The 72,089-nt window shown below is 34.7% G+C and overlaps 4 protein-coding genes and 1 pseudogene across 5 annotated transcripts; 1 reads left to right on the top strand and 4 right to left on the bottom strand.

Annotated features, from left to right (window-relative positions):
- Positions 1–1,719: 1,719 nt before the first annotated feature.
- Positions 1,720–2,690, bottom strand: LOC110719473 (osmotin-like protein OSML13). The gene has a single exon (XM_021898428.1). The coding sequence runs from the start codon at positions 2,622–2,624 to the stop codon at positions 1,956–1,958; it is 669 nt and encodes a 222-aa protein (XP_021754120.1). The 5' UTR covers positions 2,625–2,690; the 3' UTR covers positions 1,720–1,955.
- Positions 2,691–30,583: 27,893 nt separating this feature from the next.
- LOC110719472 (RNA-binding protein NOB1-like) lies at positions 30,584–34,316 on the bottom strand. Its single transcript, XM_021898427.1, has 5 exons — positions 33,818–34,316; positions 31,889–32,897; positions 31,428–31,596; positions 31,005–31,118; positions 30,584–30,928 (listed from the first exon to the last, which is right to left on the bottom strand). The coding sequence occupies exons 1-5, from the start codon at positions 34,164–34,166 to the stop codon at positions 30,773–30,775; spliced, it is 1,797 nt and encodes a 598-aa protein (XP_021754119.1). The 5' UTR covers positions 34,167–34,316; the 3' UTR covers positions 30,584–30,772.
- A 6,844-nt stretch (positions 34,317–41,160) lies between these two features.
- Positions 41,161–43,859, top strand: LOC110719471 (F-box protein SKIP23-like). The gene is made up of 2 exons (XM_021898426.1): positions 41,161–41,382; positions 42,570–43,859. The coding sequence occupies exon 2, from the start codon at positions 42,759–42,761 to the stop codon at positions 43,761–43,763; it is 1,005 nt and encodes a 334-aa protein (XP_021754118.1). The 5' UTR covers positions 41,161–41,382; positions 42,570–42,758; the 3' UTR covers positions 43,764–43,859.
- Positions 43,860–44,461: 602 nt separating this feature from the next.
- On the bottom strand, positions 44,462–48,593 carry LOC110719175 (annotated as a pseudogene).
- A 5,155-nt stretch (positions 48,594–53,748) lies between these two features.
- On the bottom strand, positions 53,749–59,197 carry LOC110719470 (probable LRR receptor-like serine/threonine-protein kinase At1g63430). 2 transcript variants are annotated; one of them, XM_021898424.1, is made up of 13 exons: positions 58,531–59,197; positions 58,201–58,339; positions 58,032–58,103; positions 57,800–57,943; positions 57,564–57,713; positions 56,342–56,458; positions 56,188–56,252; positions 55,534–55,788; positions 55,213–55,421; positions 55,000–55,132; positions 54,739–54,908; positions 54,356–54,571; positions 53,749–54,246 (listed from the first exon to the last, which is right to left on the bottom strand). In XM_021898424.1, the coding sequence occupies exons 1-13, from the start codon at positions 58,613–58,615 to the stop codon at positions 54,001–54,003; spliced, it is 2,001 nt and encodes a 666-aa protein (XP_021754116.1). In that variant the 5' UTR covers positions 58,616–59,197; the 3' UTR covers positions 53,749–54,000. The 2 variants fall into 2 exon arrangements, with proteins under 2 accessions (XP_021754116.1, XP_021754117.1); XM_021898425.1 differs by having other exon boundaries at positions 55,213–55,418.
- Positions 59,198–72,089: the final 12,892 nt, after the last annotated feature.

Raw genomic sequence — 72,089 nt, 5'->3', positions numbered from 1 at the left:
CTAATCTTTGCGTGATTTGCTCAAAATAAATAATTCAACCTTTTGATTAAGTAAAGGATTAATACCATTTTTTAATCCCAACTTTGACCAATTTATTTTTATTAATCCCAACTTTGGATTATTCCTCAATAATCCCAACTTTAAGGTGGCCTATCATTCTTCAATCCCAAAAACCGGTAACCTGATGAAAGGGTTAAATTTTTTTTTTCTTTTTTAGACACGTGTCACATGTTAATTGCTTCAAAAAAAAAACTTTAGACACGTGTCACATGTTAATTGCTTCAAAAAATTAAAATAAATTAAAAAAAAAACAGAAAAACTAAAAATTAAAATTAAAAATTAAAAATTAAAAATTAAAAAAAAAAAAAAAAAACTCTCCTCCCTACCAACCACCTCCATCCCCCTAGCCCCAGCCGGAATTTGCCGCCACCTTGCCAGAAACCTCCCCTTTCCCCTTCCTCTCCGACGAAAACAACCACCTTCCTTCCCCCCACCCCCGAAACTACCCCCTCCCTTCCCCCCACCCCCGAAATCGCCTCAAACCAACCCTCTACCATCCGCGAAACCACCACCCTCCCACCTGCTTCCCCGCTTGCGAAACTACCCTAACCTCCCTCCTTATCTTCTTTCCGCCTAGATCCGCTAGAAATGGGTTTTGGTGAAGGGGGTTGGAGTTTCAATGGTTGCGGGAGAAGTTAGGGGTGAAAATGGTGGCTTGATGGTGGTTTCAAGAGAAGAACGAAGGTGGGGGCTGTGAGTGGACTTGGGGGAAGAGAGTGAGGCTGCGGGTGGTTTTGGGGGAACGGAGTGAAGCTGCAGGTGGTTTTGGGAGAATTTGGTAGTTTTCGGTGGGATTGGGGAGGGAGATGGTGGTTTCCGGTGGGGGCTAGGGAGGAGGCGGTGGGGCTGCGGTGGGATGGAGGTGGTTGGCTGGTTTATGTGGTTTTTTTTTTAAAAAAAAAATTTTTGGACCAATCAGGACTTGACATGTGTCAAGTGACCTGGTACAACAGGTTAAGAAACCGGTTGGGTATGAGGAATGATAGGCCATATCAAAGTTGGGATTAATAAAAATAAATTGGTCAAAATTGGGATTAAAAAATGGTATTAATCCTTAAGTAAAAGTAAGACCTTTTCAATGCATTTTTTCATGTTAGGTCAAAAGTTCTACAACCTGCAGCTGGGTGGTCTGCAGTGGTCGGCTGGCAAGCAGGGGTATTCTGGAATGGTTAATTGGCCGGCGGGAGAGCAGTGTGGGGGCAGCTATGGAGCGAGAGAGGGGTATTTAATTTTTTTAATCAATTAAATAAAAAAACTATTTTTACTAAAAAAAAATTAAAAGAGAAACAATGATATTATGATACGTGTTATAATAATAATCTAATAATCAACTGATTACCCCGATTCATTATAGGAAAATACCCTAAAAAAGTCAATTTACTATTAGTTAATTAAAAGGGTTTCTTATACTACCTCCGTTTCACATTACTCGCAACAAAGGAGTATTATTTGTAAGACATAAAATATTCTTTTGTTGCGAATAATACGAAATGGAGGTAGTTATTTTGAGCTAACTGCATAACATTTTGTTTATTTTTTGACAAATCTTCTGAAAAATAATGGTTGCATATGGCACAAAAAACATTCTAATATATTGACGAAGTATAGAGTAGACATTCTTGTCAAAAAAAAAAAAAGTATAAAGTAGACAAACAAGGATAAATAAACACAACATTGGATATTATTATTATGATCGTTATTTTCAGCTGAAAATACAGAATTCTAGAGCTGAACTTATAAGAATAGCTCTAGCTAATTACACATATAGTTGAATTTCCATCAATCTATAACTTTAATTCAACATGTCATGTAGCGTATGAAGTATCACATGTATAAGTAATAATAAAAGCAAGGATCAATTTATTATGACACCCTTGTTAATTGTTCATCAATGTTCAAGGGCAGAAAGTGAGCCTGTAATTAGTTCCAGAAGGACAAGCGAAAGTGCTGCTTTGATCATCTTCAGGGAAACTGTAAGCATCAGGGCACCTTTGCTTGTAAAATGTAGAGTCACCATTAGCACCACACGTTCCGATCCCTTGTGTCGTGCAAGGACTGTTACATCCACCCGGAACCTTCCAGTTCTGAGGGCACTGCCCGTTAATATCAGCCGTGCAACTAATTGTACGACACTTCCCATCAAGTGCGCCGGAGTTGGAAGTGGGAGTGAAAGAGATAGGGATATTGAAGCCTTCGATAAGGGAGATATCGATGGTGTCAGTTGGATTATTGGGTTGTGCTAGAGCATACTCAAACAGAGTCTTTGGGATAGTACCCCAATTGCCCGGATCACACACTAGTTTTCCACAGCCTCCAGTTTGGCAATTGCCGTTGCCATTGCCATCAAAGTTGCACCCAGTTCGGCCCCAGATACGTGCCATTTTGGTTCCGGGTGCAGGGTTTACGTCCCAGGTGTTTCCTTTAGCGAGTTGCTGGCCGCCTCCTGGATCGGCAGCAGCCCACACGGTGTAGTCACAGTTGTTGACTACGGTGATGGTGGTTGCATGGGTGATGGTAATGATGGAAAGTAGAAGTGTAACAAGAGAAGCAGATAAAGGACTCATGATGAAATGGTATATTTTGGTAATTATTATTGTGTGATAGTTTTTGATGTGAGGAAATGCAGAGATGACGAGGGGTATTTATATATAGTTTGGAGGCGGCTGATGTGACTACTCTGATTTTCTTTGCGTGTTCTGCTGCAACTATTGCGCTAGACGTGATAATACTGAATGGAAGAAATAGTCAAAGCAAGAGGCAGTCAATGAAGAGCTATATATGCATAACATGATAATGTTCTCGATTGGCAGGGGTTGTTTCTCAATACATGTAACAACACAAGTTCTTATTAGTTATTACAGTAATTTTTATGTCCGTTAACTCTAAACTTTAATCATTAATACTCCATATTTTTTAATAATTGTTGGTAAAATTTATAATACATATTTCCTTAAGTTTTAGAGTCTGGTATTCTTTTTTATTTATTTATTTAATTTTTTTTGTTTTGAAATAGTAAGTTTTAGACTCTTGTATAGAAATGAGTTGGTATATTATAATATCATAAGTAATAAAATATGTATATGAAGTAACACACGTGAAGTAAATAGTATGTGGATAACATAAGAGAAAGTGGACATATAAATGTAATAGAGTGGGGTAAGAGGGGAAAGTATGTAAATTAAAGTAATAGGGTTGCAAAAGATAAAAATTTATAAAACCAACTCCGTTGAATCTTTGAGAATGGATATTATGTATATTTCTTCAAGGAGTAGTTCTTATAACTTACATGTAATGTATAAATTGTCAAAATGTTATGATAACATTTCTCATAAACCTCATTGTTAACATTAAGGCCACATTTTAATTTCATGTGGGATTGATCATCTATTAAATTTTTTTGTTCAATTTAATTAACAAAGCCCCTCTAGTCCCTACTATATTTTCTCTTACTTTACCGATAACATTAATATAAGTATATAACCAATTCATGTTACCTTCTTTGTATAAAACTTTAATTAACAATATTCTACAAGTATTATAATTGCTCTCATAGGAGAAATCAGGTCTTCAACGAGGGATGGTGTCATGAATGATAAAGTGGTCATTTTAATTTGGTGTTGAAATAGTACGTGCAACTTGTTTGTGAGGTGCAATAACTTTGCTGAATGAATTAATGGGTTAAAAAATTGAAAGGGCATACTCGTAATTATTGTCATATCACATAAATTGGTGTCCTTAGATGTTTTGAGTTTGTTATTCCATGTTCAGAGCATTGGCTCTTAATGATATGTTGAACTTCGACTTTTATCGAAATTTTAGATGATATGGATTGACCGAGTCATGATCAATTTGATAGATTTTTTTTATTAAAAAAAAAATTAAGCTAAAGAGATACCCGACGGACTCAAATCCAACACATGTCAATTTAACCCGCATCATACCAATCCTTAAATTGTTCGTATATGTCGTACCTATGCTCTAGATATCTTCAGTAATAATGTGGGTGCTACTTAAGTTGGTGTAAATCTGGTTTTCACTTAAGAATGAAACATCTTAGTTAAGAGGCGGCTAATCTGATGTTCATTCCGTGTTTTGGTGCAATTGCATTAGTCATGATAATTGTAAGAATTGTCAAAGCAAGATTTTTGTGTGGTAGTACATTATATAATTATTCTACTGTATTTTTATTCCAAAAGTTATACGGAGTTTAATCTTCAAAGGAATACGATAAGAAAAACAAGGTGTTAGGATGATAAATCAGGAAATTTTGGTGCTACAATTGTTTTTTGTAAGGAATTGTCAAAGATTTGTGAGATGTTGTCATTTTTTCACGTGGCCTGTGGAAAAAGGCTATTAAATGCCAGAATTTAAAATTGATTGACCGAAATACTTGAGTTCTTAACGTACACTACAATTTCTAGCCGCCGCGTTGCCGGTGCAACAAGGAAAATAATTAAATTAAATATTTCATATTTCGTATTAAGAATTTAAGATTTTAGTTTAATTCTTGAGACTTTATTTGAGAGGAATTGCTTCATTTTTGCTTTTTTTTTATCAGCCTTCAAAAATCGTCATGCCTCTTCTTTTGCATTTCTTCAACCACGAAAGAGACCTGAATTTCTCTCAATTTATATTAAAATATTTAATTTATCATTAATTTCAAATTTATCTAAATTAGGAGAACAATCATCCTCAAAAAGGGATATATTCGAACTCAACAATAGAATCATTACTAGAATCCGGTCAGATTGCGACCATTTTTCTACAGTTCTATATATACAATATAAAAATTATATACTTCCTCTGTTAACGGTTATCTGCAACATTTACTATAAATAGGCGCTATCTATTATTTGCAACAAATTGAATTTTTTCCTTTTTTAGTAAAATTTAACCCTGTAGATTTACGAAAATACCCTTGTTAAAAACTAATTAATTGTTAACCTAATTTGCTAACCCTTTGTCATTCCCCTTTTCTTATTTAATCAACCCTAATGATTCCCACAAAATAAAAACCCTCACCTTTCTAGATTTTCATCAATTGCATCTGATTGAGTTCGTCCTCTCACCCGCCCTCTTCAATGCAACCTTCAACTACCTCCATTAACGAGCCCTCTTTACCTATGGAAAATTTTCCAGATTCCACCATCTCACCTCAATTGTGCTTTGGTTCTGGCGTACCTCACTCTCTCTCCTCTCCCATAATAGATCTGTTTACTTCACTCTCTCTCTTGGTGAATACCCTAAAATTTCCAAATCTTAGTGCTCTACTACCTCTTTCTGTTAAAAACCCTAAACTATGAGTTCCCCAAACGAGAAATCACCAGAAAGGGAAGTCGTTGCAACATACAAGTGTCAGCGACGAACTGGGAAGATAAGGTTGATTGGTACACGTATGGAAACTTACCTTGATATGAAGCGTAAATATGGTGGTGGTGCAAAGCTTGCCCCATACGTGTCTGATGAGGAACGTGGTGGGTCTAAGGCTTCAGATCTAGGGGAAAAGGGTGAGGGTTCGAGCAAAAAGGCTCCAGATTTTGATGGTTTGAAGGGCGATGGTGCTGAAACCTCTTCTGCTTCCATTTCGCCAGCGAAACCTGCAACAGAGGTGGTAGATCTGGGTACCCAAGTTCTATCTGGCCAGAAAAGGAAATTTTTTTATTCATGAGTTCATAATATTCTTTACGTATGTGCTTTGTTTGTTGGTTATTTTTGGAAGCCTGATTTGCTTTGTAATTGTCATAATTTGGCTATTCTTGCGATTGTCTCACTTATGAGTAGTAATTGTTGTTTGTTGTTGGTTTGTTTATGGGCTGTTACTACTGGAATTGTGTGATTTTGTTGCCAAATGGTGGGATTGTTTTTTCATGTTGTCGTATTTTGATGGGTGGATAATTGACTGCCTATTCTTGGGAAATTTTGTGCTATGTTTGTTGGATACTGTTGTTCACATGTTGGTTTTTCCTGGTTTGTGTTATGTTGGGGTTGGTGTTGTTGATGTGTGGGTGCTGCTTCTCCTGTTGGAAGTGTTGTTTCATGTTTGACTTCTGTCAAATTGTTTGCTTGATTTGGTTAATGTACTGTATTGTCATTTGATGAATGATGATGACCTTATGGCATACATGCATGCCCCTCTTTGAGTCCCCTTATGAGATCTCTGTCCCCATGTGATTTAAGAGCCCCTTACTGTTTTTTATGTGGCTGAGAGATCCAAATGATGAAGGGACTCATTTGATCCATAAATTTCATAAGATGGTATTGCTCCAACAACTTCCTTTGTAAGTTGTTGTTGAGGGAACCACTTATGCAAATTCTGTGAGAAATCATAACCCTACTGATGGACTCATTTATGTGTGTGTCAATCATACTTACTGTCATTTAGTCATCAATTGTTCAAAATGAATTAAACCAGACACAATTGAAGTCATAAAGGTTATTAAAAGCTATTACATGTTGAAATGGTAGTAGTTAAGACTGCCTTACATTGATAGTAAACATGGATGTGTTAACAAAATACACCTAACCAATGAGTCCCACACAATAATCAGAATACAAACAAAAGATAATACCTAAACTATGAGTTCCATTAACTACCTTGCTAGTCACTGGTTATGTGTGGCAGTCTGATTTGGTCCTTGCTCCTGTGTTTGAGTTTTGTTTAGTCTGCATCCACATGCATGCCTTCATCTTCATCATTGACCTCACCTGTTGATATGAAAATTGTGTTGAGGTACTCAACAGCTTGTTAAACCACAACCCTATACACTTGTAGCACTTCTGGTAGCATGCCCAGTCTTTCTAGCCTTTTCTTCCCTTTGTGTGGTGGGGCGAAGTTATTCCCTCCTTGGTCCTTCAGTATCTCTTCTATGCAACATTGTAGAGTTATCCAACAGTGCTTGTTCAACACTGGATTGAACAACTCATAAGCCTCTGTCACCTTCTCTATGAGTTCCCTTAGGTTCTTAGGAAATGATTGGTATTGTATTGACTGTATGACATTGAACAACCCTAAATCTAGCACATTTAAATCTGGGGATTGAGCTGGCTGGTAAATGAACTGTATATTGAAACCATTTGACTGACAGGCTTCATTAAATTCCTCATCCCTGGGAATTTGATAAGGTCTGGCATTATCCCATTGAATCCATACATCCTTTGATAGATGGGCTGGTCATTTACTTTTGATGCCTAGAATGACCATAGTTAGGAGCATTTCCTTGTTGGCCTCCTTGTTCACATTCTGTGTTGCCTTTATTTCCACTACCCTAGCATCTCTGTTTTTGCTTTTTTTTCTTTGCAGTGCTTTCATAAACAAAAGGAAATATGCCATACTTCCCATCATGTAAGACTCCTCCATGGGTGTCAAATATTGGCTTCCCTATGGCTGCCATGAACATCCCCTTGACCTTGAACCTCTTGGACTGTTGGCACATGTAAGGGTTTGGTTCATTTGGGAGGAGGTAGAATCTTCTTGTCTCTGGGTTCAAGTAGAACTATTTCTCATCTATGTGCACTACCTGCTACATGTCTACAAATTTTGGGTCCCCATTGTGAGTTGTAGGCAGTAGATGGCTTAAAACCCATTTGAGTCTTACTATTTTGTAGTTGGATGTGAGTGCTGGATGATTTGTGCTAGTGTGTGTTCTGAGCCTCCCATTTTTCTTTAATTTATGGATGGTTACATGTGAAATGTTCAGAGCAGCCCCATAACTTCTCTCAGTGGTCCTCTTGTATAGTGGGGCTGACTGCAGAAATTCATTTGTGTAATCTGTTGGTTTGGGTCTTGTTTTGCCAAGTTTCTTGCTTCTGACATCTATGACATTCCCCACCTCCATTTGGGTTTTGATGTCTTTGATAACCTCATAATAGTTGACCTGTGCACATTGAACTTCCTTGATGTCTGTGATAAAAAAACCCTTGGGTAATTCCCCCCTCTAGCTTCAAAAGATAAGCATCCACAATTTCCCTTTTTTTAAGAAACTGTGAGTTGTTTTCTGCTTTTTGGTTGTTGGCTTGATTCTTCATGTATAACATTGTTGTCATTGTACTGAGTCCCACCCATGGTGCTTTTCTAACTGTGTTCCATACTGCTCTCATCATTCATCATGTGGTCAATGCTGAAAAATTCATTATGTGCATATTCTGCCATGTTGCCTTTGCTAATGAACCTGAGTTCTCAGATTGCAAGGCTGCTAATGAAGTGGGCTGTTTTTTGAGGGTTGTGATGTGCTGTTGCTGAACCACTGCAATGTGATGAATATGCTGTAATTCAAGTAGGAGTATTTAGTATTAGGGAGATGGTTGACTACTAACTTTTGTGAACATTTAATGGTGTACTAAAATTTCTGTAGGAATTTTGTGATGAATGCTTGTAGCATGGATTGGCAGGTGCTTTAAATACCCTACTTTAATGAAATTCTGAAAAGGAAGGAAAAAAATTTGGCAGAAACTTGAAATTTTTTAAAAATGGTCAAATTTTGGTAGGAAATATTTGGCCCCAAATTTTTGGCAGACTCTCTCTCCTTATAAAAAAATTTCGGGACCACCTTTCCCTCTTTTAAAAGTCAATTAATCACATGTTACTTTTTTCAATTACCCACTCTAAACACCCACTAAAACTTTTGCCTAGGCCTCCGCAAAAGGTACAATTATTGCACATAAGCATTAACAGAGGAAGTATATCATGTGAAACAAGACTAAATCTGAAAACTGAAAACGGTTAATCTGGATCGTTGATTTCTATCTAACGGATGATATCATATCTGCCTTCTAGGAAGTACTCCATACTTCATAATAATTTAATTGGTTCAAATAATAATTCATTCTCTCTCCTCTATTATGACGTATGTTTCTTTTCTCTCTCCTCCATAATCTCTTATTTTTTTCTCTCTCTCACTCTTTCTCTCCTTCCAACTCAAAATAAATGTTAAACTCATCAAACTACAATGGATTTTGCCTCAATCTATAATAATTTGGACGTTAGCTTTAAAGGTGAATCTCACAAGTGAATTTTTCATTGATATTTTTATTTAAATTTTTTTATGTTCTACATTTCTGTTAAAGATGAAACTGATTTTTTCAATCAAATTGTAAAATCGTGAGTAATTACAATTTATTTGAGCTTTTTCATATCTATTTGAGTTTCATATCAGTGCAATTTTGATAAAATTGAACTTAATTTCTTGGTATGATTTGTTTTGGGTCAATAATATGATTTTCTAGTTTACACCTATATATAATGTTTTTGGATAAACTAGGTTGATATTCGTTTGATTATTATGTTTAATATGATTTACAATTTCTCTATTTATGTATCGAATTTGATTTCTAGGTTTTGCAATTAGAATTTTGATACTCTTTTGCTATTTATTGCTACAGTTGATGGTATTTGCTTAGGTGGTTGCTCGTGGTATGGTTCGGGAGTTGCTACTGCTCGGATCGGTGTTTGGTAAGCAATGCAGTAGTCGAGATTTGGTGCGGTGGCAGTTTGCTAGTTGCAGGGTGGTCCGACGGTAACTAGTTGTGCGGTTGAAGGTAGAGTTACTTGAGTGATAGGCTTACATGTAGTAACTCTGTCCTTGACTGGGCGCTATTCTTAGGGACAGTGAGGAGTATGTTCTTTGCTGCGGGGGTAGCTCTAGGTCTTGAGAAGTAGGATACAAAGGTAGCAGAGGCCAAAGAAATTTTATGGGGTCTGAAGTTAGCACTGGACGAAGGCATTGATAAGTTAGTGGTTGAAATTGGAAAGTGGTTGCTTGGGTTTAATTCAAGATATGCGTGCTAAATCCAATGGCTTAAGTTCATTTCATTTAATTGTTGATGATATTTTAAAGCAATGACAATGGTGAGCAAAAAAAATGCTCATGGGCATTTTGGTGGGCAAAAAATTAGCTCATGGATTACAATGATTGGCTAATGAAGAAATGCTCATGAGCATTTGATAAAATGCCTAAGAGCTGGGCAAATTTGCAAGTGAATAGTGCTCTGGTGGGCCCCACAATTTGCAATGGTTATATTTTTTGTAATGAAAATTCTGAAATAAATATTTATTAAAAAAAATTAAAATTATCAACGGTCATAAAATTTAATTCTCTATAAATAGACATGCATTTTGGTATAATTTCAGAAATACCATAAATCCTCCATATTCTTTATTCTAACGATAAAAACGACACAAATAAAAAAAAATAAGTTACACAAATATAGACTAGTTTTTATTTATTTGGAGTAATATTGTTAAAATATAAATGAAATAAATAAATAAATAAATAAGTGTTGTGTAGCAGAAAGAAAGTAATGGTGGGGTATTGAAAAAGTAAGAGAGAGAGTGGTGGGCAAGCATTTTATTTTTTGCTCACCATTGGAAGTGGTCTTAGAATTATGTTCTAGTTTTACTAGTATAGTTTGGTCTTTTGTTAAAGGATGCGAGAATAATGTAGCTCATGAGTTGGCCCACTTTCATTGGGATAATGTTTTTATATATAATGACTTATGTGAAATCTTCATCAAAATTGATATTGTAACCTTATTTCTATATATAGTAAATTTTGTGTAAATGTCGTCAAAATTGTTATAACTTGATATAGTTAACTTATTTTTGTATATAGTGATCTCTAGGTAAATGGTGTACGTCAAATTGATATAATTACACAAAGTTTATATATAGTTACCTTATTTTCGTATATAATAACCTTAGTATCATGGAAATGTAGTAAATTTTGTTTCAGTCACCTTATTTTTGTATATTGCAATCTTTATGTAAATGTTGTCAAAATTGATGTAGGTATCTTATTTTTATATATAGTGACCTTTATTTTTGTATATAGTGACCTTTATGTAAATGGTGTCAAAAACTCAGTCGATATAGTTACCTTATTTCGGTACATAGTGACTTTATGTAAATGTTGTAAAAATTGATATAATTATCTTATTTTTGTATATAATGACCTTTGTGTAAATGTCGTCAAAATTGATATAGTTACGTCATTTTTATATATAGTGACTCTATGTAAGTGTCGTCAATTTAGATAAAGTTACCTTATTTTATCATGTAGTGACCTTTAAAACGATTGAATTGATTATATTTAAGGTTGGAAGATCTTAGGGCTTTTAAACCGTCTAATCTTTTGTGCTAATAATGAATGGTTGAGATTTGTTTTTTCCAGCATAAGCCTTGTTGTATATTTGAGATAAGGGTTAATTAGGGCTACCCAAGTTTATTTTATAACTAAAATCTAATATCTATATCATATCATATCATTAATAAATAAAGCCGGTCTCGCAGCCAGGTCACGAGACATCGACACTTGGCATTCCAGATTTTTGACAAGTGTCGCGCCACGTATGCGAAAAATTAAATAGATATTATTGTGACATACATGATGCCAAGTAAGCGAATTTTGGATATATTTTTATTAAGATAAAAATATTGTATAGAGTTTATTATCGGTATACTTTTTATATCTCATATATACAAAATTATCATAAGACTTAATAAATATCCTAGATCATTTCTATTTCCATCATAAAATTCGTTTTAAAAAGTCTTTAAAATAGTTCTATTTATAATACATTTAATTTATTTAAAAAAATAATAGGAAATCGGTAACAATAAGTTTTGACCAGTAAAATTAGTTTTAGTTTAGTAAAAATACTTTTAGTTCAGTAAAAATAATTTAAATTTAATAATAATAACATAGATATATATTTACAAAACAAAACTACAAAAAGTACACTATTATATAAATAAGTGACATGATATTATACATCTAAATATTCGACATTATCAAAAGGGATTATATGACTATATTTAATATTTAAGTAAAAAAATTTATCCTAAAAATGAACAATCCGGGGCAACGCCCGGACATAAAACTAGGGCCAGTTTTTCACCAAGTGTCGCACCACGTAGGCGACGAATAGGTATTATTGTGGCATATATGACGCTAAGTAAGCGATTTTTGGATAAATTTTTTACGGATTTTCCACCATATACCACTGACTTAATGCATAATTCACCATATACCACACAAAATTTTCTAATACACCAAATACCACTGAGTTAATGTATATTAACACATAATGCCTTTTTTGTTAACTGTCGTTAGTCTGTCGTTTGGGGTAATTTACTAATATGCCCTTATACATGCAACTATCGCCATTGATAGGGTTGACTCTCCCAAACATCACATTTCCACTTCGAAAAAATTGACCCCCCATTTCCGTTTTCCATTGAAGCTACTCCTAAAAATCAATCAAAAAGCTTCAAACTTTCGAAGGTGTAAAGTAGATTGCAACTAGGAAAGCAAATTGGGACTTATGATTGAACAAAGAAGCAGTTTGACGAGGCTTTAGAGAGAGCGTGGTGTTCGTCAGTGAATTTCGCACAAAGTTTGCACCTGGCTGGATTAAGCATACGCAAGGTATTACTATCCTTATCGATTTGCATTTCGAGTTCTGATTTTGTTGTTTTTTTGCGAAATTGAGTTAGGGTTAGGGTTTCGTCGACAATGATCATATATGTCAGTTGGTTGCTATGCTATTAAATTTGAATTTGAATTATATGAAAGTTAAATTTGATCTGTTGTATGCGAATTTGAATTATATGAAAGTTGAGTTTGATATGTTGTATGCGAATTGTTGTTTGGACTGTGATGCAATATGCTGTTGCTAAATGTTGTTGTTTATCATTCATTCTTAGGATGAGTGAATTGTGGCTGTTAGTTCGTTCTCCAAGTGGTTCTTTTGATGTGAGGGTGGATGACATTGGTAAGACCAATTTGATGGAGTTGTTTGAGTATATTTGTTTGAGGATTCAGTGAAGCAGAATGTTTTCCTCCCTAAATACTTCACCATGTTTGTGAGTAAACCTAGAACTAATCGTAAGTTAGAGTTAGTTGATGATGGGGCAATGTTGAAAATGTGGGAGTGGAATGAAGGGAAGGGTGAAATAGAATTGTTCATAGAAGAGACATAAACACCATATCTTATCTTTCAGTCTGCAGAAGCTAGTTGGGCAAAAACTTTGAAGAACAGGGCTGAAAAAATTAGGCTAATGAATCGGAGGAAGAGAGTAAGAGAAAAGCAGAGGCAGCAGAAGCTGAGGAGGAGTTTTTGTTCCAATAGTCATTTACTATGGCTGTAGAGGTCCCTGCTGTGGATGCATATGATGACGGGATTGACTATGCTAGGGAGTTTGCTACCCCAGCAGCTGATGAGGTATTTCCAGGGGATTCTCAACCTCAAACCTCACAAAAAGAAACATTTCAACCAAAAAAACTATAAGAAGAAAAAAACTAACTCCAAAGAAGAAGAAAAAAACCTACACAGTCCACTCAACTAAGACAACAAACACCTCCACCACCAAATGTTTCCCAAGAGTATCCTTCCCCACCACCAACACCAACACCAACACACCAAGCCAGACAGCCTACACCACCTCCACCACCACCACCACAACCAACATCAAGAGCACCAAGGCAACCAACCCAAACTAGAGAACAAACTAGAATTAAACCCAAAGAGTGGAGGGTGCCTAGAAGCACAACAAATAAGTATGGTGTTGTGGTTGGGAAAAAAAAAGGAGCAGGGAGGCAAGTGAATACTAGGAGCAAAAAACCTATGCCTGTTGAGGAAAGTGATGTTGAGTCTGATGCTTCGCCTTCTGATGATTATGAAGTTTCTGATGTTGAGGCTGATTTTGATACGGACTTGGAGATTGAGGATGACTACGTTGTGGGAGAAGAAGATCTAGCTGATAATATCCCTGAGAAGACCTTTGAGGATTACTTAGATGGGTTTCATGTTTTAGATAAGATGTACATAAATGGTAAAGTATGGTCTCACTTACCATTTGGGTCCATTGAACTTGAACCATGGTTGATTTTTGAAACCAAAACACATTTTCTTGAGGTATTCAAAGATTACCTGCATACAAGAAGGGTTCTCTGTTTTAGTTGAATATGCTGAAAATCAAAGATACACAGCAAGGTGTTTGATCAGTGATTGCAATTGGAGGATTCATGCAGCAGTTCTGAAAGATAAAGTAAGCTGGGCTATAAAGAAGCTAGAAGGAGAACATGCAACTTGTGGGAGGCTGGAAGAGAATCATATGGTCTCTCCAGCATGGCTTTGTAGACATTTATTACAAGACTTGGAGGCAAACCCAGAGATTCCAGTTGATTCATTACAAAGAGTGTGAATGGAAAGGTACATGATCCATGTCAAGTTGAGGTTGTTATACAAAATGAAGACTTTAGGCAGGAGAAATTACATGGTGGTTTTGGTCAGTCTTATGCAGTCCTACCAAAGTATTCAGAGATGATAAAGGCCACAAATCCGGGGTCATATGATCTTGTTACATGGACTGATAATAGGGATCAGAGTTTCAAATTCAAGGCTTGTTTCATATGTTTTGCAGCTCAGGTCAAAGGATTCTTGGGTGGTTGCAGACCTATCATAGGAATAGATGGTGCACATCTAAGTGGCTAATACAAAGGGATTATGCTAACTACAGTTTCAATTGATGGGAATAATGAGATTTTTGTGTTAGCCTATGGTATTGTTGACACAGATAGCATAGATTCATGGACTTATTTCTTCAGAAACTTAAGGTGCTTATTTGCTCAGTATGGATCTCAAAAGGATGACTGGACTTTTATAAGTGGCAGGATGAGGGTAAGTTTCTCCTTTTCTTAAATTTTTGTTGGTAATGTTGAGCTCCACTATCTAACTTTGCCATGTTTTTTAAAGGGTGTTGAATCAGCTTTGTTTGAGGTGTTCCCAAGAGCAACTAGGATAATATGTTGCTAGCATTGGTACTCAAATTGTAAGACTGCAGGATGGAGTGGGGCAGAGTTTCATAAGCTCTTTTGGATTGCAGAAAATACATACAATTAATATGTGTATAGAAAAGCAATATGTAAGATTAAGGAGTATGATGCAGCAACATTTGAGTATCTGACAAAGGTGGAAGAACAATGGAGTGTGCCCAAGTTTGATAGAACAGTTTGTTGTGATCATAACACGACAAACTTTGTTGAGTCATTCAATGCAATTACAAAGTCCAATAGAGATATGTATGTGCTGACACCACTGGAAGATAAAATGTTGTGCCTAATTTTTCAAATTCAATGCATGCAAAATGGCATTTTTCTTGCCCAATGTTCTGATATTAATTGTGATATGTTTGTCTACTTGGTTTTTTTTTGGGAATAAATCAGTTGTCAGGAATTAGTGCATGAAAAGGATGGGTTTGAGGTTTGATAAAGCAATTGATATGGAACCTAATGAGCTGACAGAGTATGCTAAAGGGGCATTGGAGACAAGGACTGATGAGTTTAGGTTCTGTCATGTGACAGCAACTGGTGGTGGAGAATTTGAAGCTAGGGATGGCCATGTCAAGTTCCCTATCACACTTGGGAATATGCCCTGTGGGTGTGGGAAATGGCAAGGATCAGGGATACCATGCAAGCATGGTCTTGGGGTCATTTACAACCAAAGACTTGAACCCATGAATTTTGTGTCACCATACTTCAAGGGGGCTGCATATAAACTGACTTATGTAGACCACACCCACCCCATGACTGATCCAACTCACTGGCCATCACTTGATGTGCCTGAAATTGCACCACCCCATGGAAAAAGAAGTGCAGGCAGACTAGCTAAGCAGAGTAGAAGAGCCCCTCATGAAGCAAAGAGAGGAAAGAGGCACAAGAACAACAAATGCAGTCTTTGCAAAGAACTGAGATACAATGCCTTAACCTGTAAGGCAAGAAAGGTAGCAACAAAAAAGGTAGAAAATGCAGCATCCACTTCATAGCAAGGCAACAGAAAGGGGAAGAAGAGAAAGGCCGATAATCAGCATCCTTGAAGCTGCCAGGCTTGATGTGTATTTTTTTGGTGAAAACTTATAAATCTTAAGTGTTAAGTATCAGGTTGTATTTGAAAAAAATGTTAACTACTTGGTTATTTTGGCATAAACATGTTTCTGAAATTTCCAAGCTATGTAATACAACTATTGCACAATTATGTAGCCATAATTGTTTGACAAACGAAGTTAGCAATTCAAGTGCAACTTATGTAAGTAATGAAATATTTTGTACATTAATCATTTCAAGGCTAAAAATACAATAACCATAAACATAATTACTCCTATTTTTATTGCTGCATTTACTATCTTTTGCTGTTTTGCTACTCTTCTCTTGAGCTCCTTCAACTCTTGCTTCAACACGATCTCACTTCCATGCGTGTCTATCCTTCCCCTACTTTGATTTTCATAACTCGACGGGACATTTTGATTCACATTACCCTTGCACCATCTGAATGTCTCACATACATCACACTTATAGTGCAAGACATTGACACTTATGCAATTGTTTTGTTTTGCCCAAAATCAATTTTCTTTCTTTCTTTTCTTTTCACATCTTCGAACCTGTGGGGGATTGTTGGAAGTTCTTGAGTGAAACACAAAGAAAGGTGAGAAAAAATGAAAGAGAGAGTCCTACTTTGATAATTGTCAAAACTTTGTGTCGTTTATTCTTTGGAGTAGTTTTGCGCTACTTGTTTGAGTAGCGGTCAGTAAGTTATGGGCATCTTATCTTTTGGCACCCGTTATTCTTTGACGGTTTATTATTATTGGAATATTGTATCTATAACAATATTCATGGTCTATTCGTTTGAGTTATGTTCGTTGTTAATTTGGGAGTTACGCTCATCAATTACCATTGGTGTAACCCCTTAATTATCTCATTAAGAGGAAGTTACTCCTCTTAAAATGCTGGTTGTTTTCCTTTTTATAGGTTGTTGCCATATCCTTCCATCGATTGCTATATATATTTCCCAATTTTGAATATACACACAAAATCAGAAATCCTCTTTCACTTTACAAGAAATACTCCTTTGATTTTGGGCAAGTATTCTGAGTTTCAGTCGGGTTTGTGAGTGCACATAAACTCCGGTGTCCTGCTTATCCTGGAGGAGATCACTTCTTGTCTACTGCACCGGGAGGTAACTGTTATAGGACATATTCTAATATTTCTATTTTTGGTAATCAAAAAGGGTTATTTTGTCCTTTTCCTCAAGATTGTTAGTAGGGAATAAAAGTTGTTATGAAAATAATCTAAGTTTTAATTAGTTGTGGGATTTGATGAGCTGTATTGCTGTTGCCATGGTTGTATATAAGGGCTGTGAGGTGCATGCATAATGCAAGAAATGAAATAACAAATTCCCTTTCTCTCTTTCTCTTTTATTCTCCTTCTTCTTCTCAACATTGTTCTGGATTTTCATTATTCTGCCATTAGCTTACAAATACAGTAGCTAATATCAACCATTGCACTGTCACGCTAATATTGGTATCAGAGCAAACCTGCCCTACTCTGATTACACTGGCACCGACTGTATCTACTCGAGTTGGTAAAATGGAGGAGCATATCGCAGCACTTAAGAGCCAGCTAGAAGCTCAAAATGTGGCTACTGATCAGAAGTTTGAGGAGCTGAAGCAAATGATGTAGTCCTTGAGTATTGGTACACCTGTTACCAAGCATGATGAACGCATTCCTCCACCAAGGTTTGACTATAATCCTAAACTCGAATTCCCGAAGTTTGATGGTATTAATGCTAGGCTTGGATTAAGAAATGCTGCAAGTACTTTAGCTTGTGTAAGATACCTGATGAACAGAAAGTTGATCTAGAATCCTTATACATGTTTGATAAGGCAGAAAATTGGGTGTCTAGTTACCTAGCTACTAGAAGTAATGTTGATTGGCATGATTTTGTTATAGACCGAGCTTCTAGGTTTCGAGATGACAAAGGCATTAATGTGGTTGAGGAGTTTAATAAATTACAGCAGCATGGTAGTATTGAAAATTATGTGGATGACTTTGAAAACTTGAGATCGATCAATCATGATTCAAGTTGGTTATATGTTGCCAGATAAGTATTTGCTTGAGAGCTTTATAGGTGGACTGAAACCAAGCCTCAGACCCTTTGTGAAAGCTTTCAAACCCCAAACCATTTTAGCAGCTATTGAATATGCTAGATTCCAGCAAGAGTCTGATTCTCTAAACATATCAAACCGTCCAAAATATACCACCACTAAACCTTATCAAACAATATCCGCCCAAAACTCTTCCAAACCACCACTCTTACCTCTGCCAACCACCTCTCCTTTACCAAAAATCAACACTAAACCCACCCCAAAGACCAAATTCATTCCAGCTGATGTAAGAGCTGAGAAGATTGCTAAAGGGCTGTGTTATTACTGTGATGCAACCTATAATAGAAACCATCAATGTCAATTTAAAGAGCCTCAATTATTCACTGTTGAAGTGCCTTGTATGGATGAGGAGGATATAGCTGCAGTAACTCTGACTGAGCTGGAAGAGGTGACTGATACAGATCATCTGATATCTTTGAATGCTTTGACTGGGAATCAGAATTTCAACACCATGAGGGTCAAGGCTACCACTATGGGCGAAACCTTACAAGTATTAATTGACTCAAGGAGTACCCACAATTTTCAAGACATACACATAGCTGACAACATTGGTTGTAAAAGTGAAACCATTCCTGATATGGCTGTGATAGTGGAAGATGGCAATCAATTGATGTGTGCATCTATGTGTAAAGGGTTTACTTAGATGTTAGGGGGGCAACTCTTTACTGTTGATGTCCTCCTTATTCTTTTGGGAAGTTGTGACATGGTTCTAGGTTTATAATGGTTAAGCACTCTAGGAAGCATTTCTTGGAATTTTAAACAAATGACAATGAGGTTTTCTGTCCATAAGGATTGGGTTGAGTTGAAAGGCATTCCCAGTAAAAGGCTGAAAGTTAGTGAGAAGGGGTTGGCTGACAAATTTCTGAATGAGGCAGCCCAAGTGTGCTTAATTCAAGTGTCTTAGTTGAGTGGTGAAGTGCCACCAGGCCTGGTTCATGTATCTGGTACAGAGGCAGCCCACTGTTCTGAGCTAGAGCAGATGAAACTCACATATGATGATGTATTTGAAGAGTCTACTAAGTTACCTCCTTTGAGAGGGGTATTGGACCATCAAATACATCTTGAACCAGGAAGCAGTGCTGGAAATATTAGGCCTTACAGATAACCCCTAAGGCAGAAGGACATAATTGAACAGTTAATTCAAGATATGCTTGAAAGAGGTGTGATTCAAAGCAGTGCTAGCCCATTTGCTTCACCAGTAGTTTTGGTGGGAAAGATGGATGGTACATGGAGGCTTTGTATGGATTATAAGGAGCTTAATAGAAAAACCATAAAGAATAAGTTTCCTATCCCTGTTCTTGAAGAGCTTATTAATGAGTTGGCTGGTTCATCAGTCTTCAGCAAATTGGACCTTAGGGCTGGTTATCACCAACTGAGAATTCACCCTAATGATGTCTATAAGACAACCTTCAATACACATTCAAGGCATATGAATTCTTAGTCATGCCATTTGGTTTGACTAATGCCCCAGCTTCTTTTTAGATTTGGATGAATGAAGTTTTTAGGCCTGTATTCAGGAAGTTTGCTCTGGTATTTTTTGATGATATACTAGTGTACAGCAAGAGCATACAAGAACACTGGCAGCACCTTATGGAAGTGTTTGAAATCATGAGGCAAAATTCCCTTTTTGCAAAGATGAGCAAATGCTCATTTGCAAATTCTAAGGTGGAGTATCTTAGCCATTATATTTCTGGCAAAGGAGTAGAAACAGACCCAAGTAAGATAGTTATTGTAAACTCCTGGCCTACTCCAACTTCTGTAAAGGATCTGCGGTCCTTCTTGGGTTTGGCAGGTTACTATAGGAGGTTTGTCAAAGGATATGCTACAATCAGCAAACCTTTAACCAACCTTCTCAAAAAAGGGGCATTTGCTTGGACAGACGCAGCTCAGACAGCTTTTGAGGCATTAAAGGTAGTTCTCACACAAGCTTCTGTCCTAGCAGTCCCAGACTTCAATAAAGTCTTTGTTGTGGAGACTGATGCCTCAAGGACGGAAATAAGGGCAGTTTTAATGCAGGATAACCATCCTCTAGCATTCATCAGTAAGGCATAAGGTCCTAAGTGGAAAAGGCTGTCAGTTTATGAAAAGGAACTGCTTGCTATGGTCTTTGTTGTGCAAAAGTAGGAACATTACTTGTCTAGTACACACTTCATTGTGAAAACTGACTAGAAAAGTCTTAAATGGCCGCTTCAACAGAAAATATCAACACCCTTTCAACAATTTTGGCTGTCCAAATTGATGGGTTTTGATTGTGAAATCCAATATAAAGAGGGAAAGTCAAATGCTGTAGCTGGTGCTCTATCAAGGGTCCAGGGATTAGAGGTCTTGTTTCTTGCAATTTCAGTAGTAGACTCTAACCTAGTAGACTCTATCAAAGCCAGCTATGCTTTGGATGATAACATACAATCAATTTTTGACTCTCTAAGTGAAGGAAAACCTAACATTTCAAGGTTTACTCTTTAAGAGGGGCTGCTCAAGAAAAAAAGGGAAGATTGTTGTTGGCCCAGACATGAAGCTAAGGGAACAACTAGTGTAATGGTAGCACTCCTCCTTGGAGGCAGGCCACTCCGGCAGAGATTAGACTTTGAAAAGAATACATGGTTTATTCTACTAGAGGGGAATGGCTAAGGAAGTCAGTCAGTTGACCTAGAAAATGCAAAGTTTGCCAGGCTTCAAAGTATGACACCTCTGCAAGCTTGGAAAACTTTAGCCCTTGCCAATACCTGAGAGCATCTAGACTGACATTTCCATGGACTTCATTTCTAGTTTACCTAAGTCCATGGGCTAGGATATCATTTTTGTAGTTGTGGACAGATTGAGCAAATATGCTCATTTCATGGCATTGAAACACCCATTCTCTGCTGTTGAAGTTGCTCAATACTACCTTAACCATGTCTTCAAACTTCATGGATAGCCTAGGAGCATAGTGAGTGATATGGATGCTATATTTCTTAGCCAATTTTGGAAGGGGTTGTTTTCCCTACATGTTACAGAATTCCTATTATCTTCTGCTTATCACCGTGAGACAGATGGCCAGACTAAGGTGGTGAATAGGTGCCTTGAGACTTACCTAAGGTGTGTTACAAGTGACTCTCCAAAAGAGTGGTGCAAGTATTTACCACTAGCTGAATGGTGGTATAATACGCACTTCCATTCAGCCTCAGGTATGACCCTATATGAGGTGGTTTATGGACAGCCCCCTCCCATCCATTTGCCATACTTGCCAATAGAGTCTCAGATTGAAGCTGTTGACAGGGGAATGTAGAGAAGAAAGAATATGCTAGCCATACTCAAGCAAAATTTGTCAAAAGCTCATAACAGAATAAGAGTTTAGGCTGACAGAAAGAGGTTTAAGAGGTCCTTTTGTGTTGGTGAATGGGTTTGGCTGAAGCTCTAAGGCTATAGACAACAGTCTATGTCTACCAGAAGCAACAATAAGCTTACTACTAAATATTGTGGGCCATTTCAGATCACAACCAAAATAGAAATGTGGCTTATAAACTCCTCTTGCCTGCACAATCAAAGATACATCCAGTCTTTCATGTCTCTTTGCTCAAATCTTTTCAAGGTAATGCACCTGTTGTGGTTGTGCTTCCTCACTGGGAAAAGTCCGCTCCTGCTCCTTTGACTCCTACTGCCATTTTGGATAGTAAGCTGGACTCTGATAATATAGAACACCTCTTGGTGCATTGGAAGGACACCCCTGCTCATGAAGCTTCCTGGATGCCTAAAGCTGATTTTCAGGTTGCTTATCCTGCAATATGCCAGACTTGGGGTCAATTCCTTTAAAGGGGAGGGTATGTTATAGGACATATTCTGATATTTCTATTTTTGGTAATCAAAAAGGGTTATTTTGTCCTTTTCTTCAAGATTGTTAGTAGGGAATAAAAGTTGTTATGAAAAGAATCTAAGTTTGTTAATTAGTTGTGGGATTTGATGAGCTGTATTGTTGTTGCCACGGTTGTATATAAGGGCTGTGAGGTGCATGCATAATGCAAGAAATGAAATAACAATTTCCCTCTCTCTCTCTCTCTCTCTCTCTCTCTCTCTCTCTCTCTCTCTCTCTCTCTCTCTCTCTCTCTCTCTCTCTCTCTCTCTCTCTCTCTTTTATTCTTTTTCTTCTTCTCAACATTGTTCTGGATTTTCATTATTCTGCCATTAGCTTGCAAATACAGTAGCTAATATCAGCCATTGCACTGTCACGCTAACAGTAACGCGGAATTGTCTTTTAGTTAAGTGGTTCTCCTGTCAATTTGGTTTACACAACATTAAGATAAGTATTTTTTGTTTAATTTGCTTATTTACTAACATTACGGTGATGTATGAATTGATTTGGCGCCAATTTTTGTAGTTTGTTGCCTTTGTGTTTGATTAGTTTCTTAGTTTAGCCCCTTGTTATATACACTAATCTACAGTCAAATGGATTGACTGGAATGCTACCTCATGAGCTTGGAGATCTGAAGTCTCTCCAAGGAATTGTGCCTGGTGCTGCCACTGCAGATTTTAAACCTAGCATGCATGGAATGCAAGTGTCGTTTGCACAACGTGTAAAATTAAATTTACCTAATGTCGATAAATCTATTCCTTTAATAAAAGTTGCTTTTCGTAGTGAATCTTCTTGATTGACATCAATAGTACTTAGTCTGAAAAACAAAACTTGCACTTGTTATGTCTTTGTATGTATGGACTATGACATGTAGAAGCTTTTGTCTTTAATTGTCAATCAGTTGATATTCGTTCAGACCATAGTCATCAATTAATTTATTCCTCTATGAGTATCTATGGAAAAGATTAGAATTTATTGTAGAATGATGTAATTCTAGTGCTTGTTGGCAACTTCCCTTTAAACTCCATAATACTTTCTCCTACTGGGTCTATTTAAAAAAAAATGGTTTTAGAAGCTTATTAATCAAAAAATAGGGATTGAACTTAAATATACCTTTTTTCGCTAGAATTTGGAAGCCCTGTTGAGTTTATCGCGAAGGTTTTCAGTGTAAAAAAAATCTTGAGTAGCTTCAATCTTACACGATCCCACTGTTTTTTCAGGTCATGTTTTGAGAAGACAGAAACTTGCAGATCATGTGCCTTTAGCTTCTTTAATCAAGCCATATAGTTTTCAATAACAGTTAAATAAACTGCTTTTTAGAAGTTGTGCTAATGATGATTAGGGAGTATAGGGTCTTAGGGACTCTTGGGATAGTCCATATATTCTTAAACTTTCAGTGGTGAATGTTGATTGTTGAGGATGAATCTGGGGACTTTATATGTCAGCTGATAATGATGAATATTTCTTCAGCATATTTGCTTTCGCTTTGCTTTATTTACTAAAATGTAGCTCTGGAATTACTATTACAAATTTAGTAATATTAAAAATCTTGAGATACTATAAGTTCAGTGATGCCATCATATATGTACCTTGAAGATAGAATAGAGTGTATCTGTTGCACATCTCTTACTCCCATATTTCTTACCTTTTGTAATTTAAGACTAGAATATCCAATGCCTACAATCATTCTTTGCTTTCTATTAATGTGCAATTATAGAGCTGTGCTATTTATTTGGTTTGGAATTTTCAGGTATGCAATCAATGGGAATGATACTGGTTGTTGTCTCTTGCCTCAGCTGAAAGTTGCTGATTTCTCATTTAACTTCTTTGGTGGAAGCATCCTGAAATGCTTGCTACATCTGCCAAGGTTGGTTTTGAAATGATATGCTCTTCTGTCCTCCCACTTCTCATGGTAAATTTCTCTTGCTTGCAAATGCTGACTTTGTTTTACATCTTCTACGGTGCAAGCTTTCAAGGTAACTGTCTTGAGGGCAAGGGTTTAAAACAGCGCTCTGATGCTCAATGTGGTAAGTAGAAGTTAACCTGGAATATTATCTGCTCGTTCTGTTTCTCGTGCTTTAACCAATCAAGACTATTTCCTATCCATTCTTTTGCTCCAAGGAAGGTCAAATTATAGGAACTTTGAAAGCCTTTTAGAATAAGGATTATATTGGCCTTCTAGCTAAGTCAAATCACAGTCTTTGGAAAGAGTAAAAAAAGGTTATAAGATAAACACTGAATATATATGATGTTCTTTGGGAAACACTCTTAATTTAATAATGCAAATATGCACCAATTTTAGTGCCTCCTTTCATGGCGGCTAACTCTGATTTTAGAATGTGGACGATTCCATTATTTATATATAATGCTTCAATATGGAGGGGCCATGATTTATATTGTGCTTATCACAAAATCTTCTAAATCTGGTAAATCTCATTCAAATTCCAATGCCAACGCAAAGCACCAGAGATCGAGACTGCAAGGAACCGGCCTAAAACCGATATACATTTCACCTATGCTAGAAGGCCCAAGAAGAATTAGTTGGAGGTTTTGCTAAGCTGGAAGGTTGTTGGTACCAGTTTTAAGGTGGAGGGTATAATAGTAATCTATAGAAAAGTTTGTTATAAGTTTGTTATTGTTGGAATGATTAAGTTTGTTTTATGAGTAAATTGTGGATATTAATAGGGGATTGGTTGAAGGGGAATGTATCAAACAAGTAATTAAGAAGTCTGTACTGGAGAGCTTTTTCCTCTCGAAAGAAGGTTGTATTGTGAACACTCTGTTTGATAATACAAAAATCATTCCCTGGTTGCCATTGTTCTGCCTTCTAGCTTGTTTAATGACTGTTTTATACTAATTCCTAGAAAATTTGGTATCAGAGTAGTGACGATCCAAGCCAGGACAGGAGATGGCTCGCCTAAATCATGGTTAACGTCTGGACCTGTTGGAGCTAGAGATCTCAGGGCTTCCATCGCGCGTGGCTCAGGAGATCACCACCGCAATGGCGGCATTCCAAACGAATATCACCTCCCAGATCACTGCTGGGCAGGAGAGACTTTGTTCGGAATTTCGCTCTTCTGTGGGAAATGGGATTCTCAATCAATGGGACAACCCAATTTCATCTCATCAGTAGCCGAATTACGGTGATGGAGGCTATCACGGTGGGCAATCGAACTGGAAGTTGAGGAAACTAGACTTGCCTATCTTCGATGGTACGAATCCGGATGGGTGGATCCTCCGTGCTGAGAGGTTTTTCCATTTTTACCGGCTCACGGAGGAAGATAAGCTGGAGGCCTCCGTGGTGGCGTTGGATGGGGATGCTTTGTTGTGGTTTCAGTGGGAGAACAGGAGGCAACCCTTGTTGACCTGGGATGCACTGAAACGGCTCCTCCGCCGCTTCAGAACCACCGCAACCAGAACCTTGCACAAGCAGTGGCTTGCCCACCAGCAGACCGGCACCGTGGCGGAGTATCGTCGGCAATTTATTGAGCTTTTAGCTCCAATTGATGGAGTTCCTGGAGAGATTGCGAAAGGGCAATACCTTAATGGACTAAAATAAGATATTTGGGTTGAGGTCCGGCTTTTGGACCCGGTATCTCTAGATCATGTCATGGAGTTGTCAATGCAGGTCGAAAAGAAATAGAGACTCGGACCAAAGTCCAAAACCCATGGAAGCCTACCCACTTGGAGAACCCCAAATCTTGCTTTCCGGCCCAACCCACACCAACCCAAACACAATCCCAAATACCAACCTCATCACCAGCCACCAAAACACAACAACCCTAAACACGAACCCGAAACACTTTCACCCAGCCCGAACCACCACTAACACCTTCAAACACACCGGAGAAATTAGGCGGTTGTCGGAAAAGGAGCTGCAACAGAAGCGAGAATAGGGCATGTGTTTCCGTTGTGATGAAAAGTGGACAATGAACCACCGTTGCAACCGTCGCGGACTGAGCGTGTTGCTCATGGAAGACGAGGAGGACGGGGATGATGCCGGAGATTTTTCTATGGTAGAAACAAACGCAGATGGGCTCGTACCACCTCCACCAGATCTGATTTCCCCACCGGAGGTATCTCCGAGCTCCGTTATGGGCTTGACTAGCCCTACAACAATGCGTCTGGCTGGTGTGGTGAATGAAAGCTTTGTGGTGGTGATCATTGACCTCGGGGAAACTCATAATTTCATCTCGAGTGTGGCGGCTTAGAAATTGGGTCTAAACCCCATAAAATCCAGAAGTTTTGGGGTTACTCTTGGCACTGGAGAAGCGGTGCAAGAGGAAGGGGTGTGTAAGGGCGTCTTGCTGAACCTTCAAGGAGTCTCGATTGTAGAGGACTTCCTCATCCTTCCTTTAGGGAGCTCAGACATGATTTTGGGCATCCAATGGTTGGAGAAGCTTGGCACAATCACAACCAATTGGAAAACACAAACACTGAAATTCCAATTGAATGGTAACACGGTTACCTTGAAGGGTGACCCCCATTTGGGGCGGACCGGTATCTCCCTGAAGGCAATGTTCAAAAATTTGCAGAAGGAAGGTTTTGGTTATTTACTCGAACTGAATCATTTAGAGAAAGCAGGAGAAACAGAACCGAAAATCCCTACAGCCTTCATACTTCTAATACAGGAATTTCAGCAGGTCTTTCACATGCCAGATGGATGACCTCCTCAGAGACAGATTGAGCACGCCATTGTGTTACGAAGTGGTGTCAATCCGATTAGTGTCAGGTCGTATAGATATCCACAACCCAGAAGGACGAAATTGAACGGCTGGTTTCGGATATGCTTAGTGTAGGGATAATTAAGACCTCGACAAGTTCTTATTCCAGTCCGGTTTTGTTGGTGAAGAAGAAGGACGGGTCATGGCGTTTTTGCGTTGATTACAGGGCCCTTAACAAGGAAACAGTCCCTGATAAATTTCCGATACCCATCATCGATGAATTACTGGATGAATTGGGTGGTTCGGCGATTTTCACAAAACTTAATCTCAAATCTGGTTACCACCAGATCCGGGTAAAGCCCGAGGATGTGCATAAGACAGATTTTCGAACCCATGAGGGTCACTACGAGTTCCTCGTAATGCCCTTTAGGCTAACCAACGCTCCTGCCACTTTTCAGTCCCTTATGAATGATGTTTTCCGGCCATTCTTGCGGAAGTTTGTATTAGTGTTCTTCGACGACATCTTGGTATATAGTCCTTGTGTTGAAATGCATACGGTTCACCTACAACACGTTTTGCAAATTATAGCTGACCATCGACTATTTGCCAATTTTAAGAAGTGTGAAATCGGGAAGGAACGGGTGGCTTACCTGGGGCATGTGATCTCAGCAGCTAGGGTGGAAGTTGACTCTTCCAAAGTGTAGGCTATGTTAGATTGGCCTCCCCAGACGAACCTAAAGCAGCTCAGGGGGTTCCTAGGCCTCACAGGTTACTATCGCAAGTTCATCAAAGGGTATGCTCAGATTGCCCTTCCCTTGACTGACCAATTGCGCAAGGAAAGTTTTGGGTGGACCGAGGTTGCCACTTCAGCCTTCAACGCATTAAAGGCTTCCATGGTGAATGCTCCTATCCTAGCTGCACCAGATTTTTCTCTACCTTTCGTGGTTGAAACAGACGCTTCAGGGCATGGCTTAGGGGCTGTCCTGCTACAAGCAGAGCACCCTATTGCATATTACAGCAAGGTCTTGGGAATCAGAAATAAGGAAAATCCTATATACGAGAAAGAGCTTATGAAAATTGTGTTTGCAGTGGAGAAGTGGAGACAGTATTTGCTGGGCCGTCATTTCAGTGTTCGCACTGATCAGCGAAGCCTTAACTATTTGCTGGAACAAAGGGAGGTGGAACAGGCATATCAAAAGTGGATTAGCAAGTTGATGGGGTATGCTTTCGAAATTCACTACAAGCCGGGTCCTACTAACAAAGTGGCAGATGCGCTATCCCGCCAACATAGTCCTGAGTATGAGTGTGGGACTATGGTGACTTCTTGTGGACTTCGTTAGGATTATGTATGGGCCTATGTAGAAAAGGATGTAGCTCTCCAACTCTTGATTTCGCAACTACAAAATGGGGAGGCAGCACCGAAATGGTTCACTTTGGAAAATGGGGTCTTAAAGTATAAAGGGGAGGATAGTAATTCCAAAGCGTTGTGAGCTGACCTCCAAGCTGCTCAAGGAATATCATGACTCCTTGATGGGTGGGCATGTTGGTGACCTCAAGACTTACCACCGTTTGGCAGGAGAATGGTTCTGGTTCGGGATGAGAAAAGATGTGACAAAATATGTCCAGCACTGTCACGTGTGTCAGCAGAACAAGCATTCCACCTTGTCTCCTTTGGGTCTTCTCCAAAATTTGCCAATTCCGGAAAGGGTTTGGGAGGACATATCTATGGATTTTGTAGAAGGTTTGTCAAAGTCATTAGGCTGGGACACCATACTCTTGGTAGTGGATCGTTTAACCAAGTATGGGCACTTCATTCCGCTCAAACACCCTTTTACTGCTTAGAGTGTAGCGCAACATTTCATGGCTGAGGTAGTAAAGTTACATGGTATACCAAGCTCCATCATATCAGACCGAGACAAAGTCTTCCTTAGCATTTTCTGGACGGAATTGTTCAAGCTTCAGGGAACTCAGCTTATGCGCAGCATAGCCTACCACCCCCAAACAGACTACCAAACTGAGGTTGTCAACAAGGGGTAGAATCCTGTTTGAGATGCTTTGTGAATGGCAAACCGCATACGTGGTACGCTGGTTACCTTGGGCAGAGTATTGGTACAATACATCATTCCATACCGCCACAAACTACACCCCTTTCAAGGCTCTTTATGGCAAGGACCCTCCTTATTTGATTAGGTTCTCTGCTAGCAGCACATCTATGGCTTCAGTGGAAGCACAATTGCAGGAACGCGATGCTACACTTGATGACTTGAAGTTTCATTTGGTACATGATTAGGTATATTTGCGACATTATGAGAACAAAGGAAGACGAGAGGGAGGATTTCAAGTGGGTGATCTGGTTTACCTGAAATTACAGCCATATAGGCAAAAATCCCTGGTGAGACGGTCAAATGATAAGCTATTATTTAGAAATAATCAAAAGGTCGACTTGTTTTTAGCGATAATCAAAAAGTCGATTTATTTTTAGCGGACGGGTGAAAGGTGGTATTATTTAAAGCAATTTTTCCTAAAATAAAAATACAAAATCAATTTTACTCTTAAATGAAAGATAAAATAAAATCAGTTTTCAAAATAAGATATATTTTGTAAGTAAATAAATGATAAATAATTGTTTAATTAAAAGATAAGTTTGTTATTTTTAATTAAATAATTATTTAAAATTTTTATCTTTTAAAACAATAAAATCTTTTTAACTAGTTTTATTTTGACCAAGTAAAAGTTGGTTATCTAATTTTAAGGAGGCACGTTGAAAGCTTGAAAGTAAAGTCATGGAGATCTTACTTCCCACTCTCTGATCAATGTTCTTTAACTTCCAAGGTTAAGGTGAATGTGGATCATGGGAGTAGTGGGAAAAGGCTTTTCATCTCTCTATAAATGGCTTGCAACGGACTCTGATTTGTGTGTGGAAAAAACATTCAGTTTTTAGAGCTTAAGTTTTCAAAAGTTATTTACTGTCTAGAGCTGAGTTCCTTCTCTTAATTTTCACTAGTGCATTAGGAAAGTCTTGTAATTACTTATGTAATTGAGATTGAGATTTGAAATAATTGTAACTGAGAGACTTGAGTGAGTATGTTACAAAGTTGTAAGTGATTCAGAGTCGAATCACTAAGAGAGTTAAGCTGCGGTAGAGGGACCGTAACTGGATAACTTGAGTTCCTAGAGGAACTTAAGTGTAGGTTGAATCTTCACATTTGTAAAAGAGTTTTTGCAAAGTGAAATAATTCGAAAAGTCTATCTCGTCTGTTCTCTCTTTTAATACTTTGTTTAATTCCGCATAAGGTTCACTATTTTTTTTTTGTCTACAATTAACCCCCCTCTTGTAGTAATCGAACTAACACACATCGATATTAAAGCTCTCTCTAAATAACAATGGGTTTTCCTCAAATTTTCTCTCTCTAAACAACAATGACATTCTGCAACAAAGGAGGTGAAAATATGAGTGGGATTAAAGGAAGGATAGAAGTGAAATATATATTGCTACTGCCGAAAAATAATACCAAGTATAGATTAATGATTTTGTATCATGTAGTCACAACTCACAAGTCTGATCTTTTCCGCAAGAATTGCAATGTGTAATTTATCTAATGATTTTAACCAGTACAAATATATGCACCTTCAGCTTTATAATTATGCACATTCACTTAAAAATTTATACACATTCATTTTGAAATTCATGCACGTTGATTATAGAGCAATATGCACAAATGATTACAAAATATACACATTTTCTCAAAAAAATATGCACATTTACTTACAAAAATATACACATAGAATTAAAATATTTGTACATCAACCACAGCAATTGGATTAAAATAAAAGGTCAAGATTCCTTTTCATCCTTCTCATTTGACCCTAAAACTATATATACATTCCCTCTTCTTGTTACCCTGCCAATCAAGTTAGATAAGTTGCTCGAGTCACTACTAAAATTAACTGTAATTTCATTGATTTATACTTCAAGAAATATTCAAATGACTAATGCAGAGAGATGTAGATATACGAATTAGTTACTCTTTCCAATAGTGAAGCCATAATAAAACATATTCCGCGCATCATTCTTAACAAGAATGATTAACATATACGTAAATATTCAATTTTTTGTTCAATACAAAGTCAGTGAATGCATGGAGGATAATTTAGAAACCGAATCACAATAATTTTTTTAAAAATGCAACATCTAAACAGCTACCAAAATTTCCAGGCAAAATTGCCTCAATGCTTTGCACGAGAGAAATGGTTGTCATTGGGATTTCTTTTACCGCTGAACACTGCCAATGCTTGTCTCACAGGAGGCCTGTTATAAGCTTTCTTATCAGTGTGATGAGTCTGATGACCAAAGACGCTATCCCCAGCAAATATATCATCATCCTACATAATATTTGAAATAACAGTGTTAATTAAAGATTAAATTACATGAAACAAAGAGCAAAAGGGAGAAAGTAACCTTAGACTTTTTCTTTGTCCTGGGGTATAAGAACTTCTGTGGGATCTGATCTTCCCGTAATATGGGATTCTTAGTCATGGAATCTCTTCCTCCTTGGGGCAAAGGGAGTGAAAACTTCAAAAAAATGAAGAGTTAGCCAACAGGATGGGCAAATTTATCTGAAGATAAACATTACTATCTATAGCATACACCAGCCATTTGCTGAGGAGCCTAGGTAATAAGGTCCTCAACTTATGACAAAATAGGCAAACTAGAAAGGGAATCACTGAACAAAAGCAACAATTAAAGTAGATGTCAATACTAATAAATAAATTGATTAGCGCCTCATAACAGTCATGCACTAGCAAGAACAAATGCACAAGTACTGCCTAGAGGCTAGACCTCAAGACTTACGATAAGAGCAAGACATATAAGAAACTGTACCTTTGTGCCACGCAAGGAGTAACGATGCCTTCGAGCTTGTAGCACAACCCCATTCTCGCCTACTGTAACAGCCACTTTCTTTAAGGTACCACCATTGCCACACTTTGGACAGAAGATTCGACCAACTTCAGCGGTTACATGCTGGCAGGCATGACATTTTAGTACCCACCTAGACAATTACCCCAATATCAGAACTTCTGACAGTCGTTAAAAAATCACTATGAACAACACTACAAGGGATTAAAACTCATTCAAGTATGAAGGTTGCCCACCCCACCCATACTGACAAAATTATTAGCAGGTGATAGTGCTGATAGTTGGTGTTTGACCATTCCTCCAGCAGGACAATGTACATATGTTATAATCAAGTCTCATTAAAACTTCAGATTGTGTTGCTATATTATGTGACTATTAAGTACCCTAAGTGGGAACATGGAGATGTTATTAAGGAGTTACATTACCTGTGCAACTCACGTATCTGCATTCCTCCAGGGGCTAGCAAACGTAAACCCATCTGAAGAATAACATTTTGCATAGCAAAGTCTCCAGTGATACAAGCAACACTTGAATCAGATAAAGACCTAAGCATCCAACTCTGTTCACTTCCATCATCCTCTGCATATGAGGTATCAACACTTCCATTCTCCACATGGTCTAATATTTCATTGTCATCCACTTCACCCCCGGAATGAGCATTTACTGAGTGACCATCTACCGATTGAACTTCCATATGAGAATCAATTTGCTCATTCTGTTCTTCATGAGTTTCCAAAGCATCTTCTTCAAGTCCCATCTGTTCCAAAATTGATGAAATATCATCAGTACCATTTGTCCCACGAGTGTCCTTATTATCATCTTCCTCTTCAGTATTTTTATTGACTTCCTGCTGCTCATCATCTTTAAAAGATACCTCGTACATATCACGTCGAGCCTTTCTTCTGAGGAACCTTCTATGGGTGCCTCGACTGACAGCAGGACGCCAATCACCATCATCATCATCATGTTGTCCTTGAGATGCATCAATCCCATCAGCCACCATTTTTTTCCCATCAATTTTTACCTCCCTCTTTTTGGGCGGGTATCTTCTGTGTCTCCTTGCAGTCAGGCCAGCACCATCTTGATCTTCACTACCGTTTCCAACAGAGCCATCTTTCAAACTCATTTGATCCTCAACAGGGATATTTAACGTTATATCCTTCAATGGGAGAATTTTAGAATAAGGATCTGGACCACTGTCTGTTGCACCTTCCAATGCTTCCCACTCCTCAAGATTAGGAACATTGGAACCCCAACCAGGCAAGTCCTTCTCAGGCAATCTCCGTACGTTCAAAACATGAATAGGGGGAGGGCTGTCTCTAAGATGACTAGTACCATGAATTTGAGCCTCCAATGTGTAAGTTAGAGCAATGAGCTTAAGATCAACATCAGAGAGAGTCTGCAAATCACCAGTTGCTCTAGCAAAGCTGACAACTGTCAATAATCCATAGACACAGGTCAAATTGCATGCTAATTATAGTAAAACAAAACGAATTCTCCATACCCTCAATACAATGTATCAAACACATACAGTACAAATATAATGAATTTTCTGATAAGTGCCTCCATAATTGAGTTGTCCTAATACTTCATATAATTCATAAAATACTGACACCTGACATTTAATACTCAGGAAAAAATAGTCCTCGTACTACAGAAAACAATTACCATAATATTTTCAGTAGCTCGAATTCTTTAATTGATAACATGTAACTGATTGTTTTAGCGGCAATACAAACTATATGGACTAATCACTTTAGCTTAATACAGATTCATTAAATGACTACCCTATGGCCTATCTTGCCCAATAAACAGCAATCGAGCAAGCATAGATTTAACAAGTAGCAAATCCTCCATTTCATGAAACCAACAACAAGAAGGCGAGAAGTATGCCAAAAGGCTCTTACACAAGTATACTAATTAATTTGAGAAGTTCTCATACTCGAGAAAATACATACTAGTTCATAAACTACAAGCATAAGACATAACAATAAACACAAACGACAACCCCCATCAATTTTTGGCAGCTATTACTAGTTTACTACCATAAATCAATAATCTCCAATATCTAAGGTCTTACTATTGTCAAGACTTATTCATCACCTTAAACCATCCAAACACATATTCCAATGAACCGAGCAATTAGCAAGATACAAACTTTTTCAAGACTTTTGCTAGCCGGTAACTTAAACGCAGTACAAACATCAAAACAATTCAACAGCACAATCATAAAATACCCAATTGAAATTCAGCTCAATCAATCAATAATAACACAAAATAACCCAAATTGGACAAATTCACAAATTCAACAATCAAATTGAAACCAAAAACAAAAGAGAGAAAGAGAAAGGGACCTTTTTTGAGAGATTCAGGGGAGGGTTCCAAGGTATCAACAGTAAAAGGCAAAAAAGAAAGACGATGACGAGAAGTGGGGTCACGAATTTCATTGATAACTTCAGAAACAGACACAAATTTGTCAGCCAAAGAAGGGAGTCTCTCTCCTCCTTGAATGATGGCGTTGGCATCAACAATGGCAACTGCTATGCCTTTGTTTGATTTGCAGGTTTCGAAGAGTTGTGTGGGTGTTTGAGGTTGTAATGGTGGGGTTGGTTCTGGTGTTTGCTTCACTATGTTCGCCCAACATGGTGCGGCTGATTTCGGTGGTGGTGGCGGTGGTGCGACTGATTCCGGCGGTGACTCCATTGCTTAGAGTTGAGGGACGAGAGAAGGAGATGAGAGTGGATGTAACGAGAAAGGGGAGATAAACATAAACCCTAAGTGTCTTTTTATTAGTGGATTAATTTTGAATTTTATTTTATTTTTCACAATTATTAGTGGATTAAAATATTATTACTAATTTACAGTTAAAAATTATTAATCTGTTGTTAAATATTTCAATTCAGTTTAATTCAGCTCAGCTACAATCAGTTCAATTCCGTTTCAGTTAGTTCACTTCAGTTTTACTTTACGAACTGCTTTTGAATCTCAAACTTAACGCCTCTTAAACCGCTTCAATTTTTATTAAGTTTATTTCTCCAAAAAAAAAAAAAAAAAAAAAGTTTATGTTAAGAGGTAACTATGATATTGTATATTTTATGATGATGGAGATGGAAGAGAGCAAAAGAGCAATTAGAGAATGTCGGTTTTTCTTCTTACTCTACTAGTTCACAAGATAGTGAACTTATTTATAGGCAAATATTGCCCATAAAGTATGTTACATAATTGTACTTATATACAAATTATTGTCCTAAATATAGCTCATGTGATGAGCTATAAGCTATTGTGCTCCAAACTCATGTGAACTTCATTTGACATTTTCTTAACACTCCTCCTTGAAGTTCGCATGAAATGGAGTATGGGTTGCTTCAAAGAAAAATATTATATGCTTTGATATACTGCCTCGTTAAAAACCTTGTCAGGAAAAACCCAGTGGGATAAAAACCTGATCGAAGGGAAAAAGAGTGCAGTGCATATAATACTCCTCCTGATTTCAGCATAGATCACGAAGATGTCGCATTCCAATTTTGTGAACCAATTGCTCAAATTTCTTGGAAGGAAGTGATTTGGTGAAAAGGTCGGCAAGATTTTCACAAGACTGAATTTGCTGGATATTTATTTCCTCGTCCTTTTGCAGATCATGTGTGAAGAACAGTTTTGGGGCAATATGTTTCGTTTTATCTCCCTTAATATATCCTTCAGTTACTTGAGCGATACATGCTGTATTGTCTTCAAAGATGATGGTTGGGTCTTCTGTTATTGCGTTCATTCCACACTCCTTTTGGATATTACTGATCATCGACCTCAGCCACACACATTCCCGTCCTGCTTCATAGAGGGCTATCAACTCTGCATGATTTGATGATGTCGCGGTCAATGTCTGCTTTGTTGATTTCCATGATATTGCAGTGCCGCCATAAGTGAATACATATCCATTTTGTGACTTGGCATTTTGAGGATCTGATAAGTATCCAGCGTCTGCATACCCAATGAGAGCAGCATCTTGTTTTGGTTGGTAATATAAACCAAGGTCTTGTGTCCCTCGTAGGTACCGGAGTAAGTGTCGAACTCCCTTCCAATGCCTATATGTTGGTGCATTGCTGTGCCTGGCTAACAAATTCACAGAGAAAGCTATGTCGGGTCTAGTATTGTTAGCTAAGTACATTAAGGCTCCAATTGCACTTAAGTATGGTACTTCTGGACCCAGAATCTCTTCATTTTCTTCTCGGGGTCTGAATGGATCATTTTTCATATTCAAAGAACGAACAACCATTGGGAAGTTGGTTGGGGTTGCTTTGTCCATGAAGAAACGTTTCAAAACCCTTTCTGTATAGTTTGATTGATGGACAAAAATGCCATGACTCAAGTGCTCAATTTGTAGTCTAAGGCAAAATTTAGTTTTCCCAAGGTCTTTCATCTCAAATTCTTTCATCAAGTATTTTGCAGTTTTCTCGAGTTCATTTGGGGTTCCGATGATATTTAAATCATCAACATAAACTGCAATGATAGCGAATCCTGATTGTGATCGCTTTATGAAAACACAGGGACTAACTTGGTTGTTTTTGAATCCTTCTCTCATAAGGTATTCACTCAGACGGTTGTACCACATCCTTCCAGATTGTTTCAATCCATAAAGTGACCTTTTTAGTTTTATGGAAAGCAGTTGTCTAGGCTTGTGGTTTTCTGGTAGTTTTAGTCTTTCGGGGACTTTCATGTAAATGTCCGTATCGAGTGACCCATACAAATACGCAGTCACTACATCCATTAATCGCATTGCAGTCCTTTTGTGACTGTCAAACTTACCAGAAATCTTAATGTAGTTGCATCAACCACTGGAGAATATGTTTCTTCATAATCAATCCCTGGAATTTGAGAAAATCCTTGGGCTACAAGTCTTGCCTTGTATCTAACTATCTCATTTATCTCATTACGTTTTCTCACAAATACCCATTTGTAGCCAACGGGTTTTACACCTGCTGGTGTAAGAGTTATTTTTCCGAAAACTTCTCGTTTTTCAAGTGACTTCAACTCAGCCAGCATTGCCTCCTTCCACTTTGGCCAATCACTCCTGTGTTGGCATTCTTCCACTGTCCTTGGTTCAACATCATTTTCATCAGACACAATGTCGATTGCGATGGAATTTGCAAATATTTCATCCACGATAACATCTTTCCTATTCCAATGAGTCTTGGTAGAGACGTAATTCATTGAAATTTCATTGTTATCGACGTTTTGAACGTCTTGTTCATTTCCCGTAGGGTTTTCTTCTTGTTCGTCCCCTTTTGGATTATCATCATTTTCTTTACTTTCATCCACATTTGGTCTTTCTTGACCTTCTGACGGGGGAACATTATTAGTCTCATTTTCTATTCCATCCAATCTTTTCAATTTTCTTGGCTTAGAATCTTTTGAACCAAGTGGTCTTCCACGCTTTCTGCGTGCCTGAGATTCATTTTCTATGGCCTTATTTCCAGTTGGGATTTCAATACGTGCAGGGGCATTTTCTGCTGGTATATGTGATTTTGTCACCTTCTTTGTGTCTACAAATGCATCAGGCAATTGATTTGCAACACTTTGTAAATGAACAATTTTCTTAACTTCTTGTTCACACATATTTGTTCGTGGGTCTAACATCAACAATTGTGTTGCATTCCAAATAAATTCTATTTCTTTCTTGTGTGGGTCCACTTTCTCTCCCCCTAAGGCTGGGAATACTGTTTCATTAAAGTGACAGTCGGCAAATCTAGCCGTAAATAAGTCACCAGTCAATGGTTCAAGATATTTAATTATAGATGGGGATTCAAACCCGACATAAATTCCCAGCCTTCTTTGTGGACCCATTTTTGTTCGTTGGGGTGGAGCAATAGGAACATATACAGCACAACCAAAGATTTTTAGATGTGAGATACTTGGTTCTCTACCACAAACAAGTTGTAGTGGTGAGAATTTATGATAAGTTGTAGGTCTCAATCTAATTAGTGCTGCTGCATGTATTATAGCATGTCCCCAAGCAGATGATGGTAATTTTGATCTCATTAATAATGGTCTTGCAATCAATTGTAATCTCTTAATTAGTGATTCAGCTAGACCATTTTGTGTATGGACATGAGCTACTGGATGTTCAACATCAATTCCAATTGACATACAATAATCATTAAATGTTTGGGATGTAAATTCCCCAGCATTATCGAGCCTTATTTTCTTTATTGTATGATCTGGGAATTGTGCTCTTAATTTGATAATTTGGGCAAGTAATTTTGCAAAAGCAACATTTCTGCTTGAAAGCAGACTGACATGTGACCATCGTGTGGAAGCATCAATTAAAACCATAAAATATCGAAATGGTCCACATGCCGGATTAATTGGCCCGCAAATATCTCCCTGAATTCTTTCCAAGAATTTTGGAGATTCAATAGCAATTTTGTTCATGGATAGTCTTATTATTAATTTGCCAAGTGAACATGCGGAGCATGTTAATTCATCCGATCGAGGAATTTTGGCATTCCTTATTGTATGTCCAATTGAATTCGCTATTATTCTTTGCATCATCCCAGTTGCTGGATGTCCCAAACGATCATGCCATAAAATAATCAAATGTTTGTCATCTAACTTCTGGTTAGATATCATATTGATTTCCACGGGTCGTATGTTTATACGGTATAACCCCGAAGAGTATGCTGGCAATTTCTCATAAATGTGTTTCTTGCCATATTTTCCTGTCGTAAGGCATAAATACTCCTTTTGACCCGTTGTCATTGTTTCTAAATGATAGCCATTTTGGCGCACATCTTTGAAACTTATGAGATTTCTTCGAGATTTACTCGAGTATAAAGCATTATTGATCATCAATTTTGTTCCATTTGGAAGCATTATACAAGCCTTTCCAGATCCTTCAATTAATTTTGCTGACCCGGAGATAGTGTTTACATTTGCCTGAAACAACTTTAGTTGTGAAAAATATTTCCTATCCTTTAAGATAGTGTGTGTTGTTCCACTGTCCAAAAGGCAATGATATTCGGAACCAACTTCGGGTATATCCATATCTTCATAAAATAAATATGAGATTAGTTTAGAATAATATCATACAAACTTTTATTTATGATAGAAATTAAGAGTACATGACTAATCATTTAAAATACATATCAGAAAATTCATTAAAACGTAGTATATATTACATCAGTAGATGGGTTAATTAAGCATTGTTATTTTCTCCAAAGATGAAATCATTCCCAGTTTCAGCATTGTCCATGAAGAAATCGGACACATCAAGGGTAGGACATGGAGCATTTTCTTCATTAACATAATTTGCTTCTGCATTTTTCTCTTTGCCTTTTACAGAAGCCTGGTAAAGGTCTACCAAATGTTTGGCCGTACGACAAGTACGTCCCCAATGTCCTGTCATGCCACATCTGTAACATGTGTCTTTTCCTTTTGAAAGAGTTTGTTTGTAGCTTCCAGATGACTGTCCCTTCTGTTTTTCAAAATTTTTGAAATTACTGTTTCTTTGAAAATTGTTTCTACCACGTCCTCGGCCTCGTCCGCGATAATTTCCACGGCCTTTTCCACGGCCATTGTAATTTCCACGTCCACCTCTTCGTGCAGCATTTGCCTCGAGTGGATAAGAACTTGTTGCATTTGCCTCATGATGAGTGGCCAAAGACCCAGTTGGTCTGAGATTATGATTTTTCAACAAAAGATCGCTATTTTGTTTCACAACAAGCAATACACTCATTAATTCATTAAACTTCTTAAAACCTCTTTCACGATATTGTTCTTGCAACAGTATGTTGCTTGCATGAAAGGTAGTGAGTGTTTTTTCAATCATTTGTTCATCGGTGACTGGATGATCACATTATCTCAATATAGATACTATCTCATGTATGGTTGAATTGTAATCTATTACAGATTTGAAATCCTGGAACCGTAAATTTGTCCAGTCAAATAATGCCTTAGGAAGGAGCACCCTTTTGTGGTGTCCAAATCTTTCATTAAGGCAGTCCCATAATTCTTTGGGATCTTCAACCATCATGTACTCAGTTTTAAGGCCTTCATGTAAATGATGCCTTAGTAACACTAAGGCCTTTGCCTTTTCTTGTTCGGTAATGGGTTTTTCAACCGTCATTGCAGAAGTGGTAGTATCAGTTGTTTGACCAGGGGGACTTTTATTAACAGTATGCTCCAACCCTTGAGCTTTTAAATTCATCATGGCATCCACTTTCCATTCCAAAAATTACTTTCCAGATAAATCTAGAATGCTAAATTGTCTTTTCACAAGATCTCCCATTTTAACTACAACAAATTACGTGATAATTAGTTTATAATCATACGTATATCACATGTGTTTAATTCTTCCATATTTTTAGTTTGTTAATGAAACACATGATAATTAAAATTTTTTTTAACAATAATAAGACATAAATAAAATAGTTCTTTCTCCCCCCTTGGTTTATTATTGTGAGTAATTATATAACTATGCAAAAAAAATCATATTAGTCGTATAAACAGCAAAACGACAACAACAATAGTAGTAACAATAACTATAATAATAATGGTAATATTATACAATGATGATTTAAAACAACAAAACAACATAATAAAACAAAACATGATTTTAACCGACAAAATAAACAAACTTCACTTGTACATTATGACAAAAATTAATATTGCTACTAACAGAACTACAAGCGCCGTAATTAGGAGAAAATATTGTTTTATTTTCTTTAAATCTTCCTCAAAGGTGAAGGTGTGGGTGTTTTGGATGTTTTGGTCGCCGTCGGGGAACATATTCGAGAAGAAGGGGTGAATAATTTTTGGGTGATTTTTGGATAAAGAGAGGATAAGAGATTTGTGGTGAAAATTGGGGGAAAATCTACCTTTTATAGAGGTAGGTTTATCTGTTACTGTTTTGTACAATTGTAAAAATATCATATAATGGTTTAATGTACTGGCAAAATTATGATTCAAATATAAGTATTTATAATTGTAAAAGGTTATCACACTGGGAATGCAAGTCATAGTGGTTCGAGAGCCCTAATATCTATAAAAGATCATGGGTTCGAAAACGGAAAGAAACACAAAAAGTTCGTAAAAGAAAGAAAAATAATAAGTATAAAAGGTTGCATCTTTTTGTCAATTTAATTAATAATATGCATGCAAAGTTACTACTAATTATAATTACTAAAATTAAATTTTACATAGAAGGTGAGTATGTAATATCAACATGTATGAATCAAACATAAACCAAGATACCAACATAAATAAAACAAGGCAAGATAGTAATAAATTCATAAGTAAGGATATTTTTCACCGTTGTTTTGAGATATAGATATAATAAATGTTTGAGTTTCTGGTATAGAGGATCCCAAAATATGGGCAACTATAGAGCATACTCCTCAAAATATTTAGAAGTAGATAGTATTTATTTGTTATAATTTTGAGAAGTAGGTATAAATATACCTGACTAGTAACTGGTGCTGATAACGTGTTAAGAGGTAACTATGATATTGTATATTTTATGATGATGGAGATGGAAGAGAGCAAAAGAGCAATTAGAGAATGTCGGTTTTTCTTCTTACTCTACTAGTTCACAAGATAGTGAACTTATTTATAGGCAAATATTGCCCATAAAGTATGTTACATAATTATACTTATATACAAATTATTGTCCTAAATATAGCTCATGTGATGAGTTATAAGCCAAACTCATGTGAACTTCATTTGACATTTTCTTAAGAGTTTACTCCTATGCGAAGTATACTAAGTGTATAATTATATATACGGTACCTTTTGCCCTCTTTTCCTCATATATTCCCATATACTCTTCTTCGATCTCCCTCATCTTATTGATAACAAAAATTAAATTAAATTAAATAAAAAAAAACTCCATCTTCAATACTTCTGTCTGCTGCACTCTATTCCTAAGGTTTGTTCTCTCTCTTTCAATTTACTTTTTTTTAATTGTAATTGTCTATTTCTTAATTTTGTTTTTTCTTTTTACAACAGAGTTTATTTTATTTTATTTTCTTATATTTATAATTAGACGAATTCATATTGATATTGCTTTAATTGGTCGGATTTCAAGTTTGATATATTTTTTTCAGAATCAAACGAACTGATGTTGATATTAGTTTAATTGGTTGGATTTAAAGTTTGATTTTTTTTTTTTTTTTTTTTTTGTTCGGAATCAAACGAATTGATATAAGTTTAATTGGTTGGATTTGAAGTTTTTTTTTGTTTTTTTTTTTTTTTAATTTTTGTATACATAATTAGAAGAATTGATTTTTATTTTGTTTGCATTCAGAATTAGACGAACTGAGATTCATTTTTATTTAATCTATTGGATTTGGTGCTTTTTTTTATTTTTTATTCAGAATTACGCAAATTGATAGTGATATAAGTTTAATTTGTTGGATTTGAAGTTTGATATATTATTATTATTATCATTATTATTTTATAATTTGTGCTCAGAATTAGATGAATTGATAATGATAAAAGTTTAATTGGTTATTTCCTTAAAAAAAAAGTTTAATTGGTTGGATTGAAGTTGATATATTTTTAATTTACATTCAGAATTAGACGAACTGATATTGATATTAGGCTTATTGGTTGGATTTGAAGTTTATTTATTTAATTTTTCGACTTTGTAATGGTTTTGACTCTATTCTTAGCAGAGTTTTTCCGCGAATTATTTATTTAAAATTACTGTAAATTGTACGGGGTACTCCATATTTGATTGCAAGTTGTTAGGAGCTGAGAACTAACTACTGATCATTAGTTGGGTTTATCAATTAGACTATATTAATTGGGTTTTTTCTTCTGGAGTTGTATTGTAGCTTCAATTTTTTTGATTATTATGAATATTTAAAGATTGTCACAAATATACATGGATACTGGATAGGTATTGTTTAAAATTGTCAATGCTTCGTATCCCTTAAATGCTTTATTAAATTCTTGTTTTAAATTGTTTCATAAAGTTTTGTTTTTTTGTACTTTAGACAAAGTACAAGATCTTAGGGAAATTCCTGGCAATCCTAATATCAACTTGTATTTCACAAGTGAGTACTATGTTTTAATTGTTCTTATTCTTATTGTTTGTGTTTAATCTTGAAGGTCTGCTTCAAATATTTGGCATGGCAAATTGGAGTGATATCCCACAAGACATTGCTAGAAAGATTGCAACAGAACCATGTCGAATCATTGGAAGATTTCGAAACTCTTTCAGAGGTTTCTTCTAAGTGGAGAGATGCAACAAAGGGTGTCAACTTCTGCCCATCTAAAAACAGACAACACCCTTGGTTAATGCTAGTTGACCCTCCAACCTCTTCATACCGTAGATTTTACAGCCTGTCTAAACGCATGTTTCGAAAATTTGATCTTCCCCGACTAGAAGATGATGACCACCACCGATTTTTTTCTTCCAAGGGGTGGCTTATTTATGTGAGTCGGAGAAACCATAACATCTCCCTTTTTTATCCCGTTTCCGGCAAAGTAATAAAGCCACCAAGTCTTCCACTTAGCATGCTACTACAGAATGAACCGTGGGACGACAGAAGTTATACGTATCACTTTTTCAAATTTATTCTAACAGGGTGGCCATCTTGTTGTGATGATGATATTGCAGTTGCAATGATATTCGACGTAACGCAACGTTTGGCTGTTTGGAAACCTGGGGAACACAAGTGGACTGTTATTCCAACGACGAATGATTGGATTTATGATGTGTGTTTTTTCAAAGGGGAATTCTATGCCATCGATCATTTAGGCAAAATTATAGCCTTCGGAGTCGAGGTAGCAAAGCGACAACCACGAATCGTGGTAAACTTAATTGATCAAGGTGTTTTATTGGAACAATCAACAGGACAGTTGTACCTAGTGGAAGCGGAAAGTACATTATTGGTGATACATAGGTATGTGCATTTACTTGGAGATGATGATGAACTGGAGTGTCCAAAAATAGATGAACCGGATTATTGGACTACTCATTTTGAGATATATGAGTTGGATGTTGACAATGGGAAAGCTAAAAAAGTTGAGGGTGTGGGCGATCGAGCCATCTTCGTCGGCTTAGGATCTTCAACCTTCTCTGTAGATGCATCTTTGGATAAACGTGGTTGTAAGGCTAATTGTATCTATTTTACTGATGACAACGAAGAGGCTTTTAATGATTCTAAGTTGGGAGGAGGAGGAGGAGATATGGGTATATACAACTTAGCCGAAGGGAAAATCATTGAGCGGTTTTATAAAGGTCCATCACAGTTTTGTTTTATTACTCCACCTATTTGGGTGGAACGCCCTCATTATTAGACATAACATCTTAGTAATGTTGTTGATTTAGGGAAAATTTTAATTTATGAACTGTGCAAAATAAAGCATAATCACTAATTTGAAATTTTTATAATACTTTATAGTTATAATGAAGGTATCAATTTATTAAGTTTTGAACAAATTCTTTTGAGCTTTAACCCAGAGAATCAGATGCTCATGATACAAATTAAAGAAAAGAAGATTGGTTTTTCTTATGCTTTCCAAATGAATTTTTGTTCCTCAATAGAGAAATACCATTAATCTCTTACATAACTGTCTTCTTTAGTATGTTATATTGTGACATTTTGATATATTCTTGTTTCTTCATCAGTGATTTGGGTGTTGATAACATAGCAACGTAAAATACATAAAGTGAGAGAGAATTCAAGGGACATATCCTGTAGGCAGCTTCATTTCTGACAAGATAGTAGAATTATACCTCGCTCCTTATATATTGACCAATATTACAATGTTATTGATAAGATATATACACTTATTCATTATATATACTACCTATATCACTACATTTTCATGATTAATGTTCTACATTTTCATATATAACCTACTTCGTATATAATACTACATTTCTTAGGGTTCAGCAGAAATATACAATTCTTATAGCATTTAGCTCTTAGGAAGGTTGTATCATATATAGTTATATGGAATTATGCAGAGAATTTAAAAACAAACTCAGTGACTTGTTGCTCTCAATGCCATTTATTGACTTTGTTTGCTTCACTGACTTCACGCTTATGGCATACACAGTTTTTCTATATATTTTCCTAAGCTAGAAGTCAAAAAAAAAACTTTACATGATCCCCAAGGATGAAAAATCCGATGAGAGATGGGGAGAGTGGGGGGAAAAAAAATCAAAAGAGGTATTTAAAATATACAAAACTATCATTTAGCTTCTTATGTGTTTTTCAGTCTCTGCTAACTGTTTATCATGTACTGCTCATGTCAAGAGTGCCGATTCTGCCCACGACCCCCACGCCAAGGAAAATGATCTGAGCTCAGCTGACATAGCAAGATCAGTGCAGACCTCCAGAAAAGTGCACAAGTGATGCTTCAATGTTTGCTTCACAGGATCAGGATTCAGGCAAAGACTTGCTGTCTCACAAACCGCTTTCAGGTCCTCAAATTCAAAATGCTTCAACTGTTTCTCTGCAATACAGTGCATTACTTCAGGTACCTCAAGCTCAAGATACTTCCTGGCCTGAAACAAGACACTAAATATTAATGCAGGGAATTATTACAATATACAGTCCACAATATTCCAAAGAACATAACGCACATATCATACCCAATCTACCAAGCTTTCAGTGTCTTCAGAGAAGGGTGGTCTGCCACTGACTGTCTCGAGCAGGAATACTCCAAATGCATATACGTTACCCTTTATGTTTAAATGACGTGCCTCAATTGAATTTGGTAGAACACATATATTATCTATGGCAGAAGCAAATTTCTCCAATCTTGCAATGATAGTCTTCCAGCTTACAAAATTAACCAACTGCAAAACAAGTTTCAAGTTTGATATAATAGTTCTTGGATCAATTATCATAATATATCAAGCATATAACCTGATATCCAACCAAAACGAAAAAGATTGCATAGGAAAGAAATTATATATCTTACCTTGGGTGAAAAATCTTCAGTAAGATATACAGCACTACCATTCAGCTCTGATATAGTAAATGCAGGATTAAGTTCTGTATGAAGACATCTCAATACATGGGCAATGCCTATTATGATTTTCATACGCCATGTCCTAGACAGCTGGCAGCCTCTCCATCAGCAAAAATGGCTACAATTTCAATTTAAACACAGCATAAAAAATTATGTCACCTTATGAGTAAGACCGACATGATTAACTGAGAAAGTGGACAATTTACTTACAATGCAGGTGTTCATACAAAGTTCCATAAAACGCATATTCAAACACAAGCATCCTTGTGAAAGGAGTCTCTTGATAATAACCCAGCAGGTTAGCAGTATACTCATGATTTAGCCTTGATTTATCGTTGCACCTTTTGTAAGTAGTTATCAGAGCAGTGTTATACAGAATGCTGGTCCCAGTCACAATTTCTAAAGCCAAAAGCCAAGTAGGTCTCGATCTCCGGTGCTTTGCGTTGGCATTGGAATTTAAATGAGATTTGCCAGATTTAGAAGATCCTGTGATAAGCACAATATAAATCATGGCCCCTCCATATTGAAGCATTATAAATAAATAATGGAATCGTCCACATTCTAAAACCAGAGTTAGCCGCCTTGAAAGGAGGCGCTAAAATTGGTGCATATTTGCATTATTAAATTAAGAGTTTCCCAAAGAACATCATATATATTCAGTGTTTATCTTATATCCTTTTTTTCACTCTTTCCAAAGACTGTGATTTGACTTAGCTAGATGGCCAAAATAATCCTTACTCTAAAAAGGCTTTCAAAGTTCCTATTATTTCACCTTCCTTGGAGCAAAAGAATGGATAGGAAATAGTCTTGATTGGTTAAAGAACGGGAAACAGAACGAGCAGATAATATTCCAGTTTAACTTCTACTTACCACTTTGAGCATCAGAGCGCTGTTTCAAACCCTTGCCCTCAAGACAGTTACCCTGAAAGCTTGCACTGCAGAAGATGTAAAACAAAGTCAGCATTTGCAAGCAAGAGAAATTTACCATGAGAAGTGGGAGGACAGAAGAGCATATCATTTCAAAACCAACCTTGGCAGATGTAGCAAGCATTTCAGGATGCTTCCACCAAAGAAGTTAAATGAGAAATCAGCAACTTTCAGCTGAGGCAAGAGACAACAACCAGTATCATTCCCATTGATTGCATACCTGAAAATTCCAAACCAAATAAATAGCACAGCTCTATAATTGCACATTAATAGAAAGCAAAGAATGATTGTAGGCATTGGATATTCTAGTCTTAAATTACAAAAAGTAAGAAATATGGGAATAAGAGATGTGCAACAGATACAATCTATTCTATCTTCAGGGTACATATATGATGGCATCACTGAACTTATAGCATCTCATGATTTTTAATAGTAATTTGTAATAGTAATTCCAGAGCTACATTTTAGTAAATAAAGCAAAGCGAAAGCAAATATGCTGAAGAAATGTTCATCATTGTCAGCTGACATAAAAGTCCCCAGATTCGTCCCACTCAACAATCAACATTCACCACTGAAAGTTTAAGAATATATGGACTATCCCAAGAGTCCCTATGACCCAATACTCCCTAATCATCATTAGCACAACTTCTAGAAAGCAGTTAAATTTAACTGTTATTGACAACTATTGGTCAATCATAGCTTTCTGTTTAGGTCAACTATAACATGGCTTGATTAAAGAAGCTAAAGGCACATGATCTGCAAGTTTCTCTCTTCTCAAAACATGACCTCAAAAAACAGTGGGATTGTGTAAGATTGAAGCTACTCAGGACTTTATTAACACTGAAAACCTTCGCGATAAACTCAACAGGGCTTCCAAATTCTAGCGAAGAAAAGTATAATTAAGTTCAATCCCTACTGTTTTTTTAATAAGCTTCTAAAACCATTTTTTTAAAAAAATAGACCCACTAGGAGAAAGGATTATGGAGTTTAAAGGGAAGTTGCCAACATGCACTAGAATTACATCATTCTACAATAAATTCTAATATTTTCCATAGACACTCATAGAGGAATAAATTAATTGATGACTCTATGGTCTGAATGAATATCAACTAATTGACAATTAAAGACAAAAGCTTCTACAGTCATAGTCCATACATACAAAGACATAACAAGTGCAAGTTTTGTTTTCAGACTAAGTGCTATTGATGTCAATCAAGAATATTCACTACGAAAAGCAACTTTTATTAAAGGATTAGATTTAAACGACACTTACATTCCATGCATGCTGGGTTTAAAATCTGCAGTGGAAGCACCAGGCACAGTTCCTTGGAGAGACTTCAGATCTCCAAGCTCATGAGATAGCATTCCAGTCAATCCATTTGACTGTAGATTACTGCACATAACAAGCGGCTAAACTAATAAACTAATCAAACAAAAAGGCAACAAACTACAAAAAATGGCGCCAAATTAATTCATACATCATCGTAATGCTACTCAAGTTTCCTGTCTCTTGAGGAATCTGCCCAGATAACTGATTCGCACCGAGAACCAAGATTGTAAGATTCTTCAATAATCCGATTTTAGGTATAATCCCAATCAAATGATAACCGTGAAGAGTTCTGAAAATGAAACTTATTTATCTATTCAATAATTCAAACATAAACCCAATTTCATCAAAAACAAATTCAATAGAAATTATCAAACAAACAACATACGGTTGTAGACCCTATTCAGAAGCAATAAATCCAATCAAAGATAACCCAGAAATATTCCTGAAATACACAGTCATACATTATATTATAATGTAATTTATTGAAATTCCAATTAATCACCATTCATAAATACAAATGAAATTAAATCAACTTACAGTTTCACAGACAATTGAGTTGTTTCTTGAATTATAACAAAAAGAAAAAAAGAAAAAAAAAAAAAAAAACTAAAGTTAGTTGAAACAAATATATCAACATTCAAGAATCAAGATTAACAAAAAAAATTACAAGAATCAAACAAAAAATAACCAAAAGCCCAGAAACTTACCCAATACTCTAATTTATTATGAATTTGCTTACGATTTTGGAGGAGTTGATCCTTCTCGCGAAATCTGGCCTTGCATTGATTACATTCATGTTTGTAATGTCTGTGTCTCTGTTCATTGTGCAACTGCAAGGCTCGTTCAGAACGGAAAGTTTTACCGTTACAAGAGTAGCAAAGCGGCATAATCTCATTTGCAAATTGAAGGGAAAATGGGAATTAGGGTTTGAAAGGAAAATTTACAAAATATGGGAGAAAGTTTCTGAGAAAGATGAGAGACACTTCTGTTTTTGGGTCCGAAAACTACAGGAGAGAAAATCCTTGTTAATATGCCATATTAACATGGAACGTTTTATATGGAGGTGGATATGACAATTCAAATGCGTTAGTAAGGGTAAGGACGTCAACATAGGGGGAATTTGATGAGTCATGAGTGCCATATTTGATGAATTTTTATAGACTTGATCAAGTATGGCCCAGTCCGACCCGGCTCGATTTTGGGCGGGTTTCGGGCAGAATTTTTCGGCCCGAAATTGGGTTGGGCCCGACCCGGTCTGATTTTTTTTGAGCGGGTTTGGAAATGCGTTTTTATGCATATTTAGTTGATTTTTTTGGCCCGACCCGGCCTGAGAAGTGGGCAAATTTTTTTAGCTCCGGCCCGACCCGCCCAATGATCACCTCTAAATTTTTAGGTTGTTTTTACTTTCTATTTATAGTTTTCTTTCTTAATAGATGATTCGTTTTATTCATTTTCTCTTTAATTTCCTTATTCACTCTTATTTTGTGTTTTTGTGGATTTTCTAGTGTTTCTCCTTCTTTTGTTCACTTTTCGTGGTTGTAGTTATTGTATGAGGTTCGAGTCTTGATATTGGTGGAATCAGTGTTATATACCTGGGTGTACGGTACACCCAGGGTATAACCGTCATTTACTCATTTTTTATTGCATGATTACTGGGTTTCATACTTTACTCGTTTTTTTATTCTTCTTCTATAATTTCTCTCTTCCTTTCTTCTTTCTCTCTCTTCCTTCTCTCTCTTCTGATCGTCAATTTCCAGAATTTTTTGATCTACATTTTCAGTCGAATTTCTTTTACTGTCTTCAAATTACGGAGTTCTTTATCTACATTTTTCATATTTTCCTTTGAATTGCGTCTAGTTGTCACAATGGAGGAATCTAGGTAAATTTTCTCTGTATTTTTTTCAATTTTTGTTTGTATTTTTGGTTACATTATGATTAATTTCATGTATTTTTGTTCAATTCTACTTCGAATTAAGTTTCATGTACTTTCGTGTGACTAATTATACTTCGTATAAACTTTTTGTGCTCAATTTTTTCAGAATTTTTTGCTCAACTAAAATTCGTATAAAATTTTGTGCTCAATTTTTATTTTGCTTAATTTTGTATGGAGTATTAATTATTCTTCTTAAGTTTCATATATTTTTGTTTCAATTTCATTAATATGTCATTAATTGCTCTTTTGCTCATTTTTTTGGTGTAATTGTTTTTCTTTTATGTGTGATGAATTGCTCATGTTGCTCAATTTGTTGTATAATTTCTGTTTTATGTTTGCTCATTTTTTCTATGTTTGTTCATTTTTTATTTTTTTTTTGCTCATTTTGTGTTTTTTTGCTCATTTATATTTTTGTTCTCATTTGCATGGTATATTTTTCTCATTTTTTTTTGTTTGTGAGAGTGAGGTGGAGACAATTTCACATGCTCTATTTGATTGTACAGCAATCAGGTATATCTGGTACAATTATGAACATGCTACAGTTATTTGTGAGTTCCCAATGCTGTTGAAAGTGTGCTATCGATTGCTCATTTATATTTTCGTTCATTTTATTTTAGTTCTCATTCATATGTTTGCTCATTTTAATTTTTATTGTTTGCCCAATATACTGGTGGTTCTGATAATGATTATGTTTACCCATTGTATAATAGCCTGTGCTTTTGTGTAACAAAAATGAATAGCATGGGTGGTATACTAGTGCTTTTGCCTAATATACTAGTGTTTTTGTACCAGAAATGATTATTTGCTTATTTGTATTGCAGTAAAGCTCCTGATGTTAATGATTATGCGCAACAAGTTCAGCCACAATGTTCCGATAATCAGACTTTTAACGTAGAATATAAGTTGAAGAGGTTTAAAATATTAACTATGAGGGATAAAGGGAAAAATATTTTGAACAAAAAAAGTAGAAATACAGAAGGTTGTTGGTAAAGGTAAACATAAGGTTGTTGGTAAAGGTAAAGAGAAGGCTAAATCTGATTAATTTCCTAAGAACATCAAAGCTGAAAAGTTTCAAATTTACTGAACTAGTTGTTGTATTTTTGTTTGTTTTTTGTCAAGTTAGTTAATTTTATCTAATCAATGTATATTCATTATTTGTTATGTTCTTTTTTTGCAGTTAACCATCATTGAAAAGCTTCAGATGAAATATTGTCACTCAATCTTATCAAGTAAAGTTAATGGTGCATATTTTGCCAGCCATTGAACTAAAGGAATGTCAAACAAATCTCTAAGGAAGAAAAAAAGCTGAATTTAGTTTTAATTGGAATTCTCTTAAGACTTAGAACTTGTATAAACTTTAGAACTTTTTACATTCTTATTTTAAATCTTATTAGAACAATAGAACTTATAGCATCACTTTGAATGTGTATGGAAGTATGATTAAAATTTGCTCATTTGTCAAATGCTTAAAAATTCTTTGCTCATTTGTCAAATGCTTAATTTTATTTTATTTTTTGCTCATTTGTCATATGCTTATGTTTTGTTCATTTGGTCATGCTAATTTCAGAAGATTTCAGATAAAAAACCAATTTGTTTCACTCTGGATTAACATTTACACAATAAAACATGCTTCTCATGTAGTCATGTTTCGCATCACGTTTTCGATTTAGGTAATGACTATGCATAATGCTACCTCTTAACCTCAAATTAGACACATTCTGAAGTGCATTTGTCAAATGCTTAATTTTTTTTTTTTTTTTGTTTATTTGTCAAATGCTTAAATTTTTTTGCTCATTATTTTCAACTATGCCAAATATCTACTGAATTTATTGTTTAGGCATATCTCATTAAATTTGCTCATTTTGCAAATGGTTAGAATACTTTTTCTCAATTTTCAAATGGTTAGATTACAAGTACTCATTTATACTACAACTCATTGTTAAGACAAAAAAAGATATAACACCTTTGATAAAAAAAGATATAACACTTGGCAATGCAAGTTATCAAATGTATAAGGAAATAAGGTCTAATGATAATATCAATTTGTTACATTATCAAAATCAAAAACTGATATGCATTTAACTTTCTTCTTTCCTAGTGATTAATTGGTACTTGTGGTGACTTCTCTTTTCTTTTTTTTAGCTTCTTCACTTGATGTAGTTTTTTCCTCTAGCAATATTAGTCTTCACTTCAAGGATACTATTCGGACGGTCATTGCTTACATACTTTTGTTTCTTTTCCTTTGGATTAGCTATAATATCTTCATCATTTTCTGTAATTTCTTCATCAGATATGTAAGTGCTTCCAATGGGCTTTCAACTTCTTTTCTAGCTTTGTTAAAAAGCTCTTCAATTGATCTTCTACACTCCACATTGTTGTCAACAACAACCACTAATTTGTGGAATTTTCTTTGGATATGGAGTCTCCAAACAGCTGTAGCAACCATTTCCTTTCTCTCTGGTGGTTTTCCAGTTTCATTTGTAGTCTTAGGCTTTGTCATCCTACATTAACAACATATAAAATTCAGCACATAAAAACAGTAAAATTAAGGAAGCCCTGATTATATGTTGTAAAATGAGCAGAAGCGATGGTATTGTTTAGCATTTATCTTTTATTTAAGGAGTAAAACTGATCCTAACCCTATATACTGTACTTTTTTATTAGTGTAATTACTTATCTGATTAACAATTAACTTCGTATTAGACTAGGAACTCGCTCTCTTCAAATACAATGAAATCTTGCATGGAAATGTTTATCTTATACTGTTATACAGTATAAATTGAGGTAAAATAATTGTGAAACTTGAAAATTTTAGACAATCATACAAGATTAACAGATAAGATTTGTACCGGAATGAGGTAAGTCATTTGGTTCCAACTCTTGAGATTAGCACTAAAATATAAGCTCAAGCAAGCAAAGTCGGTGTAGTAGTTTTTTTTTTTTTTTTGACGGGGAAGTCGGTGTAGTAGTTAGCTTAGTTTTTCTTCAATTTTTTTTTATTATATTAAAAGGGTATGAATCCAACCAATGATGTTTTAGAAGAAATATTTCTGTTACACTGACCTACTTTAATTAGATGCTATTAAGAAAGAAGTCCCCAACAGGCCAGCACTTACCTAATATATGCCATGAAAGATCTTTCGAGGAAATTCATGATTGTCAAATTTAGTTTTTGAGAATGAAAGAGAAGTTAGTTTTAAGACAAATAATAAACAACTCTCTAAAAATAGATATATTTATTCCTTTCTAAATGATAGTACTCTGTATTACTTATTTTATATATGTATAAAACATTATCAATATATTTGAAACATTTTGACGTTTCTGAAAAAAAAAAAAAAAAAAAAAAAAAAAAAAATCTAATATATTCAAACTTCCTACGAGTACACGTATTTAAATCCAAGTACATTGGCACATTGCCTTTGATGACACAAAATTGCACCACAACATCATCATGTGAAATCTGTGGAGGGCTTTAGCTTTTCTTTACTAGTTAAAGTAGTCATTACCATTTTACCAACACCAACAACTTGTACAAATAATACAATGCTTGAGACTAGAGTCCCTCTTGACCCACAAAAAGAGATGGGGTTGTATTGTTAGAGTCCATTACTTTGAGTAACAATGAAGCAAAATCATAGCATTGCTTTAAAATAGCTTAAAAGTTGCTTTAGTTAGTAATACTTCCATTTTCCTCATTTAATTAGGGATACCAACTCCTAGTTCTCCAACTATATTGGATATTTATGTCTTCAAATTCAATCTCTGGATGAAATGGAAAAAAAACAAATTACTCCATACTACAAGTCTACAAGACTAACTAATATAATATTGATTTAATAAAACAAATTTTTTATAAAAATTATTTTAGTTGTATATTGAACTTAGATAAGCCAGATGAACTAAATAGGGGTTCGTTTCAAATTGTTTCTAACATTACATGTAACTCTGATTAATTAAAGTGGATCATCTAATTCATACTATTATAAAATAAAAATTACTAAGTAGGTATTTGTTTAATAAAATATTTTAACTGGTATCATCAAAACTATTATTTGTACTCAATAATATCAATCCACTAGACCACAAGGAAACAGTTTTGGAGAGACTGAGATAATGCAAAGATATCTTCATTAACTTTGGTAATATCAATCTACTAGCAAGATACTCGGTGTACATTCATGGCATCCATAAAACTTTCCTATATATTTTCCTAAGCCAGAAGCCGAAAAAAAAACTTTACATGATCTTCAAGGATGAAAACCCGATGAGAGATGGGGAGAGGGGTGGGGAAAAGAATCGAAGAGGTATCATCAAAACTATAATTTGCTTTACAGTAAGTATGTTAGTTTCAACTATGATCATGTTGACAGTGCCAGTTCTGCCCACGCCAAAGAAGATGATCTGAGCTCAGCTGACATAGAGAGATCAATGCGGCTCTCGAGCAAAGTGCACAAGTCGTGCATCAATGGTCGCTTGACAGGATCAGGATTCAGACAAAGACTTGCTGCCTCACAAACCGCTTTGAGGTCCTCATATTCAAAATGCTTCAATTGTTTCTCTACGATATAGGGCATAACTTCAGCTACCTCAAGGTACTCCCTAGCCTGAAACAAGAAACTAACTATTAATGCAAAGTAATTTAAAATAATTTTCTTTGTTTTTACTAAGTACAGTCCATAATAACTTCAAAGAACAGCAATCCAGGTTTTGTACCCAATCTACCAAGCTTCCTGTGTCTTTGGAGAAGGGTGGTCTGCCACTGACTATCTCGAGCAGGAGTACTCCAAATGCATAAACGTTACCCTTAATGTCTAAATGACGTGCCTCGATTGAACGTGGCAGAACACAGATAGCACCATTACTATCTATAGCAGAAGAATTCTTCTCCGATCTTGCAATGATAGTCTTCCAGCTTTCAAAATCAACCAGCTGCAAGAAACGTTTCAAGTTTGATTCAATAGTTCTTGGATCAATTATCATAATATCAAGCATATCTAAATATGATCTACTCGTTATTAATAATGTTATAAAATATCCAACCAAAATGCAAAGAGTACTTAGGAAAGAAACAAAAAATAGAAGATTATATATTTAACCTTGGGTGAAAAATCTTCAGTAAGATATACAGCACTAGAATTCAGCTCGGATATAGTGAATGGAGGGTTAAGTTCTGTATGAAGATATCTCAATCCACGGGCGATGCCTATTATGATTTTCATACGTCGTGTCCAGGACAGCTGGCAGCCTTCTCCATCAGCAAACATGGCTACAATTTCAATTTCAACACAACATCAATACTTCTATTACTTATGAGTAAGACAGGCACAATTAACTGAGATAGAGGACAATTCACTTACAATGCAGGTGTTCATACAGAGTTCCATTACATGCATATTCAAAAACAAGCATCCTTGTGAAAGGAGGAGTCTCTCGGCAATAACCCAGCAGCTTAGCAGCATTCTCATGATTAAGCCTTGCTAAATCTGCTACCTGATCACGGTATAGTTTAGACAAGTAAGAATCAAAATCTCAAAACTATCAATAAATCAGGGCCAAAACAGCAGCAGTACCTCTCTCTGGAAATAAAGCTCATGATAGCCAGTCCACTGCTCTTCTTTGATGCAGAAGGATATAACTGCAATCTCAGATCCACCTTTCATAGTGCCTTTGTAAATCATACTATCAGAGGAAGATCCAATGATATTGCTAAAATCTTCACAAGCTACTTCAAGGTCTTGTCTGTTGAATCTTTGTATATCTCTCAACAACTCAGAATCTGCTGATGAGATTATTATTGAACAGAAAAATCAGAAGCAAATAATCAGCAAATATAGCTTTTGTCTATGTTAATTAGGAAACAGGAGAGTATAGTTGATAGCGGAAAAAGTTACCAATATATACTGCCAAGCGTTCTTTGTCACTTCCAGATTTCTTCCAAGGGATGATCATAGATGATTTGTTGTTGCACCTTTTGTATGTAGTTATCATAGCAGTGACAAAGAGAATGCCAACCATGGTCCCAGTCACAATTTCTAAAGCTAAAAGCCAAGTAGGTCTCGATCTCCGGTGCTTGGCTTCATCTTCTAAAGACTTGTGCTTTGCGCTGGCATTGGAATTTGAATGAGATTTGGCATTTATAGAAGATCCTGTGATAAGCACAATATAATCATGGCCCCTCCATATTGAAGCATTTAAAAAAATGGAATAATCCATATTCTAATACCAGAGTTAGCCGCCTCAAAAGGAGGCTCATGGTACATATTTGCATTATTAAGACTTAAGAGTGTTTCCAAAAGAACATCAATTCTTACATACTGTTGCTTCTAGCAAAAGCATAAACTGATTTCATAGACATTCATAGTGTTTATCTTATTTCCTTTATTTCACTCATTCCAAAGACAGTAATTGGACTTAGCAAGAAGACCAATATAAATTCTTAATTTAAAAGGCTTTCAAAGTTCCTATTCTTCCACCTTCCTAGTCTTGAATGGATAAAGCAAGAGAAACATATCGAGCAGATAAGTTCCAGTTTAACTTCTACTTACCACATTGTGCATCCGAGCGCTGTTTCAAACCCCTGCCCTCAAGACAGTTACCCTGAAAGCTTGCACTGCAGAAGATGTAAAACAAAATCAGCAATTGCATGCAAGAGGCCATGAGATGTGGGAGCACAGAAGAGAATATCATTTTTAAACCAACCTTGGCAGATGTAGCAAGCATTTTGGGATGCTTCCACCAAAGAAGTTATATGAGAAATCAGCAACTTTTAGCTGAGGCAAGCGACAAAGACCTGTAGCATTCCCATTGGTTGCATACCTGAAAATTCCAGACCAAATCAACAACACAGCTCTAAATTTTGCACATTAAAAGAAAGCATATAATGGTTGTAGGCATTGGATATTCTAGTCTAAAATTTCAAAAGGTAATAATTTGGGATTTAGAGATATGAAACAGATACAATCTATTCTACCTACAGGGTACATGTTATATGGCATCACTGAACTTATAGTATATCAAGATTATTAGCGTTACTAAATTTGTAATAGTACTTCTAAACTACATTTTTGTCGATATAGCAAAGTGAAAGCAAATATGCTGAAGAATGTTAACCCTTGTCAGCTGACATATATAGGTCCCCCGGATGTATCATGCTTACTCAACAATCAACATTCCGCACTGAAAGTTTAAGAATATAAGCACTATCCCAAGAGTCCCTATACTCCCTAATCATCATTAGCACAACTTCTAGAAAGCAGTTGAATGAACTGTTATTGACAACTATTGGTGTCAATCATATGCTTTCTATTTTAAGTCAACTATAACATGGCTTAATTAAAGAAGCCAAAGGCACATGATCTGCAAGTTACTTTTTTCTCAAAACATGACCACAAAAACCAGTGGGATCTTGTAATGATTGAAGCTACTCAAGACTTTATTACTACTAGAATCCTTCTCGATAAACTCAACAGGGCTTCTAAATTCTAGCAAAGAAAAGTATAATTAAGTTCAGTCCCTAGATTTTTTATAAGCTTCTAAAACCATTCTTAAAAAATAGAGCCACCAGGAGAAAGGACTATGGACTTTAAAGGGAAGTTGCCAGCATTCACTAGAACTACATCATCCTGCAAGAAATTCTAATCTTTTCCATAGATACTCTTTGAGGACCGGATTAATTGATGTGCTCTTAACGAATATCAACTAATTGACAATTAAAGACAAAAGCTTCTACATACAAAGACATAACAAGTGCAAATTTTTCTTTTCACACTAAGCAACTATTGAAAGTAATACATGTCAAGCAGATTCACTACAAAAAACAACAACTTTCATCAAAGGATTAGATTTATAGACATTATTTGACAAGCCATAGTTTTCTCTAGAAAATTCATGGTAAAATTTGCTTTGTGTGAACGACACTTACATTCCGTGCATGTTGGGTTTAAAATCCGCTGTGGCAGCACCAGGCACAGTTCCTTGGAGCTTATTTCTGTCCAAGTGAAGCTCCTGAAGAGACTTCAAATCTCCAAGCTCATGAGGTAAAATTCCAGTCAATCCATTTGACTGTAGATTACTGCATATATCAAAGGATTAAACTTAGAAACAAAATCAAACAAAAACAAAACAAACTACAAGTAATGACACCAAATTAATTCATACATCTTCTTAATGCTACTCAAATTTCCTATCTCATGAGGAATCGGCCCAGATAACTGGTTTGCTCCGAGATCCAACGCTGTAAGATTCTTCAACAACCCGATTTCTTTAGGTATTATCCCAATCAAATGATTACCATGAAGAGTTCTGAAAATGACATTACTTCATCAATTCAAACATAAACCCAATTTCATCAAATACAAATTCAACAGTAATTATCAAACAAACAACATACAGTTCTTGTAAGTAATTCAGTAGACCCAATTCAGGGGCAATAAATCCCTTCAAAGATGACCCAGAAATATTCCTGAAATACACAAATCATACATTATATTATACAATAATGATTGAAATTCCATATAATCACAATACATAAGATTATAAATTTATTTAAAATAGCTTACAGCTTAACAACATGATCTTTAGCAATTGAACAAGTAACACCAGACCATTGACAAGGGGTTACATCTAACCCATTCCAATCAGCCAATACCAGATATGGGTCTTCATATATGGCTTCTTTAAAAGCAGTAAGTGCCCAAACTAGAATCCAACAAAAAAATAAATAAAAAAATTAACCACATTTCTAAATCAGGACAAAATTAACACCCCAAATATAGCAAGCAAAATCAAGAAATACCCAGAACAATTAAATAATTTCCCACAAAAATTCAACTAAATCTTGGCAAAAATGATTATAAAATTCGAAGATCTAAGAGAGAATAAAGGATTACCTTCAACAGACACAAATGAGTCGCAAGTTACAGTTAAAGCTCCAAAAATGGTGAATTGAAGCAGAACCCAAGTTAATGCACCCATTTTTTTACTAACCCACTTAATTTGGGGAGCAAATTTTTACAAGAAACACGCCAATTAAAGAACTCATTCAAATAGTAAGAAGAACAGAAAAAAAAAAATGGAGCAAAAACAATGAAACGACAGGAATTTCACTAACTTGGAGAAGTGGGAATTTCGAGGAGAAATTAACAAAAATAAAATTTGACACAAAGTTCAATGAATTATTAGTCACTGAAATTAGAGTAACGGTAAGTAAGTAAGTGAATGAGTAATAATAAAATCAAGAAGAAAAAAAAAAGGAAGAAAATGGAAGAAGTGGGAAGTTAAAAAAGTGATGGAAAATGGCTTAGATTCAAAGTGAGGCTTTGGTTGCTGCTAGGTGAGAGAGAGAATATAGGGTGTTGTTAGGAGAGAGAAAATAAGGAGAAAAAAATTGAATTAATTGGATAAATTAATTAAAGAAATTATTATAAAAAATTTAAAAAAAAATTATAAAAAACAAAAAGGAAAAAGAAAGATGAAGGTGGCAAAAAGATTTTACAGAATGTTTTTGAATGATAGGTTGATGAGATGTTTTAATTCCGCGTTTTTGGTTTCCTTTTTCGTTTTGCGCTTTTTTAAAAAAAAAAATCAAAATAAGGTTTGTTGATGATAATCAAGTGGAGATAGTTTCTAAGAAGACGGTTTGACTAAAACTAATTTTTTTTTTTTTTTTGACAAGTAAAACTAATTAATTTTACTTAACTTGTTTTACTCAAACTTTGATTTCATGTTTAGTAACTACTTTTGATATTGAATAATATGGAGTATAAGTTTCAAGGTTAATTAGTGGTAATTAGAGTTCATCACCTCTAATTAAGTGTATACATAAAAGTTAAATCAGAGTGGACAGAGTTAATCCACTCCAATTAGGTAATACAATAATAAATTTATTGTGGTGTAAGTTTAACTACTTTTTTTGTCATTTACTAAAATTATATCGTCGGTATTTGTGTTGTATTTTAAGATTAGAGATAAATATAAAGAGCAAAACAAATTATTCTGTGATAAACATAAGAGAATCATTGTTGAGAATCTAGGAGATGGAGGGATGGTTAGTCTCTCCATTCCCCCCCCCCCACCCCCGCGTGTGACGGGAGTTCAAACATCGTCCCCCCTTTTGTCATCTCCCCGTGTACCTTACATGTTAAAAAAAAAACATTGTTTAAATAAATTACGTCATATCAGCTAGATTTACATATAAAAAGCTAAAATTGACAAAAATACTATTAATAAGAGTGCGTTCTCGCAAAGATACACAACGAAGTATAATATTTAAGAGTGATTTTGTTATGCATTCCTGAATTAATACTCCACCTTTTTTTTAATGCTAACACTTTCTCTTTTTTTTTTTTTAAAGAAAATTAATTCATTAATAGAAAAGTCATACGACATCTACAATATAAATCAAAACTAGCAAATACAATATAAACTGAATCAAACAATATTCTAATTTGACAAAACTACGATCGTTGTTATCTGGATCTGAAATTTCTAAATGCCCTCTTTCACACCGCTGTTTGATACAGCTTTTCACGAGGGGGTCTTTCGATCTATTGTAGTTTTGGAATCGAACATCATTCAATACAATTGATAATAGATGTAGAATTAACTTCCATGGCGACACAGCACAATCCTCGTCAACAAATCAATTTTTCTTACAAATTAAAAAACATAGCCTCAAAACTCTCAAAAAGAGAGAAAATTAACCCGATATATGGGTAGAATAACTCTCAAATAGAGAGAGTACAATTATTGTGAGCATAAAGTAAAAAACTAGTAAGAAACTAAGAGATTAGGGGTTTATCATCAACCAAAAGGTTGGTGGTAGCCCCTAAAAACACGAATTTTTTTTTTAGTGTTTTTGACGAGGAGGAGAAAAGAGGATTCCTATTAGATATGCTAACACTTATCTTTAGTGAAAATATTTTTACATTATTTTTACCTCTTTGCACTTGGTTGTCACTCCTACACCACTCACACTTTTTTTTGGCAATTAATTAAAGATTTTATTAATCACTATGGAAGTCACACATTTTTTATTTTTTTTTTTGGCAAGACTCACGATTTTGTAATAAATATTGTTCTTCACTCACATCCCTTAGTTTTACATAAACACTTCACCTACTCACTTTCAATATTATAATTAATTCAACTCAATTATATAAAACTTCATGCGGATTAAAGTATTGAATTTGAAAAATGCACTACAAATAAGGGTCGGTAAAGATATTTAAGTGCTTATTTGTAGCTCTAAGTGTGTTCTATTCACCTTATTAAAAAAAAAAAAATAAAATAAAAAAAAAAAAAAAAAAAAAAAAAACAGGTCTTAATAAGTTTAATTAGGTTTAATAAGTTCGATTAGGTATAATAAGTACTAATAAGTTCAATCTAATCTAATTATATTGAATAATATTTTTTCTTAATAATAAGATAATAAATATATGCTAAATGATATATATTATTACAATTATCACTATATGAATATTAAAATTTATTGTTAATTATTATTACAAATTCTACAATTACTTTCTTAAAAAGACAATTGATATAACATTTTAATCTTAGCCGTCCATATTCAACATTGAATCTCAACTATCCGTAATTCATTTTTGTAAAAATATTCAATTAATTAAAATGTACAAGTAATTTTTTATTATGAAACAAATATTTTTGCCAGATTAAGTGTACTATTAACTGTCAATTTAGGCTGTTTTTTGGATTTTTTTTCTTTTTAAAATTATGTGATATGTCATATAATAAAACAAAAATTGGTCAAACTCATTAAAATCAAGATAATTTAGAAAACGAACATTAGAAAGTGGAAATAACTTATCTAGTTTCTTGTTTTGGGTTTTTATTTAAAAAAAAAAAGAAAATTAAAAACAAAAACAATCCCAAACAAGCCATTAATTATGATAAGGATTATCAAATATGGTTTAGATTACACGTGTAAAAACTTGTATATTTTAAACATTCTTTATTAATTACCAAATACGAGTTTTAATTTTTGTAAATTAAGTGTTCGTATAACCTTTTTATATATACAATATACATACTATTATGCAAAGTATTACACATTATTTGATAATTACTAAACTTTAACTACCTAAATTATCTATGTTACTCTTTAAAGGGAACACCCTTTTTTGGTTGAAAATTTTTTCTTTCCAAATATACCCTTTAAAAAACACTTATTTACTACAAAAATATAATCTTTTAAAAAAATAAAGAAAACTGGAAAAAAAAAAAAAAAAAAAACCGCCATGAATCTCTAGAGACTAAACATGGGATTTAAAAAAAAAAAATTACTGAAAACAAATTTGACTGCATAAGCATAACTACCAAAAAATTTGATAAGTATACCCTTTAATTTTATCTTTTTCCTTTCTCATATAGAAGCAAAACCGTCACAATCGCATTAAATTTGGGTGACTTAATTTCTCCTTTATCAAGTATCCATTACATATAAGGTAAATTTACATCTATTGTCTCTACATATCCGGAGTATAACAATGTAAATTCAAAATCAATTCAATTTCTTATTTAATAAAATGCTTACTGATGATTATATTTATGTTGTTTGCTATTTTATTTTTTTTCACTCTCTTTTGGTGTGTTTAGTTATGTTTATTTTTTCCTCTACTTTATTGAATATTTACAAGCAATGAGTTTATACCAAGTCTTAAATTCGATAAATTTGTTGCATTTGATTATGGGTAGTGTATGTTTTCTATCATTCTTTAATAAGGGGTATGCTTAATTATTAGTTTTTGGGGTTTTTTTTATTTAATTATTAGTGTTTTTTCTTAATTTGATTATGAGTACATAATTTCAATCATTGCTCATTGTTATTATTAGTGTTTAATCTATATAATTTTTAATTTTAACTATCATTTTTCTATATATTTATTACTAATGCAATATGTGTTCTTACCTCTTAATTAATGAGATACAAGTTAAAATTATATTATCACTAAGGACATGAATTTGCTCATTGGTATTTGTTGGTGGATTTACACGTGCATGTAAACAACAGTCTTTTAATTAGATGAATTTCCATTTTATTGTGGCTATAAATCTATTCCTTTGTAAATTTGTGATGAGATCATTTTAATTGTTTAAGAATATTTTTAGTGATGCTACTAATCATGTCTATTATTGGTTGGCAGGTGAATGAATTGTTAGACAATTAACACATTGATTCTCGAAGGAATTAGTACCTTGAGATTATGTAGTGACTTTTCTGTTTTGCATAAATAATTACTAACTACAAAGTATTTACGATTATATGGAGACAATGGAGTATATATATATTTTTTTTTTGAAGAATAGACAATGGAGTATATTTTGCTTCAAATCTTAACGTTAATTGATAGGATTAAATTATTAGTTTTGTTTTGTAGTATATGATACTTTTTTAAGCTGTAATATGATTAAACTTTTGTAGATAAAAATTACTACTTAAAATGGTGTTATCAAGCTCAATAAATATACTTTAGCCCCTTTTTTTAGGACTAATTATACTTTGGTTAAATTAAAAAAAAAAAAAGGCGGAAAGAACATTTAGGTGTTTGAAAAAGAACATGTAAGTTTTAAAAAAAGAACATGTTTGTGTTTAACAAAGAACATGCATTACTAAAGAATAAAAAGACATTATAAAAAGAACGTGATAAAAACTTTATTAAAATTTTATGAAAAATTACACATTAACGGAAAAAATCTTTACCAAAGATATCATTTTCCCAAAAATAATTTTTCTCTCTCTAAAAATTAACTTTCCATAATAATTTAGTTTTCTCTCTCTAAAATATTTTCAACTAAGAAAAAACCAAGATTTCATTTTCAAATTAAATTTCAAAATTCAAAATAACATATATTAAAAGAACATAAGTAATAATATAATGAACATATTATTCATACCCGAAGAACACACTGATCAAACTCAAAGAACATACGATAATAAAAAAAATGATATATGATAATTCAATAAAGAATTTGTGCGTCACTCGTTACCTCAAAGAACATACGAGCCAAATTCAAAGAACATACTTTGTATTATTGAAACCCAAAAAACATGTTTAATCAACATATGTTAAATAACATAAGTATAAAAGAACATATTATCAAACATATATGGGTATGTTCTTTGTCAAACATAAGTATGTTCTTGTCAAACACAATATGTTTTTTTATTAAAAAACAGTATGTTCATTCCGCCTTTCGGGTGCACCATACACGTGGTGCACCCGAGTGTACTATCCTATTTTCACTAATTTACAAGTTCTCAAAAAGGAATACGACACTTAAAAATATAGGACATACATCATTTTGATTGAACCCACTTGTCAACAAAGAATTTTAACCATTAGTATAATTAATCGTGTACTTGAAAAAGAAAAGTTGAAAAAATTCATTGAGTTTAATACATTTGTATAAACCCGTACAAAACATTATTTCTTATGCCGCGTCAACTTTTCAGTAACATACATATTTGGTTAAGCGATAGAATTTAATTTTTAAGGGTTTTGAAAGGAATACATAAGTATTTTATGTATAAATCTAATAAGATCAATTTTGGATCTATATCTTTGTAAATATTTTTAGCTTTTTTTATTATATTATCAGTATGGAGCATTGCATGAAAATGTCATACTAGTGTTCGGCAAAAATATCATTAACTTTTGGAGTACCTCTTAATTAGTGTTTTGATTTGAACAAATGAATACTAAAAAATACAAGTTTATAATCTAGATAAACAATTCATGTTTATCAAGAGGTATTTATGTAATTGACAATTAACTAGTGTTAGAGCAATTTCAATGGTTGTAGCTAGGGACTTGCTTGCAATATTGAATAATTTCTAGCTACTAGCTTAGCTATTGGAGCTAGAAAATGCAATTAGCTTGGCCTGTCAAGCTAATTTACTTGAAAAAAAAACTTGCTAAAATTAAACAAAATAGAATTAATAAAATGAAATTTATCAACGTAAATTAAAGGGGTGTGGTCCATTTAAATAGTAAGTTATTAGCTAACCATTTGAGCTAAAATGACAATTAGCTTAAAAGCTTATGAATTAGCTTGCCATTGAAGTTGCTCTTAATTGTCATTAGTTGCTCTCCCCCTCTCTCTCAATTTTCTCTCTCCTCCTTCAATCTTTAATTTCAATGGCTAAAAATGTGCATTTCACTATAACATCGAGCTAGACGAAATCAATAAAGGAACGAAAGCTTACTATCCTTTAGGGTTAACCATACTCTTTATTTCTCCCTTTGATATCCGGGTTTTCGTTTAATTTGCCGCCGGAAATAATGGTGGTGCAAAGCCAAAATCAATGGATGATTAACTCACCTATCCTTTAGGGTTAACCATGCCCTTTATTTCTCTATTTGTTATTTCGGTTTTCGTTGATTTTAAGCTGCCAGAAATGGTGGTGCTCGCGGAGTTGAATGGCTTGGAAAGAAGATGAAAGTGGGTGTAGAATGGAGGAAGAAGATAGAGGTGGGTGGGAGGAAGATAAAAGAACAAGAGGAAGAAGAAGGTGGTAAGAAGAAGATGAATTAGGAAGAAAGTGGGGAGGAAGAAGGTGATGAACAATAGTTGATGGTGAGTTAACAATTTTAACTATAAAAATTCTATCAACATTATTACAATGGCCCATAGACAATAAATATATATATTTTTTTAATTAAAAAAGACAAAATCTAATGCAATTTATTTACAAAAATGTCATTTGATAAATAAAATTTGTTTATCAAGGTGATAAAGTGTGTCTTGCTCAATAAATATTACTATGTGAAGTACTAAATTCAAATAATAGTGTAATTGGCTATATAGCTTTAACTAGCGCTTATTTTTTAGTAACGTTTGCCAAAATCAACCAATGAACCTTTGTGTTGAACACCTTCATTGGGATTCCTTTAGAATTATTAGTTGATAACTTATGTAAATCTACTCACACGACTACTAGGCAATTCTGCCTACTAACGAGTACCGACACCCTTAGATAGGTTTATACTTTATATCAATATTTTGTTAAGATAGTAAACAAATATTTTCGAATGAAGTTTGGATTTGTTCTTTTTACCTAAAATAAGTTTTCAAAATAACTAGTTTAGATATTCGAAATGTATTAGAATATATCTCATAAAGGATGTGTTCTATTCACCTGGTTTTCACTTATCTGAACTTAACTAAATTTATCTGAACTTCTCTAAACTTAACTTAACTTATTTAAACTTATCTGAACTTAACTTAACTTAACTTATCCGAACTTATTAAAACTTATTTTATTAGCTGTAAATTTGAACTTGGGTAACCTTTATCAGAACTTATTTTTCTTGAACTTAACTTATCTGAACTTATATTAACTTATCTAAACTTACTAGACCTGAAATAAGTGAAAATAAGGTGAACAGAACAGACCATTAATACCTTCATATATATATTAGATTGAGGGTTTAAATGCAAAAAATACAAGACAATTTAGTGTTCATACTAGTATAGTACCCGAGCAATTGCACAGTATAATAATTTCATATGTATAATTTATTTATCAAATCAATTTTTTTTAATAACAATGATGAAGTGGAAATCAAAAGTTACGCTCTAACATATATAGCTCCTACAAATATAATTATTCTACTATTATTTCCCTATTAAATTAATAATAGACTTAAAATTAGAGATGACAAGTGGGTAAAAAATATGAGTCCCGCACCGCACCCATCCCAGTTGGAGCGGGTATGGATCCAACTTTGGCACGTAACTGACGTAAGTAGGCGGGTAAGTGGTGGATTTGATGTCATACCCATCTACCCGCTAGTTACCCGCCTACCCGCCAATTACCCGCTTACCCGCCCAGTTACCTGCCAACTTATTACTAATTTACTACCAATAATTTTTTATGTAATTCGTTTTGTATTTGTAATGATGAAGACTACTTTTATACCAATTGACTACTTGTATAATGTATTATTAAATTATGTATTTACAATAACTTAGAGATAGCATAATGATATGTTCTATAGGAAATTTATCAAACAAATGTTGTTACATGTGGAGCTTCTGCGTGGACCCGTGGAGTGCCCTCTATTTTAGTATGGTTATGGATAGATAGATAGATAGATAGATAGATAGATGAGCGTATATTTTTGGAAAATTTATCAAGAATAAGCAAATCTTGCTCGGTCTTCCCAAAATAAGCAAACCTTTTGATTAACTCATAATAAGTTGACCTTTATGGGGTATTTTCTTATAACAAGTCATGACCTATTTGTTTTAAGGGTACTCGGATGTTTGGGTTGCTTATGCCACATGTCATTATGTGGTTGGTTGTTTTTTGTAAATTTAATTATTTTAATTATTTTTTATTAAAAAAAACTCTTTTTCAAGATAATTTTTTTTTTAAAAAAAAAACCCTAAAATACCCTTTATTCACTACAGCCAGCCCCCCACCCCGCCCTTGCCCCGTCAGCCACCGTCAATACCTCCCTGAGCATCGGAAAAATCATCTCCACCCCCCATCCCCACCACTAAAATCACCACCCTCCCACCTCCACCCTCAAAGTCCCCACCGAATCCACCACCCCTTGCCTTCCCCACCACCAAAACTATCAATCTACCATCGCATCACATCCCTGCAATCAAAGTTGCAAATCCGCATAACAACAACAACCGAGGTGGGTGTTGGGTTTCGAGGTGGGTTTGGTTGGATTTCGAGGTGGATATGGTAATATTCTGGTGGTTAGGGTGGGAATCAAGGTGTGTGGTGGTTTTCGGGAGGGTTTCTGTAAAATTGAGTTTCGAGGTGGGGTGGTTCATGTGGAAGAAATGGGTCAGGGACCAGGTGAGGTCGGAGGGGGAGGTGGTTTCTGCAGTAGTGCAGTGGATGGCGAGGATGTGAGTGGAGCGCTGGTATGTGGTGGATTTTTGTTATTTTCTTTTTAAATACAATTTAATTAATTATCAATTATAAAATAAGAAAAAATTTATTAGAATTAGGGAAAAAAAGTGACCTGTTTTGGTACACTACTACATTTTTGACCTATTGCAACCCCCAAATCCGTTGCATTGCGTCAAAATCCGTGGCATTAGGCCTAATGCAACGGCCATGTACCGTTGTAAGTCATCTAATCTATTTAAAGATAATACCCCATAAAGGTCAACTTATATGAGTTAACCGAAAGGTTTGCTTATTTTGAAAAGACCGAGTAAATGTTTGCTTATTCTTGACAAATTTTTCTATATTTTTTTTTATTTGACGAGTACACTAGAATAATGTGGAGTCAAATATTAAGTTGGGAGGGTAGTAGCTAAAAAAGCTTGACCAATCAACCTCGATCCTCCAATAAATCTACACTTTTTTTGTCCATAAATCTTTATATTTTGTGGTCCTATAAAGCTTCATTCTTTTAGCTATCCTTGTACAAAATTAAAGTATTATATATAATTGATAAGTTCAGTTTCAATTCAGATAAAGGTCAAGAAAAATAGTTTTACATTTATATTTAATAAGTTTAGATAATTTTAGATAAATTAAGACAATAAGATAAGTTTAAATAAATGAAAATTAGGTAAATAGAACACAACTAACTTTGCAATATTTAAAAAGTTTTGAAGTTATATCTTGAGCATTAACGCATGGCAATAGAAAAAGAGATATTAGTGTGGGCAAATTAATTTGTGTGATAGAAAGTTTATTGACAAATGGCTAAAAGAGACATGATAAACTAGTTGATTAACAAACTAGTTGCTAATCATTGAATTACAAAATAGCTAGAAAGGGGAGTACCTTGAAATCTTTAGTAGCATATGATAAACTAACACAGTTAGCTTGCCATTAAAAATATTTTAAGTTGTTATTGTATTTCTTTATATGCTTATATTTTTTGTTTCTCTTGTTGAAAGTTTATATAGAAGGATATAAAATTTAAAGCATGTTTTGTTGTGTAGACATAGTTATTAGATTAGCTTTCGTGCGATTCACGGATATAATAAAAAGATTTTTTTTTTTTTACACTTTAATAAAAAGAATTTATAATTGTGTACATTTCCAAGTTATATTATCACCCAATATATGTAAAATCTTTGTATTAACATAAACAAAACTACAAAAATTAAAATAATATAACCAAAAGAAAATTCATGTCTACAACAAAATTTAGTGGACTTTGTAATTAGATGGAGTAATCACATATATAGAGGGGTTAATATTTGCTTTCCTTAAGATTAATTATATGTAACTTAAGATAATGTACATTATAGAAGTACTTTAGTTTAGGGGAGAAAAAATTGAATGAAAAGCTAACATATGTACAATTTGAAAAAAAGAATGATTCATCAATTGTTATTTTAATATAACTAGTTTAGGGCATCAAATAATGGTAAGATTGATTAACAATGACTTATATGGTAAGATCGCATAAAATAAAATAATGGTATTGATTTTTTTTTTTTGAAAAGAAAATTAATTCATTAATAGAGAGTCATACGACATCTACAATATAAATCAAAACTAGCAAATACAATACAAATTGAATCAAATAATATTCTAATTTAACAAAACTACGATCGTTGTTATCTGGATCTGACATTTCTAACTCTCTTTCACACCGCTGTTTGATGCAGCTTTTCACGAGGGGGTCTTTCGATCTATTGTAGTTTTGGAATCGAACACCATTCAATACAATTGTTTGTAGATGTAGAATTAACCTCCATGGCGACATAGCACAACTCCTCATCAACAAATCAATTTTTCTTACGAAATTAAAGAACATAGCCCCAAAACTCTCAAAAAGAGAGAAAATTAACCCGATATACGGGTAGAAAAACTCTCAAATAGAGAGACTATAATTATTGATTAATTAACAATGACTTATAAGTACGTAACTTATTTTTTCTAAAATTTAAATTTATTGAATGTATATCCTTAAATTTCTTATATGTTACATGAATATTTTTTATTTTAAAGTAATTTCAAATTCTTTTTGATACAAATTCATTTTTAAAAAAAAATAATAGCATTTTGTTGGGAAAATTTTTCTTAGAATTGTGTGAAGTGTCCTATTTGGTTAGTACTTTAGTGTATAGTAAGTTAGTATAGATTATAGAAGATTCTAGATACTTAAAACACATAATGCATGAAGTTTTACTAAATTGAATTATTGCTAGATTTTTAATTTTTCTGTTTGACAAGATTTTTTTTTTTTTTTTTGAAACAGTTTGACAAGAAATATTTGAAAGATGTTTATTTATTTATTAAAGATGTTTATTTGTTTATTTATTTATATCTATACCCTCAAAAATAAAAAAAAAATAAAAAAAATCAAAGATAATAATGGAAATATATGGATGATGGTGGTAAGTGGGTTCCACAAAGTTTGATGAAAACTGACCCGAAATTCATGGCAGTAATCATGTGCAGCATTCTCGGTGCAATTCAACTATGAGTACGCCCACCCGCTCGAATTAGTTGCAGTTGGGACCTCAATTACTCTGTGCAAGGATTGATATTTACACTTCAAAAACCTAATTACAAGTAATTAATTTGTACTATAATTACTCTGTAGGCAATAAAATTAATCATTAGCGTGAATATTAGATTATACACCTAGGGTACAATTTTGGCCATGGTTCCTGTATTTTTTTTTAAAAAATAAAAATAAAAATTGCTTATCATTAACAACAAAGGTTTATTCTTCCTACCTTATTTTCACTTATAAATTTTGATAAGTTTTGTCCACAAAAAGTAAGTGTGATATTGTTTCAAAAAATAAAAATGAAAAAAGAGTAGGTGTGATAAAGGTTATTCAGGTTAATTTCAAAGTGTAACTAAAATGAGTTTTTATAAGGTCTTGTAAATCCATATAAGTGAATATAACATGCCCTAAAACTACTCTTAATTTTCGACAATCAAATTTTACAAATATGATTCCTTTTCAATTTTACATTTCTAAATTGTACTTGGCATTTATTTGTACAAATAAAGATCAAATATTGAAAATGTATCTTAAAATGTTTTTTTTTTGGTGTTCCACCCGATTCACCCTTGGGCTTATCCGGATTCGGGGATCAGTTCTGAGTGGTTAGGATTCAGTCGCCTCCCAATTGTTGTTGCGAGGGATAGAACACGCGGTCCTCTCTACCAAGTGCAGCCTCAATCACCACTACACCAACAACCAATTGGTTGTAATCTTAAAATATGTAAATATATATGTTGATTGAGGGTGTGTTCTATTCACCTTACTTGAACTTGAAGTTGTAATTTTAATTTGAGTAACCTTATCAAAACTTATTATTCCTGAATTAAAATTGATTGTTTTCTTTGAGTTTTGAGCAAGTATGATGTTTGGATATGAATTATGAGTATATGTTTTCTATGTTTCTTTACATTACAAATTTTAAACTTATTATATGATTTTTTTTTTATGTTTCTTTACATTACAAAATTTAAACTTATTATATGATTTTTTTTTTTTGAAATGAAATTGATTGTTTCCTTTGAGTTTGAGCAAGTATGTTATTTGGATATGAGTTATATGTTTTTATGCTTCTTTACATTACAGATTTTATTCTTTAATGAAAAAAAAGCTCTTTCGATTTAAAAAAATACTACGTAAGTTTTTTTTGGTACTTGAATAATACTTCCTCTATTTTTTTATATAGTTATAATAATTGGACTTTTATACTAATAACGTGTTCAACTTTGATTAGCTTTGATGATTTATAGCTATGCAAAAATATAGTCATGTGGGCTCTTGTTAGATTCGGCTCGATTTATACTATTTTATTATCAAATGTTTATAATTTGGAAAAAATCATGGGAATAATCCCACCTTTGGGCCATTCATTTTTAATAATCCCACCTTTGAGTTATTTTTTAATAATCCGACCTTTACCCACCATTCTTTTTTATTGGTCCCATTTGACCAGATATCGGTTAAGTAGGTAAATATTTTTTTTAAGTTTAATTTACACGTGTCACAATTTGATTTGTCCAAAATAAAAAAATAAAAAAAAAACCTACCTTGAACCCATCCATCGGATCTTCCCCTGCCACCCTTGCCGCTCCTCTTCCTCTCATCACCCCACCCCTGTCGTTCCTCCCCCTCCCCTCACCCTTGTCGCCGCCGCTCCTCCTCCCCTGCCTCACCTTCCATCACACCTTTACACAACAGCCCCAACCTTCGCCTACTCCCCTACTCCCCACTGCAACAACCACCTGACCAACCCGTTGCAACAAACCGCAACTAGCCATCCATCTCCACCTTCCCCTACTGAATTCCTTTGTCGTCGCCTGAAAACCACCGCCAATCACCCCCTGGAAAAGCGCCTGAAACACACAAAGAAACACCCAAAAACTGCACCAATAATGGAAAGTAATAGCTTGAATTGTTGCCTGAACCACCCAAAAACTTCACCCTAAATCGAGAGAAGCGTTGGTTGTGCTTTGAAG

The sequence above is a fragment of the Chenopodium quinoa genome, unplaced genomic scaffold (genome assembly GCF_001683475.1).
Source record: "Chenopodium quinoa cultivar QQ74 unplaced genomic scaffold, ASM168347v1, whole genome shotgun sequence".
Taxonomy (NCBI): Eukaryota; Viridiplantae; Streptophyta; class Magnoliopsida; order Caryophyllales; family Amaranthaceae; genus Chenopodium; species Chenopodium quinoa.
This window is presented reverse-complemented; position numbering and strand designations above follow the sequence as displayed.

Bases quoted from the DNA above. Each gene is read 5' to 3' on its own strand.
- LOC110719473 (XM_021898428.1), bottom strand. From the start codon at position 2,624: ATGAGTCCTTTATCTGCTTCTCTTGTTACACTTCTACTTTCCATCATT.
- LOC110719472 (XM_021898427.1), bottom strand. From the start codon at position 34,166: ATGGAGTCACCGCCGGAATCAGTCGCACCACCGCCACCACCACCGAAA. The intron at 31,597-31,888 runs GTAATGTAACTC...GTAATTGTCTAG, and splicing joins CAGATACGTGAGTTGCACAG to GTGGGTACTAAAATGTCATG. The intron at 30,929-31,004 runs GTTACTTTCTCC...AATATTATGTAG, and splicing joins GGACAAAGAAAAAGTCTAAG to GATGATGATATATTTGCTGG.
- LOC110719471 (XM_021898426.1), top strand. From the start codon at position 42,759: ATGCTAGTTGACCCTCCAACCTCTTCATACCGTAGATTTTACAGCCTG.
- LOC110719470 (XM_021898424.1), bottom strand. From the start codon at position 58,615: ATGGGTGCATTAACTTGGGTTCTGCTTCAATTCACCATTTTTGGAGCT. The intron at 58,104-58,200 runs GTAAGCTATTTT...TGTGTATTTCAG, and splicing joins AAAGATCATGTTGTTAAGCT to GAATATTTCTGGGTCATCTT. The intron at 54,247-54,355 runs GTACAAAACCTG...TTCTTGTTTCAG, and splicing joins CAGGAAGCTTGGTAGATTGG to GCTAGGGAGTACCTTGAGGT.